This window comes from Abramis brama (genome assembly GCF_963993115.1).
Source record: "Abramis brama genome assembly, chromosome: 1".
NCBI classification, from domain to species: domain Eukaryota; kingdom Metazoa; phylum Chordata; class Actinopteri; order Cypriniformes; family Leuciscidae; genus Abramis; species Abramis brama.
In genome coordinates, this window is record NC_139963.1 from 49050915 (window position 1) to 49123003 (window position 72089).

At 38.5% G+C, this 72089-nt stretch overlaps 2 protein-coding genes and 1 long non-coding RNA gene across 11 annotated transcripts; 2 read left to right on the forward strand and 1 right to left on the reverse strand.

The window, feature by feature from the left end:
* Window positions 1–3088: 3088 nt before the first annotated feature.
* Window positions 3089–27392, forward strand: LOC311078993 (uncharacterized protein; the record flags this gene model as incomplete). Of its 5 annotated transcripts, XR_014605311.1 has the most annotated exons (6): window positions 3089–3531; window positions 4207–4341; window positions 21865–23741; window positions 23972–25949; window positions 26049–26168; window positions 27123–27262. XR_014605311.1 is itself a non-coding variant. In XM_084108099.1 (5 exons), the coding sequence occupies exons 3-5, from the start codon at window positions 25572–25574 to the stop codon at window positions 27390–27392; spliced, it is 768 nt and encodes a 255-aa protein (XP_083964225.1). In that variant the 5' UTR covers window positions 3110–3596; window positions 4207–4341; window positions 21865–25571. The 5 variants fall into 5 exon arrangements, 2 of the variants coding, with proteins under 2 accessions (XP_083964225.1, XP_083964224.1); XR_014605309.1 differs by having other exon boundaries at window positions 3089–3596; window positions 21865–25949; XR_014605310.1 differs by having other exon boundaries at window positions 21865–25949.
* On the reverse strand, window positions 12289–16505 carry LOC311083083. 4 transcript variants are annotated; one of them, XR_014606198.1, is made up of 9 exons: window positions 16235–16505; window positions 16024–16128; window positions 15855–15923; window positions 15700–15772; window positions 15153–15199; window positions 14695–14785; window positions 14504–14602; window positions 14163–14286; window positions 12289–12676 (listed from the first exon to the last, which is right to left on the reverse strand). It is a non-coding gene; the product is annotated as an uncharacterized lncRNA (long non-coding RNA). The 4 variants fall into 4 exon arrangements; XR_014606199.1 differs by having other exon boundaries at window positions 15855–15927; XR_014606200.1 differs by having other exon boundaries at window positions 12290–12676; window positions 16024–16505.
* A 2761-nt stretch (window positions 27393–30153) lies between the features above and the next one.
* Window positions 30154–47145, forward strand: LOC311080037 (uncharacterized protein). 2 transcript variants are annotated; one of them, XM_084109801.1, is made up of 5 exons: window positions 30154–30190; window positions 30818–30952; window positions 42406–45345; window positions 45445–45564; window positions 46610–47145. In XM_084109801.1, the coding sequence occupies exons 2-3, from the start codon at window positions 30868–30870 to the stop codon at window positions 43641–43643; spliced, it is 1323 nt and encodes a 440-aa protein (XP_083965927.1). In that variant the 5' UTR covers window positions 30154–30190; window positions 30818–30867; the 3' UTR covers window positions 43644–45345; window positions 45445–45564; window positions 46610–47145. The 2 variants fall into 2 exon arrangements, with proteins under 2 accessions (XP_083965927.1, XP_083965926.1); XM_084109800.1 differs by having other exon boundaries at window positions 30176–30256.
* Window positions 47146–72089: the final 24944 nt, after the last annotated feature.

The following is a 72089-nucleotide window of genomic DNA, read 5'->3' on the forward strand; positions in this document are numbered from 1 at the left end:
CCTGGAGAAATGGGTATAGCCTACACTTAATTTATGCCCCCAATATTTTTTTAAGCGTCCCAGCAAAGGATGAACGTGTTATAAAAAGTGACATGTAAGACTAGTATTGAATATTAGTTCCCACCAAAATGGGCCAGTATATTTGCACATTATCACTTAACTTTTGCTGATTGACTTCACGGAGAAAGGCTTCATCATTATGAAATTAATATAGCCACAGAAGAGGTGCAGATTTTGCAATTAATACTGGCCCACAGACTATAGGAAGATACAACTAAATAATTATGAATTTTGAGTGACTATTCCTTAGTCCATCCACACATGAACTATTCAAAGGATCACTGCATCACTGTCTTTACTAGGTGCAGGGCCGTACACAGGGTTTTATAAACACAGAGGTTCAAAAAATCTTGCTAGGGGGGTTGGGGGGCATTCCCCCCCCGATAAAATGTAGATTTTCTTGATCTCGACATTTGCATTTTAAGGTGTTTTGAAGGCCAAAAAAAGGGACAACAGTAGCTTTAAAAGTATGTCAGTGGGCAGTAGCATGAAGTATTTGATCAGATAACAGATTCTTAAACATGATGTCGCAATGAATGATCCACACTACAAAATGGAAATGCAGAATGTTTGTGCTTATTGTTGACAATACACAAATCACATATTCGAAACGGGAATGGCCTTAAATAAGAAATGATTCAAGGATTATTTTGTATAGATGTTACATTTCAAACTTCCAATGCAATATCATATGTTATAGCCTAGTATTTGTAAAGTAATAGGAGGTTGCATTGGCTAAGTTGTTTGGATGCACGTTTTATAACAAGGAGAGGCAAAGTTGTGCATTACAATGCAGACATGACAATAATTGGCACCAATCTGGCGCACTTACAAGAGCAATCAACTGAAAAAATGCCAGGTATACCCTATCAGAGACTGGCACCGTGGCACGCAATCAGTGCACTTGTAAATGAGAGCCTGCACTATGACCGATCGTGGTGTGGCAATATCAGCTGCATTTTGTTCACAGATTTAGTCGCACAAACAGCGCAAGCTGCTCGTGACAGAACGGAGACCGAATGAATGACACTTTAATTTAAGTAGAAAATCTCAAATGAAGATTGCGGAACTCCAGTTTACTTGTCTGTGTTTTCAGATCATCCGCGCTTCTTCAGCAGTGTAGAAAGCGCACGCGTATGGTTGCGAGATACTATTGAAAAGACCGGGTAAAAAACGTGCCCTTTTAACAGAAAAGCACTGACTGGGGTTTATATTATTGAAATCTGGCAATCGTAAGCATGAACGCTCGTAAAAGCAGTCTGTAATGCGTTGTCTCCTCCTTTATTCGACAAAAATAAGTGGTTTTGGTCAAGTTCTTTTTTTTTTTAAAACATATTTCAGGGCACTTCTCCCGGAAAGGCGCAGGCACGCACGCGCATCCGTAGACCATTGAGAGAAGAGAACCAAAGCAGTACCTTATCAAAGCGCTCTGCTCGGCTTTAGGGAAGACAATGTCACCAAAGAAGTGGGTTTTTGGTTGCCAGGGCAAGACAACCCTGCACAGATTCCCAAAGAACCCAGCGTTAAGGGACCAGTGGATGGAGTTTGTTTTTTCAGAGCATCATCAACGGAGTTGTGTAAGACTGTTTGTTCCCTGCATTTCGACGATGATTGTTTTATAAACAAAGCCCAGATCGACGGATTTGCAGATCGTCTAATGCTTAAGGATCGAGCAGTCACAATTATAAAGGTTTGCGGTCGTGCGTTGGAACCGGGCGGTGAGTAAAACTGCTTCAAATGTCTCTGTGTGTTGTTAGCTATCAGCGCGTCAGCACAGCTTTAGTTTCGCCCACACGGCCCGCCTCCAGCCGCTCGGTTTTTTCCGGAAAGACTCGGTACAGCCTATCTTTCTTTTATAAATATAATAAAACTTAAGACTTTTTGAAGATTTGAAGGATGCAATACTACTCTATAGGTACTCAAGATTAACATGAGATTGACTGAAAATGAGTGTTTTTAAGTAAAGTAACAAAGTATTTGTACATTCCACCACTGAGGCTATGTCATGTATCGTCAGGTTTTTATACCTCAAATTAAAACCCAGTGATGTCCGCAGATCTTATGGTAACAAAATAAAAATGAAACTAAGATCCCTGTATCAAAAAAAAAACAAAAAAAAAAAAACTTTTATTTTGTGTTACATTTTCCTAATGGTGTTGCTACCGTACCAGTGCTAATTCAGGTTAAGTATACACTGTGACAAGAGCCAAAAATAAATAAATTATAATAATAATATTGATGATGATGACGCATGCAAAACAGAGAGAAAAGACTTATTCATGGTTTGCTACAATTACATGATTTCTGGTAGCCTATATTGGGGATTTTGACCGTGATCCCATGCAATAGCACAACATTAGAACTGCATCCCATGCAATTAGGCCTACTAGACTATATTCCTATAACCATTTGCGTTCGTGATTTTCACCGCTAATCCACTTAAATTAATCAGGTCAATCACAATCCCTCTCGGAAATGTCCCCACCTCTGGTGACACGCAGGGATCTGATATCTCAATAGGCTTGTTTGAGATGAGCAAAATCTGCGCAGAACCGATCACCGGTGATCAGCGCGAGATGCATGCCGGACCGGTTAGAAATGTGTCCGAGTGCGGTCTGCCTTGCTCTGATGTCATGCTGGCGTATGTCAAAAATCTCTCGCAAGCTCAAGGCGGATGTGTCGGATTCTGCAGACGAGCGCAGTTGCTCTTCCCTGACTGGCTGATCAAAAGCATGATGGGAAACAACTTGCTGACGACACAGCTTAATGCTCATTGGTTTAAACAACTGTGATGTATTGTTCTCTTTTAAAATGTTTGATTTTAAAACTCTAATATCATGTTTTATGTGTATATGTTATGTGTGAATATTCCCAAACTATCTGACAGTGCGATCTCTTTGGGTTATGCAATTTAATTTTTATAAAAGATAAAATAAATAAAAACACATATGTCTGTATTAAAGAAAAAAATATTGATAAACATGTATTTGGAATGGAATTAAATAGCAAGTAGGCCTACTTTGGGTGTCTTGTTCATTTTATTTATTTTCATATAAAAGCTACAGAACTTGAATTACATCCAGTTTATTAGCAACACTGTGCACGAGCGTGAATCCCGCGATATCCATCTTTGATCTCACAGGTGTCAGATCCACTACGAGAAGAGAGAACTGTCCGGCTTGCCTGCGCTTTTTTCACTCCTCCTCTCACTGCAGCCGCTTCTACTCTCGCCTACATCACAGGATGAGTCTGAGTCTTCCCCTAACACCCTGCAAAAAAAAAAAAAAATCGCAGAAGGTGGCTGAAATCATAGACAGTATAAACGGGCTGAAATGCCCCAAAAGCTGGTTGCCAATCGCCGTTAAAAACAAAGAAGAAGAAGAAAAAGAAAGACTTTAATTTTGGTCTGGCTATATGACATCATAAACCTGCGCCGTGCCCCTGCAACTGTTGTGATTAGACTGAAGAAAGGTTTGTGGTTTTACGCATTTAAAGTGTTTACATCGATACACGTTGATTTGGTAGTTTTACAAAAGGTATGTGACCATGTATTATTGAACATAGCTTTGTAATATGCTTAATATTCAGTTTTTTTGTGAGTAAAGCAACAGAAAAGTAAGAGTAACGACTCATCTCGCGCACTATATCATTTTATCGTAAACACGAATTCGGTTTTGGTTAGTGATGGAGCAATTGAGTCAATTGAATCTAATGCTTTGCCAAATGACTCACTGATTCAAAGCGCTTGAATCAAAATACAGCGCGCTGACGAATCCTGCCGCTCAAAAGTGTTAAAATAAAACGAAAACCAAAAAATATTATTATTAATAATGATGATACATTTTATGAACAAATCGCAAATGGTTTCTAATAATGGAATCATGTTAAATCTACAAAATATGAATTGTCTGTATAATTTATTATTTTATAATTGTTTAGTGCAAGGTGATTTTTTTGTCTAACGTTAATCCGTTGATTTAAAGGATTAACGTTAGTTAACTTTCAAATAAAATTTCCTGATAATTTACTCACCCCATGTCATCCAAGATGTCCATGTCACCAGTGCACTGAACTACTGAACTAGACTGATTTATTTTTCTTTCTGTTAATTATTCTCATCTTAAACATGATAAATTGTCCAAACAGGAAAACTCCTGGAAAAAATCATCTGAGATCCACGTGACACTATTATAAAGATGGCGTTTATTAAAGAGGAGAGTGAAGACATAAAGATTGAAGAAGTGTTCAGCGTGAAACATGAAGATACTGAGGAACAAAAAGGTTAGTTTCATTCCGTCCTTATGTAAATGATCCACAGAAATGAATGATATTTATGAAGAATGTCATATGAGTGTCCTAATTAAAGCGGTTTTATTTGACGTGGAGCGGGTCTTCTCATGTGGACAGACATGTTTGTTGAGATCCCATGACCAGACAAATGGAAATAAAGTGTTTCTGCATGAACTTTATAATGCAAGTGTACAGGTCCTCTAAACCTTAGAGGACCTGTACACTTGCATTATATGGACTTCTAGATAGATTATTTATATGGATTATGAATCTCTATGTTGATCCAAAGAAAGGAAATCATTTGCATCTGGGATGGTGTGTGAGTAAATGATGAGAGAACATTCATTTTTGATGAAGTATCCCTTTAACTATCACCACAGCCCCATCAAGTACCTTTCACTAAACCAAAGATTAAAACCAAAAACAGTAATATTAATGATACATTTTATGAAAGGTGGCCATTATTACAATAATACACTTAAAAACAATCAATTTTGTTGGTGAAAAAATACTTATATTGCCAAATCATGAGATAAGTTACAATTAATATTTTGACGTATTGACATCCATTTTATATTAAACCCTAAACAAGTCAGTCATTTCATTTGACATGAGATCACTGCTGTTAGCAAAAGACAACAAGCCCACAATCCAAATGTTTCTAAAATAAAATGCTTGTTTTTTAGGCAGTTTCACTTGTATTAAAATTAACCTCAAGAAATGACCCACAGGCTCAACCCAGCTTTTGACTTTCCCCCTCAGACAGAGCCTGTGTGGGCTTATGCAGATATACTTAGAGGTTATGTTTTGCTATTGGCCCTGAACGTATATGTTTTTGAACAATCTGCTTTCTAGTACAGTACTAATACATTTCCTAGGAAAACAGATTGAAACAAGGCAATAATTAAGGTGAATTAGCAAATATGACTAAAATGTCCAGGTGGACACTGTCAAAACGGAAATCAATGAATTAACCAATGACTTTAACCCTCGGATGTACACATTGCGAAACATAATGCAGAATTTAGCAGTCAACAATGATTCATCGTTGATTCAAACCTTTTCAGCAGCTGTCAGAGACAAGTAGAGTGCAGTCTGGACGGTGTAAAAGTTGCAGATGTCAGGTCATAGGCTAGTGTGCACATGCATGGACAGGAGTCGTCCCATATTCGATTTCAATTCAAGTCATTCAACTGTGCTCTCAGAGTTAGTGATATTTATTAACAGCCATCGAGTCATCTCCCACCACATGTGTAATCCACGTTTTCAGAGTTGCTCACTATCTCACTCTTTACTTTAGATACAACTTTCTGTATATTTATGCCACTTTGGCATTAGCAATCACTTGAATGCTACAAGTTATCGCGCTAAATCGCGTCTGCCTGCTGATCGCTGATTGGCTGAAAGTGCGCACTCGTCGGCGATGTCAACGCCAACTGTGACTCTGCATGGGCATGTGTGTTTAGTAATGTCATGATGACTGATTTTATGGATTACATGCACATTTTAGTTTTGTTTATTACCAATAAATATCAATTAGACTTTTAGACAAATTAGACAAAAAACGCCGAACTGACCCCAAACCAGCCCAAATTTTGTCCACCCGCCTAAACCCTTTTTTTACCTGGACAATCAAATTCAAAAGCCACCCAATCTGGCAACACTGTTCACTTAAATTAAGTCTGTTTACGGTTAGACCCGCTCAAGGGAACACCTGATCAGGTGGTACTGATGTCCCAGGAACACAGAGAGAGCGCATCTCTAGGGTGGCCAGCCTCATGAAGTGCATTTGATTAGCTTTCCACCAGTGAAGAGGATTAGTATCCAAAGAGCATGTATTGTCTCTCATATAGGTGTCCACCTCTGCTTCTGGGTCATCAGCTTATCATGGCATTGCCATAGCTGTGTTGTCCGACTCTAGCTTTGGTAGCGGACACACTGTCTCATCTCCTACCGTAAGATTCCACAGGATATTTCCAAAGAGGGTAGATGTTTTTGACGAGGGTCCAGAACAGAAACGATCAGGGCTGGTTTGACCACTGTGGAAGAAATTTTATCTGTAAAGGATTAGGTCACTTTCAAAAAAACTTTTGCTGATAATTTACTCACCCCGATGTCATCCAAGATATCCATGTCTTTCTTTCTTCAGTCGAAAAGAAATTAAGGTTTTTGAGGAAAACATTCCAGGCTTTTTCTACACAGAATGGTCTTCAATGGCAACCATCTATCCCAATGTTCAAAAGAAGGTTCAAATGTCCGTCTCAGTGCAGGTCAAAGTCTCGACACGATCCCAATTGAGAAATAAGGGTCTTATCAAGCGCAACGATCGGTCATTTTCTTTGACTTTGAAGCTGCATTGAGACGGACATTTGAACCTTCTTTTGAACATTGGGATAGATGGTTGCCGTTGAAGACCATTCTGTGTAGAAAAATCCTGGAATGTTTTCCTCAAAAACATAAATTTCTTTTCGAAACTTTTTTTCATTTACTTTTAAACCTTTAAAAAAAATCTGGCGCCCATGTGCAAAAGCATGCAATGAAAAACACCAGCAATAGTTTCAATGTAATAGTTTCTTTGTAATGCCATTATTTCATATAACAGTAAGAGAGAATAATAAAACAGAACTTAACTTTTAATTTAAATGAACACAAACATTTAAATATTTCAGTGATGCTTTGAATGAACAATATATAAAAGCGCAAATATACACTGAACAAAATTATAAATGCAACACTTTTGTTTTTGCCCCCATTTTTCATGAGCTGAACTCAAAGATCCAAGACTTTTTCTATGTACACAAAAGGCCTATTTCTCTCAAATATTGTTTACAATATTTGAGACATCTGTCTAAATCTGTGTTAGTGAGCACTTCTCCTTTGCAGAGATAATCCATCCACATCACAGGTGTGGCATATCAAGATGCTGATTAGACAGCATTATTATTGCACAGGTGTGCCTTAGGCTGGCCATAATAAAAGGCCACTCTAAAATGTGCAGTTTTAACACACAGCACAATTCCACAGATGTCGCAAGTTTTGAAGGAGCGTGCAATTGGCATGCTGACTGCAGGAATGTCCACCATAAGCCGTCTCCAAAGGCGTTTCAGAGATTTTGGCAGTACATCCAACCGGCCTCACAACCGCAGACCACGTGTAACCACACCAGCCCAGGACCTCCACATTAGGGATGCACCGATACCATTTTTTTCAGAATCGTTCCGATACCAAAAATTTTGAGTATATACCGCAGTTTTTTTAAATCAAGTAGAATTTCTATAACTCTGTGTTGAACTGATAATCACTCTTTTGTGTGTTAAACACAATCTACTTAATACAGACAACTTCATTATAAAGAAAAAATAAATAAAATAAAATAAAAAAGATCATAATCTATGACAAAAATGATATTATAAACTAGATTAGTTGATAATTCAGCAGTAAAATTTAGTCTAGAAAAAATCACGAGTCCACAATTGTATAAAATCTGAACATTTTAGTGAAAAAAAATATTTATTGGGGAATGAAAATAGAGACAATAAGTGTAACACTAAATCTGGTAAAACGTTACACATTGCTCTTTGTATTGTTGTAAAATACATTCATGAAAAACAAGATAACAAAAATCAAAAAGAGAAATTTTATGTAAAGCTACTGTTAAATTGAGACATTTTGTAAATGTATAGCACAGCTGTTTAATGAGGCAGCAACATATTGTCGCTGCCCGATGAAACTCACGTATATGTCCAAAACGGTTACTTTTCAGGAAGTGAAAAAAACACTGTAATTTCAAAAGCAGTTGAGCATAGCGTTGTCATACTTGGTACAGCATCTTTAAATGTAACCATATTGTTGCCAGTGTAATGATATAATCCACATTTGACCAAAATCGAGTTTAAATGGACATACGTGCATATTTTACAGTAACGGTGGTCGATACGCGTTCTTCCGATCATTAATTAGAATGGCCAAGTCGCGTTTCATATTGACAGATGAATAGGCTACGCTCAGTTTATTAAATAGTCTCAGTTTGTAAATGTCTCTTGCAAACTATGAAGGGACAATGAATCAATACACTCATTGCTGACCCCAGGGCCGGCGCATCCATATAGGCGAACTAGGCAATTGCCTAGAGTGGCACTTTTGTAAGGGCAGCAAAATGTGTGCCAACCGGGAATGAACAATTCACAAAATAGGCTAGGCTATGATCATATAATTCTACATAATCAGAGAGTAGCCTTTTTCTTATCGTTTTGAATTATTTCGTTTAAAGACTTTTCAATCTTTGTGTATTTGATGTCTTTCTCATGTCTGTGTGAGGCATACACTGAGTTTCTTAAGTTAGGATGAGATGAGCTCCAGTTAACGTGCAATGCAAGTGACCGCGCGGGCGCCTCCATGATTATATTGTCTGCTATATATTTGCTTCTTATTTATTAAATACACTCCGGGCAATTGGTTGATGAAAAATTGATTAAAATTAAGATACAATTTATTCAAAACGAAATTCACTTTAAAGAAAGGCTTTCTACAAAACTTAAAGGTGCTCTAAGTCAGTGGTTCCCAAACCTGTCCTGAAGGCACCCCAACACTGCACGTTTTCTTTGTCTCCCTAATCAAACACCCTGATTCAACTCATCAGCTCATTATCACATGGGTTAATGAGCTGATGAGTTGAATCAGGTGTGTTTGATTAGGGAGACAAAGAAAATGTGCAGTGTTGGGGTGCCTTCAGGACAGGTTTGGAAACCACGGCTCTAAGTGATGTCACATGTTTTTTAGGCCAAAATATTTTTTGTCACATACAGCAAACATCTCCTCACCATCCGCTAGCTGCCTGTCCCCTGAACACACTGTAAAAAAACGCGGTCTCTCTAGACACCGCAGGCTCCACAAACAGCCAGGGGTGCAAACAGCGCGCTTTTCGGCGCCTCCCGCTTTTTTCACGTCAGTTTGGGTGACTTGTGTGAATCGTGTAGATCCGAAGAGGTTTTTTTTAAGAGGGGGGGGGGGGGGGGGGGGTTGAGAGGGCCTGCGTGACACACACACTTCTCGAGCCGCGCCGAAACCGCGTGTTAGAAATAGAACCGCAACCGACGCCTATTTTTCACGCGACACGCAAGAGTGTTGGAAGTTTTCAGACAAAATAGAAGGTGCAAATACATATTAATAAATTACATTTTGATGCTTGAAAGTCTCTCGGTTTTTGACAAATGCATATATAATTGTAATTTAAAAATAGGCCTAATTATCGATTTTCAAATATTGCCCCTGTCAATAGGCCTACAGAACGAAATATTCTGTAGCCTATTTTGCCGTCAACACTGCGGACGTTGTCTTTGCTGTATCAGGCTATATATATAATGTTTAACATCCAAATGTAGATGGTCTGTCGGCGCACAGAGCCACGCAGTCGCAGACAGCACGTGAAGTTCGTGAACACCGAATTCCCTTTTCTTTCTTATCTATTTGTGTTTGAACAGACATGTGCACGAAAAAATAAGCCAGTGTCCGTCTCAACGAGTTTCCCCGTAAACGCAGTCAAAATAAAACGGATGCGTGTCATTACCGGTATTAGATACGTGCATTCGTCTTAAAGGGACAGCACCCAATATACCTGCAGCTGTTTGTGTCACCAAAGTTAATCAAACAACAAAAGAGAAAGAGAAAAATCACGTTTTGTCAAAAGATAAACTGTATTAATACTTAATACAGTTAATTTACCTGAAAAACATAAAGCACTGCTTTATTTCTCGTGTATTTGTGTTTTATTGTATTTATATTTGTATTTTGTTTATTAGTTTCTATGCAAATGCACTAGGCCTACCCTACACAATTACCCCAATCATCCTAGAATTATTAATTCTTTACAAAAAGAGCTATTCAAATCATCAGGTGAAATTGTTTTCAGGAAGTAGCAGTAAAGCAAGAAGAAGAAGTGCAAGATAGTTTTTCTAAATTTCATTTGACTCTATGTGCCTATAGGGGTGGGTTGGGGATGGTGGCAATGTAGTATCTGGATATTTGCCGCGGGACGAGGGCTTCGCTTACCTCTCTCTTTTTTGACCATACATGTGTTTGCACCCCTGAACAGCAACAAAAACAAACTGGGCTCACCCGCACCACGAAACATAACAAACTGTTCCAGCCAATAACTGACAAGAATTGATTTGGGGGTGGGGTTTGGGGGGTTAGTGCACGGATGAGGAGGAGGGAGGGTCTAGCTAGCCTCCGTTTTGTTTGACAATATTTCGAACGTCAACAAGAAGTGAGGTCACCCAACATCACTTAGAGCACCTTTAATAAAGTGGTCAAAATCATGTCTGCCCTGTCTCAAATTGTGCATCCTATTACTCGTGCTGTTCACTTTTCATACTTTCAACAATATAGTAGACCTACAGACTCTATTTGTACAAATTGCTGCACATTCATTTACTTCTGCATTTTGCACAGGCTTCAAATCAAGTTCATGGATAATTGTGCGTGCATTTATTAATCATTATAATACTAAAATCATAACAAAGTAGGCTATGCTCTTGTACAAAAAATACAGCCATTTCTGTTTTTTTTCTTTTAAACAAAAAAACAAGCTGCACCCTTTTTTTTACATTTCATCTTTCATTACTAAATAGAATAATGAATGAACGAAAAAGTACACGGACCCGACATGTAGACTATTAGCCTTTTTACCCGTTATCAAACTAAATTAATCTCGTTTTTAATTTAACTTAATTTCGTTTTTCTTTATTTAATTTTTTTTCTCGTTTTTTCTTTATTTAAATTTCGTTTTTTCTTTATTTAAATTTTATTTTTCCTTTTTTTAAATTTAGTTTTTTTCTTTATTTAAATTTTGTTTTTATTTATAATTTGTTATTCTTTATTTAAATCTACCCTTTACTGTGTCAGTAATTTATTAGTCAGACAAATATTAGACTACCTTAAAAGTAGGCTATTGCTTAAGTTAACAGACCCGTGCGTTAACATCTCCACAATAAACAGTGACGATTACTTCGTCTAGACCATTTACTGGTAAATAACAGTTGTGAATATATTGCGAATATATAATAAACTTGAACTGTTGTCAAAAACAAACGTTTGCTGATACTTTACCTCACAGAGTTATTCGGTTATCCAATGCTGAGCTTCCAGAGAAGCTTAGACCGCGAGATGCCTCCACAGGGCGGGAGATACGCGGCGTGATTGACAGCTTTGACACCAAATGGATATACGTGAAAATCAGATGACATGATTTCACAACTTTTCATTGGTCATTTAGGTGAAGCATACTGTATACGGAAATGAACTTGGACATTCTATCCGTCGAAAAATCTCAAAATCGGCAAAATGGACATACGCGGTTTTCATCGGACAGCGACGATATGATAGATAGGACAGAACAAGAAAGGCTATTAATAATCTTTCATTGCGTCACTGTATTATGATATGAAAGTCTCCAATACATTGCGGCACAAAGCGCTTATGCGCATCCCGAGCGCAGAATGATGCGTTTGAAGCAACATGGAGTCACAGCACTTCGAGTCTGCATTGAAAAGTTCAAAGCATCTATTGATGCAAAAGTTTATTGTGCCTTTTCTTTTAACAGTTTTAAATTTCAGTTACTGTGTGTGCAAAGAACAATTATAGTGCTCTGACCCTACTCTACACTGTAAAGAGGTTGCTGTAAATTTTACAGTAACTTACTGGCAGCTGGATGCCAGTAAGTTACTGTAAAATGTTTTACAGTATTATTACTGTATTTTCACTTACAGTATACTGTACCATTTACTGTAATTGCATTTACAGTATTATTACTGTACTTGCATTTACAGTATTATTACCGTATTTTCATTTACAGTATTAGTATTGAGTTTTTTTTTTTTTTTCATCATTTAAATTTTCTTTTTTAAATTTATGTTTACCCCACCCCCCAAAAAATCACAATAACTCACAAACATTTGTCCTTATAATATTCTTTTTAATCGTTGAACATTTTGTTTTAGAAGTACAAATTACAAATCTTGACCTTTTGGAGCCACTAGCTGAAGAAAAAAAAAGGCAACATCTCCAAAGTCCATAGAATTAATCTCCTGGTGACCATTTATATCTGTAGCATGGCAAAAACGTACACACACTGAAAAGCAAAACAGGCCAGTCAGCAAGTCAGTTTGTGTTGTTACATTTCAGTAATTTTGCCAGTCAAAGTTGACAAGCTCTCTGATGAGAAACACTGAGGGTTTCAGGCTGATGCTTTTCTTTGGACCTTTCCAGATTTCCATCTGATCTGTGCCTTTGGTGTTTGGTGCCATCAGGGTTGACTCTCAGAATGAACCTGCAAACACAAGCAGGGAAAAAATACATAATTTTTTCAGACCGGTGTTGGCAGAATTTTCCCTAACCCTCAAACTTGATGCTGCATGTACTTTGGCGTTAATAAAAGCACTACATCTGATTCTGAATCCACCTACTGGTGGGGGAAAAATCGATTCTGTTCAGTGTCGCAATATTTTGCGCACGCAATTATATTGATACAGTAGCGCAAAGTATTCCAATAAAGGTTATAAGGCTGTGACGGTGGCAGTTTTTTTTACCACTGCAGTGGTAATGGACCAACTACCTGCAGTGGTTGGGGGGTTATTATGAAAATTGAAATAAAAAAATGTAGTTTACTCGAGCAAAAAAGTCTTTATTTGAGCAATTCCGTCAAAGAAGCAACACAAAGCCTGTAAAGCATTCAAATACATATCAGTAAATATTAGAAACTTACATAATAGAAAAGTTAAATCTATAAAAAAAAAAAACTTTCGTTTAATACTTCCACACAAAGACACGTGATTCCACATGAAGCCATACCGCTCTGTGCTTTGAGAGGGATGACACGAGGAGGAAAGAGACCATCGATCTATTTTCTGATATCTTCATGTTTTCTACTTGTTGTAAAAGGTATGAAAAGTGAATTTAATCTTCCACAAGGGCAAGACATTTAAGCTATGTTTGAAATTGCGCTGCCAAAGAGAGCGAAACTAAAAATCAAATAAACTTGACGCGCCGTACATGTCTAATAACAAGCAAAAACTGTGTTGAAATGAATCTGACGTGCAAGTAAAAATGTAGGCTATCTGTCCTACAACGTTTTTCTACTTTACCACAGTAAAGAATGTGAATGTAATAGGCCTAAATAAAAGCGAACCAAGGAAGAAACGTTTATAATCCCCTTCGAAAATCGAGACGTACGTGAAGATTTTGGGGAAAAAACAAGGTATTACATGCAGGGATGAGTCACAATTTTTGGATATTCGATTAGTTTATTTAATTATAGAATTATAGTATATCGAATAGGTTCTGTAATTATTCTCTAAAATAAAATCTCCATGTTTTTGGTGCTAATGCGGTGGTGACGCGTTCATATAATTACGTTCTGTAATAAGGTCCTGTGTCCTGAATGTTCAAGGACAAAGTTTTTGCACTAGCTTCCAGTAAATGTGTAGCAGAATCGAATCGCAATACTTGCTGTATCGCAATGTTAGGAAGCGCAATAATATTGAATTGTGGCCCAAATAATGCAATACTATCGAATCATCAAATTTTTGCCAATTTCCACCCCTAACCTACAGGGATGGTATTACCCCATAATACATTACATTAAAATCATTAAAGCATTTCAATACATTCCTGTAGCTTAGATTTCCAGGGAATGGATAATTTTTTAATTAAACTTAATACAATGTAAGTTGCTTTGGATAAAAGTGACTTCCAAATGCATGCATGTAAATGTAATGTAATGTAAAAAAAATATATATATATATATTTTGGTTTACCTGATTCTGCATTCGACAAAATAGACAGCTAATGCTGAAGAGTCGTCTGTTAGCAGTTGTAACTGGATGATGATTCTGCCCTTCATTGTCAGCATCCATGTTTTTGCTTTGAGAACAGACTCTCCTGAAACAGACAAAGTCACAGCAGCCTTTTAGTGTTATAGTTTACAGAAAAAAACTAAAATACAATAACAGAACTTATTACTAACAACAATAACATGTGGGGTGAAGATGAGGTAAGATATAATGTTGTATGGTGTTTATAGTTTTTAATCAATTAAACAACATTAAAAATATTAGTTAGCAAAACTTTGCTATATTGATAATGGTATATTGCTAACCCTTTCCTCCTCCTTCTCCTCTTCCTCCTCCAACGTCAACCCGTTCTGTGTATTAGTGGAGAGCGTCAGCAGTGATGTACAGTCCGGAGGGAATGGCCGCTGCAAATTCAAAATAAAGAACAGAAAAGAACATGTTTGCCTGCTTAACTAATGCATACTTCAGCTAATTTAGTTGATGTCATCTTACTCACCTGTAGATGTTATCACCATTACGAAGGCAATCACAAAAAAGACTCCAAAATACACCTCCGACATTTCAGACGACATAATTCAGACCACAAACTTGAAAATAAAACAAAAGATGAAATTAACAATGGTGTTGGATAAAGGGTTAGTTTACTCAAAATTGTGAATTCTGTCACCATTTACTCACCCTCAACTTGTTCATAACTTCCATTAAATTATTTAAAGTGCTGTATACAAAAGAAGATATTTTAAAGAACATGAGCAACCAAACAGTTACTGGTCCCCATTGACATCCAAAGTATTTTTTCTATTATAGAAGTCCATGCGGACCAGCCACTATTTACCAACATTATTCAAAATATCTTAATTTATGTTCAGACGAAAGAACTTCATGCAGGTTTAGAACACGTTGTGGGCGAGTAAATGATGACATACATAATTTTCTGTTTAAGGTGTAACTTACTACGTTATCCCTTTAACTTAGTTTTACTCAGTATTTACGTTGTACATCTGCCAAAAAGTTGTGAAAGAGGAGACAGAACATACCAAAGTTATTATGCTTCTCTGTTTAAAGGGGCTATAAGCTTTTTTCTGAAATTTAAACTCGCGACTGACACCTGTGGCCAAAAAACGGAACTGCTCTTCCTTTCTGCTCGCTCTCGTACGTGCACACTTCACAAGTCATCCGCTGCAAAGAAGTCTACATTATGTTTACAGAAGTAAGAACAGTCAAATACATATATTTAACATGAACGCGCTTGACGTCACATCCGCAGACAGCGCGCGAAAAATCCGACCCGACAGAAAATAGGAATAATAGGATACAGGCTTATAGGTGCACCCGCTGTGAGCTGACAAGGTGTCAGTATGCTCATCAGGAGATGTTTGAGTCATACATGGTCAAATAAAAAGGCTATTGTTACGTTTATTTTGGGGAAAAAGTTGCATATAGGCCCTTTAATAAGTTTACTTCGGCTAATTTAGGTGAAGTTGACCATAACGTTACATACCAGTTGATGTTATCACAATGAAAAGGCTCCAACACACTCCATCGTTGCAGATGGCATTATCCAGATCACAAACCTAAAAATAAATCATATAGGCCTACGTGAAAATATTGTTTAAAACCCGCACTTTAACAAGGGTTTCGTCTATCTCACTTTACCTCAGTATTTCACGTTGAGTTTGCTGTTAGCTCGGTTAACGTTACCGACGACTCCGCCCGCCTGATGAGCTAACTTGAGTTAAAGAGGCAGAGGAACACACAACCATTATTTTTCATAGTTTTAACTAAAGAATATTTCGGCTAATATAGGTGAACTTAACTTACTCACCAGTTAATATTATCACCGTGACAGCGACCCGGCCGACAGTCAGGAAAAAAGACAGTAATAAAGGCACCAAAAAAACATTCTGACGACAGTCAGGAAAAAAAGGCACTAAAACCATTCAGACGAAAACAAAACGATACATCATGTTAGTTTGCTGTTAAGTAAAAACATTTGAAAATGTTTGTTTTACATAAAATAGAAATTATATACTAACCTTTTTGGTGAGTTACATGATCTTTTGTCCGTGCATTAACTGCCACTTCACCCCTCAAAAAAACACTTGAAAAGAAATCCCTCTTGCCATTGGTCAGTTTTTCGCGGGCAAGTTCACTACTGTAAATTGATTTACAGTAGTGAAGAATTACAGTAGTGACCCTATATTTTCCCATAATCCTTTGCTGTTTACAGTAACATACTGTATACATATTTTACAGTATCTTACTGTACATATTACAGTAAAATACTGTTCAAATTACAGAAATCCGTTACAGTGTAGTGTTGTGATCTAACAGACACCTGGTAAAATTTAACATGATTAAGGTACAGCAATAAAGTCCAGCAAGATAAAGTTGTTTTATGCGAAACCATAGACCTTTATCTACAGATCAACTATAATAATAGTAACATTGAATCATCTTGGAGAGTTTCATCGTGTTGACTGTCGTAACCAAATGCAACGCGTTGTTTGAATGGTGAATGGAGAATGATTGACAGACACAGCGGAGGGAAAAGTTTACATGATCTTGAATTTAATGACTTCAATATTAATTTCTATCTCACATTATACTATATAATGGCTTCAGAACACGTATAGTGCACGGAAACTTTATGGTGCTTTATAATGTTTTGTGCCTTTTGTGGGGCTTAAAGGGGACCTATTATGCAAAATTCACTTTTGTATGGTGTTTGGACATAAATGTGTGTTGGCAGTGTGTGTACACAACCACCCTACAGTGATAAAAATCCACTCACTCCTTTTTTTTAAATCTCCATAAATCAAAAGCAGTCTCTCCAAACGACCCGTTTTCAGAATGTGGCTTTAGTGACATCACTAAAGCCACAGGCCCCGCCCCCGAGTGTTGACTGACACTGCCGTTATAACTTAGACCCGCCCTGATCGAGTTCACTGCGAGTTGTACACATCAGCCATTGCTGCAGAAAAACGAGAAGCGTCGAAGCATCTCCCAAGCGTTGAAGGTGTTGTAGCTGGATGTATTCATTCATATAGCTCTCTTTATTTACTCTTGAAATCTGCCAGCCAGTGAAGACGAGGTGGATTAATTTTGTTTTCAAAGAAAATGCTCCCTCAACTCTACAGAAATTTATGTAAGTTACTTATGCACTTCTTATACTGTTTACTCAGCTCTAACAGCGATTTTCTGAAGAAAAACTGATGCTTCATCTTTTGTGTGACATACAGTAAACTTTATTAAACTCATCAGTATATTTTGTGTCATCATTCAGACAATTAGATCGTCAGACGGACAGCAGGCTTGCATTAATAGTGTATACAAGCAATGCCAAATAGGTTATAATCGTAATTAAACTAAACTATACCTGTTCCAACTCCATACAGCATATATTCTCTGACTCTGTAGGCATTTTTATGGTCGAAATGAACACCATTACTGTGACTGTTTGTTTTATTATTATCATCTTCCCTGTTCTAGCTCTGATCGCGGGATTCGCGGCTGCTTAGGCTCCGCCCCCTGTGCCGTGAAACACCAGCTCATTAGCATTTAAAGGAGAAGCACTAAAACAGTGCGTTTTTCACAGACCCAAAAAATGATGATTTAAACGTGCTGTAAATAAAATTCTGTTGGGTATTTTGAGCTAAAACTTCACATACACACTCTGGGGACATCAGATAATTATTTTACATCTTGTGAAAAGGGGCATAATAGGTCCCCTTTAACAACTGAGTATACTGAGTATCGGATCGCTGCATCCCTACTCCACATCCAGCATCTTCACCTCCAAGATCGTCTGAGACCAGCCACCCGGACAGCTGCTGCAACAATCGGTTTGCATAACCAAAGAGTTTCTACACAAACTGTCAGAAACCGTCTCAGGGAAGCTCATCTGCATGCTCATCGTCCTCATCGGGGTCTCGACCTGACTGCAGTTTGTCGTAACTGACTTGAGTGGGCAAATCCTCACATTCGATGGCGTCTGGTAATTTGGAGAAGTGTTCTCTTCACGGATGAATCCCAGTTTTCACTGTACTGGGCAGATGGCAGACAGCGTGTATAGCGTTGTGTGGGTGAGCGGTCTGCTGATGTCAAGGTTGTGGATCGAGTGCCCCGTGGTGGCGGTGGGGTTACAGACAACAAACACATGTGCATTTTATTGATGGCATTTTGAATGCACAGAGATACTGTGACGAGATCCTGAGGCCCATTGTTGTGCCATTAATCCATGACCATCACCTCATGTTGCAGCATGATAATGTACGGTCCCATGTTGCAAGGATCTGTACACAATTCCTGGAAGCTGAAAACATCCCAGTTCTTGCATGGCCAGCATACTCACCGGACATGTCACCCATTGAGCATGTTTGGGATGCTCTGGATTAGGGATGTCCCGATACCACTTTTTCACTTCCGATACCATACCGATGCCGCAGCTTTGGCTATTTGCCGATACTGATATCAATCTGATATTTTTATTTTATTCTTGAACTAATACTACTAATAATAAAATATATGGAAGCACTATGCTCAATTAGCCACATAAAAACATCTCACTCAAATGGAGAACAAATACTTCTCCACTCCACAACAACAGTTGATAATGAAAGACTGCCACCCTTTCTATTCAAAAGACCTCGAGATATGTTTGGTAATTGTACCTGAATGAATTTAAAATTAATTTGCTATATTTCAGATCAATATATTTGTTTCCTTAAAATTTTAATTAACTTTAACATTATTCTCATCTGAATTATAAATAATTTATTTCTGTATAAAATAATACTACCATTAAAAACACATTTAATTTTCTTTTTTAATCAATGTAGAATGTGTAACTTCAAAATAAACAGATTAGTGCTCTGTTTTAGGACAAGAAATGAAAACCAATGCAATATGATGAATGTCCAAAAGATTAGATAATTTTTGCTTTTAAACAGCGTTTGTGTGTGTGTGATTTTGGTTGGGTGACAGTTGTAGGTTACAGTTTGACAAGTGTTTACAGTTTGACAAAAGCACAATGTTGTGTTTTACACAAATATAAGTAGGCTAAACACTTTTTGCAGTTTTAATGATGTCCTGTATGAACAAAATGACGGAGTATGTTTTTATGTTTCCACTGTTCGATCGCGCCCGTGCCTCTCTCTCTCTCTCTCTCTCTCTCTCTCTCTCTCTCTCTCTGACACACACACACACACACACACACACACATTCCAGCATTGCAATCTTGACATCGCAGCCTGTTCATTTTGCTGCGTTCACACCAAACGCGAATAGAGCGTCAAATTTGCGTCTATCGCGTCTAGTTTGATGCTTGAACAGTTTGAATCCATTCGCGCGTCCAAAGCGAATAGGACGCGCCGTGCGTGTATAATGATAAAGCGAGCGTTTGAAGCGAAATAGACGCGCGTTCAGAGCATATCTATGCGCGTATCTAACAGTAGTTCCGCATTACATTAATTAATGTGCACGCTAGTTTGATTTATTTTTATACCGTGTATTCTCTGTGTAAATCCATGCACCGAACCGTGACGCACGTACCGAGTGTACGTTAAATACGAATACATGTACCGTTCCACCTCCAATAGGTATCGGATCATATTTTTTTCTCCCCTCCGACATCCGATTTAGCGTTCTGGGCCAGTATCGGCGCGATACCGATGCCGTGGATCGGATCGGGACATCCCTACTCTGGATCGGCGTATACGACAGCGAGTTCCAGGTCCTGCCAATATCCAGCAACATCCCCCCCGGATCCCCCCAGACCCCCCCAACACAGTAAAACTGCACATTTTAGAGTGGCATTTTATTGTGGCCAGCCTAAGGCACACCTGAGCAATAATCATCCTGTCTAATCAGCATCTTGATGTGCCACACCTGTGAGGGAGATGGATTATTTTGTTAAAGGAGAATTGCTCACTAACACAGATTTGTGAACAATATTTGAGAGAAATAGGCCTGTGTACATAGAAAAAGTCTTAGATCTTTGAGTTCAGCTCATGAAAAATGGGGTCAAAAACAAAAGTGTTGCATCACGTCACGTCACAAACTCAGCTCACAAACTCTTGTTCGTCTTCTCACCGGAACATGCACAGCAGCGGAGGAGCGTGTTCACAATAGCAGCTTGAGTTTTGGTCCGCTGAAGAGGTGCTTTTCTATGGCGAGCAACTTCTATGTTAGGCTTGTTCTAACTGTGGCAAGTCAAAGGTCTGAAGAAGAACGATTCAGTGTAATTGCCGTTCAATGTTGCTTTATTATTATTATTACAAAGCGCTAACCTAACCGCTATTCACGTACTTGAACGCCTTTGCAACGGCTGTTTTTTCCCCCCTTTTTTCTGCTGATCTCCTGTGTCCCCCCTGCAGTATCTTTGCACCCACTGGGGTAAATGTTGGAAGTTGACATGTCCTTTTCTATTGACATGATGGTGGTTGTACATTTTAAGGTTTCCAACACTGGCGCAATCACTGCCATTTTCTGCTAGTATTCATATCTCGGATCTCAAGGGTTCTGGGGTGCGTTCTTTGTACGTCGCTAACTCAGTTAGCTGGATTTGATTGTTTACGATTTTGCATGATCTTGGATTGTTTGGTTCTTCGACACTCATCCTGGACTTGCTGTCATACATAAACTTCGGCTATTAGCTCTTGCTCTGCTCTGCTCGGAGAAAAACTGTGCGCGCTCTTTGGCCATGGTGAGCAGCCAATAGCAACATTGCTGATTAATGTTTCTACTATCAATACATATCCCCTTTTAAACCAACGCATGAACGTGCAGTTATCTCAGATAACTCAATCCAGCAATACTAATCATAAATAACAGGTGTGTTCGAAGAAGCTATTTAGCCAGATCATGAGTAGCACAATGATATCATCTTGGATGTCCCATTTGATCTCGGATGTATTTAGTGACATACGAAGAACGGCCCCCTGGCTTCTTGCAGCTTTGTTACCTTTCGGTCAGACAGAACAAGAAGTCTTCCAAACACCTCACGTGCTGAGCTTCATCTTGTTTTGCACAATTGAATGAGCTGGAGTTTCGGAAATTGCATTTGTTCTTGTTTTGCCTCCAGTGCCTTGCATGTAGAGGTACTGTGGTTGAAGCTGTAATGATAACCCGATACACAAACGCATTAACACTATCATTAACCACCAGCTGCAGTGTATGTCCAAATCAGGCTACCGAGTCCCATTTCACCCATCTGGGATAGTTTGCTGCCAGCCTGGGAAAACCCTGACTAACTTCCGACAAATTTAGATTTGCTCTGCAAGTCTGTCCAAGAGCACATTCAAGCCCATTTCCAATCTTTCAAAATCGAGGCAATCACAAACTTTGAGGCGAGCTTTACACGATGACGATAACTCTGATTGGTTTTACGTCTATCCAATTACGCCCAGAGACATTTGAGCGACGTCCGTTGGTGACGCCCCTTTGGAACGGGGCTGTGAATGAACCTTCCCCAGACCCACTCTCAGTTACAATTGAGAAGGGTCTGGTGTCAACCAGGCTAGTTTGCTGCCACAATGTTTGTGAATTATCGTAAACGCATGCAGACATTTTCCCAGTTAGTCATCAATTAGTTAAGCTGTGAGGTTGTCAGCTGTGTGTTGCCATTAATCTGGTGTTAACTTGTATTTGTCTTTTTTCGCTTTAGACCTGATGCCACTGAAAGAGGAGAGTCAAGAACTGAATAATATGCAAGATGAACATCATGATTTCAAGACTGAAGAGAAATCAATCATGAGACTTCACACTGGAGAAAAGCCTTATACTTGCTCTCATTGTGGACAGAGTTTTGCACATAAAAGCAACCTTAAAGACCACATGAGAATTCACACTGGAGAAAAGCCTTATACTTGCTCTCATTGTGAACAGAGTTTTTCACATAAAAGCAACCTTAATGTCCACATGAGAATTCACACTGGAGAGAGTCCTTTCACCTGTCAACCATGTGGAAGGAGTTTTGCTAAAAAACAAACCCTTAAAGACCACATGAGAATTCACACTGGAGAAAAGCCTTATACTTGCTCTCATTGTGGACAGAGTTTTGCACATAACAGCAGCCTTAATTCCCACATGAGAATTCACACTGGAGAAAAGCCTTATACTTGCTCTCATTGTGAACAGAGTTTTGCATATAAAACAGCACTTAAAGTCCACATGAGAATTCACACTGGAGAAAAGCCTTATACTTGCTCTCATTGTGAACAGAGTTTTGCATGTAAAGCAACACTTAAAGTCCACATGAGAATTCACACTGGAGAAAAGCCGTATACTTGCTCTCATTGTGGACAGAGTTTTGCACATAAAAGCGGTCTTAATTCCCACACGAGAATTCACACTGGAGAAAGTCCTTTCATCTGTCACCCATGTGGAAGGAGTTTTGCTCAAAAACAAACCCTTAAAGACCACATGAGAATTCACACTGGAGAAAAGCCTTATACTTGCTCTCATTGTGAACAGAGTTTTGCATATAAAACAACACTTAAAGTCCACATGAGCATTCACACTGGAGAAAAGCCTTATACTTGCTCTCATTGTGGACAGAGTTTTGCACATAAAAGCGGTCTTAATTCCCACACGAGAATTCACACTGGAGAAAAGCCTTATACTTGCTCTCATTGTGGACAGAGATTTGCACATAACAGCAGCCTTAATTCCCACATGAGAATTCACACCGGAGAAAAGCCTTATACTTGCTCTCATTGTGAACAGAGTTTTGCATATAAAACGACACTTAAAGTCCACATGAGCATTCACACTGGAGAAAAGCCTTATACTTGCTCTCATTGTGGACAGAGTTTTGCACATAAAATCGGTCTTAATTCCCACATGAGAATTCACACTGGAGAAAAGCCTTATACTTGCTCTCATTGTGGACAGAGTTTTGCACATAACAGCACCCTTAATTCCCACATGAGAATTCACACTAGAGAGAAACCGTTTATTATAAGAAAAAAAATGTTCACATGTGATCAGTGTGGAAAGAGTTTCACACATAAAGCAACCCTTAATGGCCACTTGAAGATTCACTCAGGAGAGAACAGTTTTATATGTCATCACTGTGGAAAAAGTTTCAGTCGTAAAAGTAACCTCAACACTCACATGAGACTTCACACGGGAGAGAAACGTTTCATCTGTAAACTGTGTGGCAAGTGTTTTTCACGAGAACGAAATCTTAAGGCTCACACAAGTACTTGCACACAGGAGAGAAGCGGTTCACGTGTTAAAAATGCTGTCTTGCTGTGAAATGGTGCAATGTAACTGTTGGAAACTCAGAAGCGAAGTCCAGGAGACTTAAGCCCCTTTCACACAGCGCTTTGAACCCGGGAAATTGTCGGCAAGTTGCCAGAGTGCCTTCTGTGTGAACGCAAACACGACCCGGGACTGATGCAGGGATCAATGCCGGGTTGGGGACCTAGTAACATTGCCGTGTTCAGTCCCGGAACACGCTGTGTGAACAAAAGCCGTAATAATGCCGTGTCGTAGTGATGACGCTGAAGCACGGGATCGATCGCCAGCTGTGAAAAGGTACGTAATGCGCAAGTTTATGATCGAATCAGAGAAAAAAATGCACAAGCGTGGTTTCTCGAGAGAGAAATCGCAGCTCATAAGCAAACTTAAAAGGATCTCCAGCTAGTTTGCCAAATTGGTCTAGATATGATGTCAATACCCCTCCTAAGTAAGGCGCTTGGTTAAAAATACCTGAAATGCTTTCATGATTAAGAAAAATAAAAAAGCGCGATCACTACTTTTTTCAGCTTTTTTGTACTATGGGCCATCGATTGTTGATGACGCACGACGGTCCTGAGCGCCAAATTAAAACGCGGGCAGTTCGACACACTCTTCTTCTACAGTTCATCGTCGGACACACCTAGAGAGATAAAATGCCACATTGTGTGGCTGTTGGTTGTGATGCCCATTCGAAGACAAAACGAGAGCGGTGATTTGACCTTCCACTGTTTTCCTAGTTCTGATGCAAAGAGAAGAAAACAATGGGAAGATGCTTGCGGGCGAGTGAAACTCCCCAATTACCCGCGGCTCTTTTCTCGACACTTTAGCCCTGATTCATTTGAGGATTTTGATCGCCGACAGGTGATGAACGAGCTCATGGGGGTTCGTGGTTACAGGCGAGTACTTAAACCGAATGCAATACCCACGATTTTTCCTCACAAGAATGCTAAATGTCCGCGTATTTCAAGTGTAAATTGTGAACCGAAACGGCTAAGGCAAGAGACGCTGGATAGCATGCTAAGTAGCACTAGCGCTTGTGTCTCCACTTGTGCAGAGGAAATCATGGACTGTGTCGAACCAGACAACCATGCACTTGTCGAGGCTGTAATGGAAGTTAAAAGCGTCCAGTGTTCTCCAATTAAAGTTGATGCAGAGACTCAGATGGATTTCGGGCTAATATACCAATTGGATGCAGCTGTACAGTGGCCAGCTGACGCACACTACCAGGTGGCGACTGACCATAGTAGTTACGCACATAAACATGAGTTGGTAGTGGAGGATGACAACTCTCAAGATCTGTTCTTATCAGATAATGAACCTAGCGATCTGTCTCAGTCACAGCGTAGTCTATTTGATCCAGATTACACTGCAAGTGCATCAGAGTCCTCTCAAAGTACACAGGGCTCACGACCTTCAATTAATTCACATTGAAGGAATTAGCACTAGAGTTTTTCTAGTTTTTGAGGAGCAGTTACAGTAATTGCTTCGACATTGTTCAAAGTGTGGCTCCCTTATTGTTCAGGAAGATATGAGAGAGCTACACAATGATGGATCACAATTGACATTAGAACTCACATGCATTAATGGCTGCAGTTACAGATGGCAAAGTCAGCCTCCTGGAAAACACTGCAAAGGGATGGGAAACCTGCTCTTATCAGCATCAGTCTTCTTCAGTGGGATCCATTTTGTAAAATTTGAGCGCTTCTGTCACAATATGAACCTAAAGACAATAAGTGCTGATACATATGCAACACTGAGGAAGAGGTACGTGTTTCCTGTGATTGAAAAAACATGGAATAAAGAGCAGAGTACTGTGTTAACCACAATGACTAACCAGCAAGAAGTTGTGCTCTGTGGAGATGGCCGGTGTGACTCACCTGGTCACTCAGCTAAATACTGTAAGTTCACCTTTATGGATGCACTGACTGAAAAGGTAGTGGACTTTAAAGTTGTAAGTTGCACCCAAGTGTCAAGCTCCAACACAGTGGAGATCAAGGGTTTCAAAGATGCTCTACAAACAATTGAAGAGAATGGAGTTAAGGTGAGCACCATCTCCACTGACCGCCACCCTCAAATTGTGAAAGAAATGAGGGTAAAGAATCCTGAAAAACATCATCAATTTGACCCATGGCATGTGGCCAAAGGCCTATCAAAAAATTAGCGAAGGCAACAAAGACAAAGGAATGTGAAGGCCTGGCAGAGTGGATAACATCCATCATAAATCATTTGTGGTGGTGTGCACAAACATGTGAGGGTAATGCTGAACTGTTGAGAGAGAAGTGGGTCTCCATAGTACACCATGTTACCAACTGTCATGAGTGGCCTGGGAACAGGTACTTCCACAAATGTCCACACAAGCCCCTTGACGAGGCAGTCCAAAGAGGAGAGCTGTGGCTGAAGCCGGGATCTGTTGCACACAACAGTCTTGTGAAGACTGTGACAGACAAGCGGCTTTTAAAAGACTTGGATAACTTAACGGAGTGCGTCCACACAACAACACTAGAGGTATGATCAAGTATAGACATTAGATATTATAAGTAGGCATGATTTCCATTGCAGAGTGTAATTCAATTGTAATTGTTCTCATTTCAAATTTTGTTTAAGGTGCATCACTCCATGTATCTGAAATACCTCCCAAAGAGAACGCATTTTGGATATGATGTGATGGTTCATGCCTCTATGCTTGCTGCCCTGGATCATAGCAATAATGTGAACAAGGAACAGGCGAGTGTAATCATTCCAACTCATTGCACAGTATTTTGCACTGTGACATCAGTCTGTGGCCCCATTTACACGAAGGGAAGACGCAGTATTTCCCTGCGGTTTGGCCTCTCATTTACACGAATACCCCGTTTTTATCACAGAAAACTATTATTTCTAAAAACTCCGGCCAAAGTGGAGATTTCTGATAACGGCGGGTATGTGTTGTCGTGTCAACTAGGAGAAACAGGGTTTTAGGTTCTCAAACGTCACATTACGCGCCAGAAAATGCTGTAACGTCAACCCTATGTTTGGGTAGTTGACGTGACGTGGCTTTTTCACCGTCACAGAAGATAAAAATAATTTATTTCAAATTTTCATCATTAAAGGGATAGTTTGCCCAAAAATGAAAATTCTGTCATCATTTACTCACCCTCAAGTTGTTTCAAACCTGTATGAATTTCTTTTTTCTGCTGAACACAAAAATGTCGGTAACCAAACAGGTAACCGACATTTTTGTGTTCAGCAGAAAAAAGAAATTCATACAGGTTTGAAACAACTTGAGGGTGAGTAAATGATGACAGAATTTTCATTTTTGGGCAAACTATCCCTTTAAGAATTCTGTAAATGGTTACACATTTTCTTGTTTTACATGAATTTGTTGTTTTAATACCCGAGTTTATTTTTTTTTTTTTACAACTTTGAGCCAGATCTCAAAATCGTCCTATGGTGTGATGGTAGACAAAATTATTTCATAAATATTTACTTTTATAAATAAAGAAAATAATGTTTAAAAATCTTAATGAACACTCCTGGCATAATTGTGCAAGTGTCTATTTCACTAAGTGACCATCACTTTTCCTATACATACATTTCTAAAAGTGTAGAAATTTCATAAAGTTTGTCACAGAAAAAATGTCCTTTGGTGTTATGCAATAACCTGATATTAAGTTATTTTCCCTTTTTGTTTTTGAATAGGCTGTTTATCAAGATGGGGAGAGCATGGGTGAACCCAAATTCAAAATCGCTTGGAGCAAAGTCCACAAGACCTTCAGAGCAAAACCTGTGATGACAGAAAAGGACTACAGCTACATGACTGCCATGATGGAAGATGTTCTCTCCTCTGATTACGATCCAAACCAGGCAGTGGACATGAGTTTCAACCAAAGACACATCATGGCTCCACAGGTGACACTGTCAAGATCACAGATCATTTTGCAATCATTTCAGTATTCACGCTTCAAATAGCTGCGAATCTCTGGCACGTGTTTGTTTATTCAGTTATCAGTGATGTAGGAAAGCAAACCTGTATTTATAAATATCTAAACTTGTAAATATGTACATAACAACTGTGTACATATCAAACTTCAATCAAACAGTTCATCACTTCAACAGTTTGATTTGGTTTGTCTTGGTATATCAATATGTTGGTGTATAAACATCTAAATCTGTGAATATGTACATAACTGTGCTTTATTGTAGGAGCTGCTGACTGATACACACACACCTGCTTTTGTATAGGGAATAAATTGTGATGGTCCCAAAAGAATTCTGGTCTTGAAAATTATTCCTCTTCATTTCACAGGAAACTTCTACTTTGAGTATGGGAAGTGTGCACTTTTGACACCTCTGATGATACACAATGAACACACCATTGTAGTTTAAATGCTCAGCTGCTTTAATTTTGAATTATTTTTAGCAGTTTGTCTTTTGCAAGTTCAGTCTATGCATAGTTAAAAATTCCTCCATGCCTCCTCTACTTCTCCCTGATTGTCTGCATGTTCAAATCCTGTATAGGCTCCACTTGGTTCGGGGTAGACATTTCTTATTTTGTTCACTGCACACGAGGGAATGATTCTGCGGACTCTTCTCCCCAGCCAGCCATGCATCCACCATGTAAACTGGCGATAGGAAGAATATCTGTAAGACCTAAAGCCAAAAGTTTACACTAAATGTTATGAAAGGATGAATCAAGGTTTGACTCAAGCCAATACATGCCAGCCAATAATGTTTGCGCTGTATTATTGTCTAGATTCTTTATCGGTTACTGAAAAACTTTCAGTGTTGGCCAAACTAAGTAAGGGATAATGTATAGCGAGGCGGTTGTTATAGCGAATAACAACCCCGACAGGCTGAACGGGACCCCGACGCAAAGCGGAGCTTGAATCAGCCTGAACAGACCCGGCGCCAGACACAAATTCACAGACGGGCATTAAATTTTTTCAGGGGGGCACAAATGAGATCAACTTTCTTGCATAATAACATTAATCGATTATGATACAGTGATAATGATCGATAGAGCATAATGTATAATGCACCGACGTCCAAAATTCTTGTATATAAATACGACCTCACGTTGTGTCAATCACGTTTACACACTGCCTCCGAAACTTTCGTCCGTCATAAAAAAATATGTGAAAAGATTTTGGGTGGAAAATCGATTTTCGCATCTGTCGCAAGTATTTAAGAGGTGTTTTTATACAATTCACAGCAACCGAATGACCAATGCGAAAAAACGGATACAAATGTTTAAAACTCAATCGAAACAAATGAGCACAGTTTTTATATTTATAATATGATACAGTTAAGCAACATAACACGACCAAGAGTGCTGAATACCATCACGATTGAAAATGTGACACTGATTTCATATGACAGTTCAATAAACAATTAATATTGTCACTTACATTTTAGACGAAATATTGACTGTTTTTATTCTATTTTAGCAGCGAAAATAGTTCCAATCCAAACAAAGATCACAGCAGAACCATAGCGCGTCTCACAGCAACACTCACAATCGTGTTTTCATCACTGAATGATTCAGTGTTTTGAATGAATCGGTTGAGTCAAAGATTCAATGACTCGCTTAATAAGACCGCTTATCACATGCATTTCTGCGCTCACAAAGTATTAAGCAATCATGATCTATTTGTTTATTTATTTAACATGTGTGCATTAAAAGTACCATTTCGGCAACCAGAAGGTTTCTGAGCCAAATGAAGATAAAGATGTGTTCTGGTGACTGGCGTGTTTATTGAACCAATCAGATAAGAGTAAACCTAGAGTCAGCGAGAAGCTCATCTGATTGGCTACATGAAGAAGGTGGACCCGCCCTCCTCTTCGCGCTTGCAAAACTCAGTGAGTGAGAGAATCGTGCCAAAACTGGAAGCGCAGGTAAAAGAAAGACGTAACTGTACAAATCGGGCTATTTCAAGAACTTTGATGCCCCATGCACACATTTAGACATTTGCAACAGTTTATTTTTTTACACAAAGTTTGATTTTATGCAGTGAATCTTTTGCAGTGAATCTGTTTTGCAGTTCCTAACTCTGTTGTTTTTTCTGTTGCTGTTCACGGGCCTGCAATGCTTTTGGCCGTATTTGTGCGCAAAAAACGTGCCAAAAGTGTAAGAGCGGAAAAATGGAAGTCAGAGGAATACAGATCCTATTTATTTTGCGTTAGCATGAAGCTGCAGCTTCACAATACATGAATTACACTTACGAATAACAGTTAAATGCTGCAAATATTTTTTTCTTACACTTGAAAGGCGATTTACACCTTTACAAATCTTCTCTTGCGCATGCAAATTTAATTTACGCTTGCAATCTTATGTACACTTTCACAAATCTTACCCTGTGCATGCAATACTTTATGGCATCATTTTACCTTCATACAATCCCTCTCGAAATGTCCCCACCTCTGGTGACACGCAGCGATCTGAAATCTCATTGTTTGGAGTTAACGTGGCTTCTCAGAACTTGGGAGTATCGGCGAGCCAATCAGGGATGAGTTCCCTAATGAATATTCATGAGTCTTCCCCTAACACCCTGCACAAAAAAAGAAAAGAAATTGCAGAAGGTGGCTGAAATCATAGACATATAAATGGGCTGAAATGCCCCAAAAGCTGGCTGCCAATCGCCTTTAAAAACAAAGAAGAAGAAGAAGAAGAAGAAGAAGAAAAAGACAGACTTTTATTTTGGTCTGGCTATATGACATCATAAACCTGCGCCGTGCCCCTGCAACTGTTGCGATTATACTGAAGAAAGGTTTGTGGTTTTACGCATTTAAAGTGTCTACATCGATACACGTTGATTTGGTAGTTTTTACAAAAGGTATGTGACCATGTATTATGGATAGCTTTGTAATATGCTTAATATTCAGGGTTTTTGTGAGTAGCGTACTCACATAACAGAAAAGTAAGAGTAACGTCTCATCTCGCGCACTATATCATTTACGAATTCAGTTTTGGTTAGTGATGGAGAAATGGAGTCAATTGAATCTAATGCTTTGCCAAATGACTCACTGATTCAAAGCGATTGAATCACCGCGCGCTGACGAATCCTGCCGCTCAAAAGTGTAAAAATAAAACTAAAACAAAAAATATATATATTATTATGATGATACATTTTATGAACAAATCGCAAATGGTTTCTAACAATGTAATCATGTTAAATCTACAAATCAAAATATGAATTGTTTTATGAATTTGTTTTATGAATTTATTATTCTATAATTGTTTAGTGCTTGTTTTAGTTAACTTTCAAATAAAATTTCCTGATTTACTCACCCCATGTCATCCAAGATGTCCATGTCACCAGTGCACTGAACTAGACTGATTTATTTTTCTTTCTGTTAATTATTCTCATCTTAAACATGATAAATTGTCCAAACAGGAAAACTCCTGGAAAAAATCATCTGAGATCCACGTGACACTATTATAAAGATGGCGTTTATTAAAGAGGAGAGTGAAGACATAAAGATTGAAGAAGTGTTCAGTGTGAAACATGAAGATTCTGAGGAACAAAAAGGTTAGTTTCATTCCGTCCTTATTTTAATGATCTACAGAAATGAATGACATGAAAAATGTCATATGAGTGTCCTAATTAAAGCGGTTTTATTTGATGTGGAGCGGGTCTTCTCATGTGGACAGACATGTTTGTTGAGATCACATGACCAGACAAATAGAAATAAAGTGTTTCTGCATGAACTTTAGAGGACCTGTACACTTGCATTATATGGACTAGATAGATTATTTATATGGATTATGAATATCTATGTTGATCCAAAGAAAGGAAATCATTTGCATCTGGGATGGTGTGTGAGTAAATGATGAGAGAACATTCATTTTTGATGAAGTATCCCTTTAACTATCACCACAGCCCCATCAAGTAGGCTACCTTTCACTAAACCAAAGATTAAAACCAAAAACAGTAATATTAATGATAATGTTAACATTTTATGAAAGGTGGCCATTATTACAATAATACAAGTCAAGTCAAGTATATTTGTATAGCGCTTTTCACAATACAGATTGTATCAAAGCAGCTTCACAGTATTAAATTAAAATAAAATAATACAACAAGGTTTGTTTCTAGTGGAATTTATTGATTGATAAAATAAAATTAAATATCCCCAAAATATCCCCAACTGAGCAAGCCAAAGGCAACAGTGGCAAGGAACCGAAAAAAACTCCATCAAGTGACCTAATGGTGTCCTAAAACTCCATCAGGTGACCTAATGGAGAAAAAAAAACCTTGGGAGAACCCAGGCTCAGTCGGGGGGCCAGTTCTCCTCTGGCATTTATGAACTAGAGGCCGGATTGTAGTTTGAACTGTAAGATTAAAAATATTATATGAATGCCTGGCCGAAAAGATGCGTCTTTAATCTAGTTTTAAACTGGGAGAGCGAGTCCGAGCAACGAACAGTATCAGGAAGACTATTCCAGAGTTTTGGAGCCAAATGTGAAAATGCTCTCCCTCCTTTGGATGATCTGGATATCCTAGGTATGACCAAAAGCCTCGAATTTAGTGATCTTAAAGAGCGCGATGGATTATAGGGCGATAGAAGATCCGTTAAATAGCCTGGAGCTAAGCCGTTTAGGGCTTTATAAGTCAGTAGCAATACCTTGTAAATAATACGGAACTTTATAGGTAACCAATGCAGTGATGATAAAATCAGTGTTATATGATCATATTTACTTGATCTAGTAAGAACTCTAGCGGCTGCATTTTGGACTAACTGTAGCTTGTTTATTGAGGATGCAGGACAACCAGCTAATAAAGCATTACAGTAATCTAGTCTCGAGGTCATGAATGCATGAACTAACTTTTCTGCATCAGAAACTGATAGCATATTACGTAGCTTAGCAATGTTTCTAAGGTGGAAAAAGGCTGTTTTTGTAACATATGAAATATGATTTTCAAAAGACAGGTTGCAGTCTAATATAACACCCAGGTCTTTTACTGTAGAGGATAAAGTAACAGGACATCCTACGATGTTAAAGTTGTATTGTGAGAGGTTTTGTGGGTGGTTTTTTGAACCGATAAGTATTACCTCTGTCTTGTCAGGATTTAATAAAAGAAAATTACACATTATCCAATCTTTTATATCTTTAACACACTCTGTCAATTTGGATAATTTAGCGTTTTCATCCGGCCGTGATGAAATATATATTTGAGTGTCATCAGCATAACAATGGAAACTAATTCCATGTTTCCTTATAATATTTCCAAGTGGCATCATATATATTGAGAATAATAGAGGGCCCAACACAGATCCCTGCGGCACTCCATAGTTTACTGAAGTTATGATTGATTTTTCTCCATTCAAATAGACAAAATGGTAGCGGTCAGATAAGTATGATCTAAACCAGCTTAATGCTTGTCCTTGAACACCAGTATAATTTTGTAGTCGATCTAAGAGTATTGTGTGATCTATAGTATCGAACGCAGCACTAAGATCAAGTAAAACTAGTATTGAGATACAGCCTTGGTCAGAAGCTAAAAGCAAATAATTTGTGATTTTAACGAGTGCAGTTTCAGTGCTATGATGCGGCCTGAATCCTGACTGAAACTTTTCATAGATGTCATTTTCTTGCAAAAAAGAGCCCAGTTGAGCGGACACAACTTTTTCTAGTATTTTAGACATAAATGGAAGATTTGAAATGGGTCTATAATTTGCTAGATTATTATGATCTAATTGTGGTTTCTTAATGAGAGGTTTTATAACTGCCAGTTTAAATGTTCTTGGAACATGACCTAAAGATAAAGATGAGTTAATAATACACTTAAAAACAATCAATTTTGTTGGTAAAAAAAAAATTCTTATATTGGCAAATCATGAGATTAGTTACAATTATTACTTTGATGTATTGACATCCATTTTATATTAAACCCTAAACAAGTCAGTCATTTCATTTGACATGAGATCACTGCTGTTAGCAAAAGACAACAAGCCCACAATCCAAATGTTTCTAAAAAAAAAAAATGCTTGTTTTTTAGGCAGTTTCACTTGTATTAAAGTTAACCCCAAGAAATGACCCACAGGCTCAACCCAGCTTTTGACTTTCCCCCTCAGACAGAGCCTGTGTGGGCTTATGCAGATATACTTAGAGGTTATGTTTTGCTATTGGCCCTGAATGTATATATTTTTGAACAATCTGCTTTCTTAAGGTGCTCTAAGCGATGGATGATGCCACTTCTTGTTGACGTTCGATGTATTAGTATTAGTATTGGGTCTTAGTATTAGGACATCTCTCCTCTAGCGATGTGCATGTGTCTCCTCTCCTTCATGTGCACGCCACTAACCCCCCAAATAAAATATTTATATAGAAAATAGAAAACAGAGAAAACTTTAACCACAGTAATAGATGTCGGCAGCAGCTGCTGTTGAAGCACATCCTTTAATCAGGATATAAGCATTCGATTTGCACCACTTCATTTGCACCACTTCATCTCTCACAGTCACAGTTAGGCTCGCGCACTGTTAAACGAGCTCTCGGACACACTCGGTCTCTCTCGCGCACTGTGAAAAATAATGTGATATAATTTTATTGCCATGTCATTCAAGGTTAAGCACCATTTTTTTTCTCCTTAAACATAACGATGATAAAATAATAAAAAAAAAAAAAATTCCCAGGAAAACGGATCGAAATAGGGCAATAATTAAAGGCAGGGTAGGTAGGACTATATAAAAATAAAAGATCCAAATTTGTTAAAACTTTCTATATATATCAATACATAATTAAAATGTAAGTACTCTGAAAAAAAGAGTATAAAAATCAAGTGACTCTAGACCGTTTAATCTGTATTAAACACAGCTCATTATTTCGATTCGGGACGAATCAAAGGATTGGCTTAGGCGACTGTCACTCTCTCTCTCGCAACCATGGCAACCACCCTTTTGCCACGGGATCTGCCCACTTGCGCGCGCACGTTTGATTTGAGGAATTCGAGAGGCACGGAACCTAGGAATAGCAAAACAATGGCAGAGAAAGAGCAATCAAAATTCACATTACCGGCATGCAGTTAGTGAAGGCAAACAAGGCAAAAAAAGAAGACAGTACAAGAAAAGGTAATGAACAAAAAGTCTTTGGATAAACAAAGAAATAAAACGCGTGTCAATATCATCGTGGCTTTCCAGCGACCACCCCGTCCTCAGCCTCTACTTCCTCGGACCCTAGTTGCACGCCACGGCCTCTTGCACGACCTCCTCTGCTTCGCCCTAAAATTATTTTTATTTTACAAAAGGACATTTTACAAACCTACATTTTGCGCATGTGCTCCTGCATGCACTTTTCCAGTCACAACACAGCAATCAAAGGAGGACGCGCTGAAAACTGTAATGCTGTTCTCTTCCTTCATAACTCGTACTGAGAATGTTTGAGTTGCAGAGGAATTTGTGACTGTTTCAGCTGTTCAACCACATCAAAGTTTCGTAATTAGTAAGTCCGTGCTTTTTCTCTTTTTGTTCTTATGTGCTGAAGGGCTGCTGTGCCTTGGTGAAACGGTGTTTGTACGTACGTGAAGAGCTCTTTTCCAAAACGCCATAAACCTAAAAAGCTGCCTCAAAGAACCAGCAAAAGTAATGATTATGAATGTGTAAAATATTGCAATAAGACATTTTAATTGTTTATTAATTTCTGTGTCGGCTGCAAAGATGAAGTTGACGATATTTGACTCGCGATCTTCGCAGTAGGCTAGTGAACGCATGCACCGGAGAAATGCACATTTAGGCTACATAGTTTTATTTTGTTTTGGATGGTTTTGTTTAGAACCAGATTTCTGTAAATATATTCCACATTTTTTAGGCCTGTGAGGCGAGGCTACGGTTCGGTTCACGATGATATAATCTCCAGTTCAAGCACCTTATGTTGTGATTGATAGCCTATATTTACTTTATGTATTTAATCCAGGAATGAAAATATTAATGAATTAATGAAAAAAATATATATTAAAATTAAGATACAATTAATACAAAACGAAATTCGTTTTAAAGAAAGGCTTTGTGCTTTCTGTTTTGAGGTCTCTGTTAAAGTTTGAAAGTCTTAGTGCAGCTTTCAGAGCGCTCGCGTCCATAATGGAGAACTGTCAAGTAATATTGTTTTTTCCTCATAAATGCAAACACGAAAAATAAAAGACAAAAACTTTTTTAAAAAGACAAACCATAAATTTAGAAAAAAAAAAAAGAAAAAAAGATGGATTTATAGCGTTTTGGGGGAAAAATGAATGGATTTATACCGTTTTGAAAATGTTATTTTTTTTTTACTTTGAATTGATCATCAACAATATTGTTGTTTGATTTAATAATCACTGTTGCAAGAAGTGCCTAGTTAAGTTTTTTTTTTTTTTTTTTTTTTTTTAAGTGGAAAAAGTAGGGGCTGCCACAGATTATGTTTAGTTAGCTCCTTTATTGTTTTTTTCTATAGCCTAGAATAATATAGGTCAAATGCAGCAAGTCAAAAGACCAACTGGACCTTCTTTGCCAGTTTGCTCACATTTCTTTGAAGGATGGCAAAAATATCGCCTGAATATCGATATCTAGATATTGGAAAAAAATATGGAGATATTCATTTTTGTCAATATCTCCCACCCCTACATGCAGAACACCATATATGTTATGAATCTTACACGAAATTCATCTTCATCACAATATAACTGATGGTAATGTAAAAAAGTGTATCAATGCAACCTGTTTTTAGCTTATATAACTAGCTCGTTAGCGAATCAAAAAATATATATTTTAAATTTACCAATATCAATATGCAAGCTTGATAGTGAGTACTAAAATACATCTTATTTGTTTATATTCATAAGCAATTAGCGTTAGATTTTTTTATTACATGTGATTCTGACATGATGTCACTACATGCACTGTGCTCCTTCCTCTCTGCTTGTCTCAGGTAAATAATGCGTCTTCAGCTCAGCGGTTGGAGTCGCGCGTTCATGTGTTTTGGGGGCGTGGCTTTGGAAGGAGCCCAGAAGGGAGGGGGTGGAGTGAATGGAAATAATGAACTGTCTTTAAAACAGTCGTGAGAGGTCTACAGACACTCGATTTTTATACTTTCTTTTTCAGAGTACTTACATTTTAATTATGTATTGATATGTACATAAAGTTTAAACAAATTTGAAAAAGAAGTTTTTTAGACCATTCCTACCTACCCTGCCTTTAAGGTGAATTAGCAAATATGACTAAAATGTCCAGGTGGACACTGTCAAAACGGCAATCAATGAATTAACCGATGACTTTAACCCTCGGATGTACACATTGCGAAACATAACGCAGAATTTAGCAGTCAACACTGATTCATCGTTGATTCAAACCTTTTGGTTCAAAGCAGTCTGGACGGTGTAAAAGTTGCAGATGTCAGGTTATAGGCTAGTGTGCACATGCATGGACAGGAGTCGTCCCATATTCGACGTTCAATTGTGAAGTCAACTGTGCTCTCAGAGTTATATATAGAGTGATATTTATTAAGAGTCATCTCCCACCACATGTGTAATCCACGTTTTCAGAGTTGCTCACTATCTCACTCTTTACTGTAGATACAACTTAGTGTATATTTATGCCACTTTGGCATTAGCAATCACTTGAATGCTACAAGTTATCGCGCTAAATCGTGTCTGCCTGCTGATCGCTGATTGGCTGAAAGCGTGTGCTCGTCGGCGATGTCAACACCAACTGACTCTGCATGGGCATGTGTGTTGATGTGTCATGATGACTGATTTTATGGATTACATGCACATTTTAGTTTTGTTTATTACCAATAAATACCAATTAGACTTTTAGACAAATTAGACAAAAAACGCCGAACTGACCCCAAACCAGCCCAAATTTTGTCCACCCGCCTAAACCCTTTTTTTACCTGCACAATCGAAATCAAAACCCACCCAATCTGGCAACACTGTTCACAAAGGAGAACTCTGGTCAATTTTAACATTGAGCTCATTTTTTTGTAAATTTGGAGTGCTGTCAGTACAGAAAACAATGACAAAAATCGGTGTTGCCTACACCGTGTAATTAGGGCTGGGTACCGAGTTCGATACTTTTTAGGTACCGACCGAATTGCCTCGGTAGTATCGAGTATTGAAAAATGATTTGTTTTTCGGTACCAGATTTCGATACCTAAGGGGTTAACTCGTCAACGTCAGTGCTCAAACAAATAAATATGAAATGCACAACGACACGCCTAAAGTCGCTCACGCACATACACGCAAACTCACACACGAGACTCGCGGAACTGTCTGCGCACTCATATGAGACGCGAGCGCGCGCACAAACTGCGAGCACACACACACAAACTCGCGCACAATACTCAATGAGACGCGAACACACACACTCACAATACTCTAGATATGTGGAAAAGTCGATCAAAAGTGTGGCTACATTTCTCCAGGCTCGATGCCAACAGCGCGCGATGCAGTATTTGCGGTAAAATAATTGCTGCAAAGACCGGTACCGCGACAGATATGACGAAGACCTTGACAGTGCACGGAGTAGCCTAAACATAAAAGCAGAAAGTTGCTCCGTCTTTGACTTGTAAATGAAGAGATACCTTGTTGATCACTCTGACAGTGTTTATATTGCAATAATGACCTACTGAATGTACACTGCCGTTCAAAAATGTGTTGGTTGGTCAGAATTTTTTTTCAGTAAGCATTAAAGTGATCAAAAATGACCTTAAAACATGTGTAATGTTACAAAAGATTTCTGTTTCAAATGCTGTTCTTTTTAAATTTTTATTCATCAAAGAATCATGAAAAAATGTATCATAGTTTCCAAAAACTGTTTTCATATTTCTGAAGGATCCTGTGACACTGAAGTAATGATTTTGAAAATTCAGCTTTGACATCACAGGAATAAATTACATTCTGAAATATATTCAAATAAGATTTTAAATAGTAATACTATTCCACAATATTACAAGTTTTACTGTATTTTTGATCAAACAAATTCAGCTTTGGTGAGCATGAGCTCTTTATAAAAAAATATGTTGTTCCTTATGTATTTGTATAAGGAATATTTTGTTCCTTTGTGCTTTTTTTGTTCCTTTGTGCACTGGCTAAGGAACATGAGTCAAACTGAAAAAATAAAACCAAAGTTTTTCTGAGGTAATGTGTTATGTAATCTTGTTAAAATGGATTTCATAAAATTGGTATCGAAAAAAGTATCGTTCAGGAACCGGTATCGAAATCAAGGTATCGGTATCGGTATTGGTATCGAAATTTTTTGAACGATACCCAGCCCTACGTGTAATCCTCTTTTTAAAATTTGCACCCTGTTGACTTCAATGGGGCAAGTCTTAAACCTGCTATGTATATGTTTAGCTGTATTTGTCTCTTCAACCCCGTTACCATCTTCAACCCTGTTACCCTAGTCTCAACCCCGTCACACCTATATATATATATATATAAAAAAAAAAAAAAAAGTTTATGAATAAGTAATTTAATGTTTGTTGAACTTAGTCAGAAATGTTCAGAGCAATCATAAGAATACTGATTTTAGTTCAAATTCTGAAGTTAAGCCATATCTTTGATCAAAAATGATAGGGTTGCTGTCACAAAAAGTGCACATTTCAGGCTTTATAGCATAAGTGTAAAATAATATGTAAATTTTATGGTGCATGGTACAATTTCTGGTAAGCTACGCTTTTTTATTATTTCAATTCAATTCAATTATTGTAATTTGATTTAATATTGACTCATTTGGATAAATATTAGGTATGCCTATGTACCTAATATTTATCCAAATGAGTCAATATTAAATCAAATTACAATAATTGAATTGAATTGAAATAATAAAAAAGCGTAGCTTACCAGAATTTTTTTCTCAAGATAAAAACTCAATGCTGTAAACATACAGACAGCCCTATCAGCTGGTAGTATTATTTAAGGTTAAAAATAACTCAAATTAAATATGATGCGTTTTTTTTTTTTATTATAATAACAACAACTTTATTTAATGATATAAGTAGAAATATAATAAATATGTAATATAGAACACATATTTAGCAAAATACTCTTTATAGCTCTTTTTTTCTTGCCAACTACGTGCTAGCCTATATTATGTTCATTAAATGGCTTTCCTGAGGTAAATGTGACATAATTGTTCTCCAGCTATGTTATTAAGCTCTTCACGCTGATAAAAAACACTGATTGATCGATATTATGTATGAGGAATATACATTTCGGTAAGCTGTAGCCTGTATCTTTCAACAGTGTTCGTGTTTTTTACTATTAGCTAGTAGAGATGATCGGTTCACGTGCGCTAGGGATCCGTCACATCACATTTACAAGCGCCAAAACGGTATTTATTGTTTGAATTTCGTAATAAAATTTACAGAATCTGAGAGTTGAGATTCTTTTATATCATAAAGTAACCTGCTCTGTCTAGTCTGTCGGTCTCCGTGTCCTCTTTGCTTCGCGATTTTTCTGTGCGTGAGAAAATGGATGTGTGGCGTGAGAGCGTGTGAAAAGTGTCAATTGCGTGTGTCTCACGGTGAATGCGTGAGAGTTGGCAGGTCCAACTTCCTACTTTTCGGCTATTTTTTGTAGCTGGATATACAGTGCAATGCATAAGTTAATACACCCATGCTAAAGTTGACTAAAAAGAGGAATAAAAAATCATATTTTGGAAATTGAACTTAATGCCTTAATTTAAAAAATTAGGAAAAATCCAACCTTTTAGGACACCAATTTTCTTTGTGAATGAATAATGTATCGTAAATAAATAAATGTTCTTCCTTAAAATACATGGTGCATAAGTGTGTACACCCCTATGTTAAATTCCCATAGAGGCAGGCAGATTTTTATTTTTAAGTATTTTTTTTAAATTAATTTTTAGGATACTATGCATCCTGATAAAGTTCCCTTGGCCTTTGGAATTAAAATAGCCCCACATCATCACATAGCCTTCACCATACCTTGAGATTGGCATGGGGTACTTTCCATAAGATCATCTCTCAATGCAAATCAAACTAGCTTTTAGGCTAACTGAAATAAAACCATGCCAATCTCTAGGTATGGTGAATGCTATGTGATGATGTGGGGCTATTTTAATTCCAAAGGCCAAGGGAACCCCCCCCCCCCCCCCCCCCCCCCCATACAGTAAAACTGCACATTTTAGAGTGGCATTTTATTGTGGCCAGCCTAAGGCACACCTGAGCAATAATCATCCTGTCTAATCAGCATCTTGATGTGCCACACCTGTGAGGGGGATGGATTATTTTAGGTAAAGGAGAATTGCTCACTAACACAGATTTGTGAACAATATTTGAGAGAAATAGGCCTTTTGTGTACATAGAAAAAGTCTTAGATCTTTGAGTTCAGCTCATGAAAAATGGGGTAAAAAAAAAAAGGTGCTGCATCACGTCACGTCACGAACTCAGCTCACGAACTCTTGTTCATCTTCTCACCGGAACACGCACAGCAGCGGAGCAGCGTGTTCACAATAGCAGCTTGAGTTTCGGTCCGCTGAAGAGGTGCTTTTCTATGGCGAGCAACTTCTATGTTAGGCTTGTTCTAACTGTGACAAGTCAAAGGTCTGAAGAAGAACGATTCAGTGTAATTGCCGTTCAATGTTGCTTTATTAAAACAAAGCGCTAACCTAACCGCTATTCACGCACTTGAACGCCTTTGCAACGGCTGTTTTTTTCCCCCTTTTTTTCTGCTGATCTCCTGTGTCCCCCCTGCAGTATCTTTGCACCCACTGGGGTAAATGTTGGAAGTTGACATGTCCTTTTCTATTGACATGATGGTGGTTGTACATTTTAAGGTTTCCAACACTGGCGCAATCGCTGCCATTTTCTGCTAGTATTCATATCTCGGATCTCAAGGGTTCTGAGGTCCGTTCTTTGTACGTCGCTAACTCAGTTAGCTGGATTTGATTGTTTACGATTTTGCATGATCTTGGATTGTTTGGTTCTTCGACACTGATCCTGGACTTGCTGTCATACATAAACTTCGGCTATTAGCTCTTGCTCTGCTCTGCTCGGAGAAAAACTGTGCGCGCTCTTTGGCCATGGTGAGCAGCCAATAGCAACATTGCTGATTAATGTTTCTACTATCAATACATATCCCCTTTTAAACCAACGCATGAACGTGCAGTTATCTCAGATAACTCAATCCAGCAATACTAATCATAAATAACAGGTGAGTTCGAAGAAGCTATTTAGCCAGATCATGAGTAGCACGATGATATCATCTTGGATGTCCCATTTGATCTCGGATGTATTTAGTGACATACGAAGAACGGCCCCCTGGCTTCTTGCAGCTTTGTTACCTTTCGGTCAGACAGAACAAGAAGTCTTCCAAACACCTTACGTGCTGAGCTTCATCTTGTTTTGCACAATTGAATGAGCTGGAGTTTCGGAAATTGCATTTGTTCTTGTTTTGCCTCCAGTGCCTTGCATGTAGAGGTACTGTGGTTGAAGCTGTAATGATAACCCGATACACAAACGCATTAACACTATCATTAACCACCAGCTGCAGTGTATGTCCAAATCAGGCTACCGAGTCCCATTTCACCCATCTGGGATAGTTTGCTGCCAGCCTGGGAAAACCCTGACTAACTTCCGACAAATTTAGATTTGCTCTGCAAGTCTGTCCAAGAGCACATTCAAGCCCATTTCCAATCTTTCAAAATCGAGGCAATCACAAACTTTGAGGCGAGCTTTACACGATGACGATAACTCTGATTGGTTTTACGTGTATCCAATTACGCCCAGAGACATTTGAGCGACGTCCGTTGGTGACGCCCCTTTGGAAAGGGGCTGTGAATGAACCTTCCCCAGACCCACTCTCAGTTACAATTGAGAAGGGTCTGGTGTCAACCAGGCTAGTTTGCTGCCACAATGTTTGTGAATTATCGTAAACGCATGCAGACATTTTCCCAGTTAGTCATCAATTAGTTAAGCTGTGAGGTTGTCAGCTGTGTGTTGCCATTAAACTGGTGTTAACTTTGTATTTGTCTTTTTTCGCTTTAGACCTGATGCCACTGAAAGAGGAGAGTCAAGAACTGAATAATATGCAAGATGAACATCATGATTTCAAGACTGAAGAGAAATCAATCATGAGACTTCACACTGGAGAAAAGCCTTATACTTGCTCTCATTGTGGACAGAGTTTTGCACATAAAAGCAACCTTAATGTCCACATGAGAATTCACACTGGAGAGAGTCCTTTCACCTGTCAACCATGTGGAAGGAGTTTTGCTAAAAAACAAACCCTTAAAGACCACATGAGAATTCACACTGGAGAAAAGCCTTATACTTGCTCTCATTGTGGACAGAGTTTTGCATATAAAACAACACTTAAAGACCACATGAGAATTCACACTGGAGAAAAGCCTTATACTTGCTCTCATTGTGAACAGAGTTTTGCTAAAAAACAAACCCTTAAAGACCACATGAGAATTCACACTGGAGAAAAACCTTATACTTGCTCTCATTGTGGACAGAGTTTTGCACATAACAGCAGCCTTAATTCCCACATGAGAATTCACACTGGAGAAAAGCCTTATACTTGCTTTCATTGTGGACAGAGTTTTGCATATAAAACAACACTTAAAGTCCACATGAGAATTCACACTGGAGAAAAGCCTTATACTTGCTCTCATTGTGGACAGAGTTTTGCACATAAAAGCGGTCTTAATTCCCACATGAGAACTCACACTGGAGAAAAGCCTTATACTTGCTCTCATTGTGAAAAGAGTTTTGCACATAAAAGCGGTCTTAATTCCCACACGAGAATTCACACTGGAGAGAGTCCTTTCATCTGTCACCCATGTGGAAGGAGTTTTGCTCAAAAACAAACCCTTAAAGACCACATGAGAATTCACACTGGAGAAAAGCCTTATACTTGCTGTCAATGTGGACAGAGTTTTGCACATAACAGCACCCTTAATTCCCACATGAGAATTCACACCAGAGAGAAACCGTTTATTATTAGAAAAATAATGTTCACATGTGATCAGTGTGGAAAGAGTTTCACACGTAAAGCAACCCTTAATGGCCACTTGAAGATTCACTCAGGAGAGAACAGTTTTATATGTCATCAATGTGGAAAAAGTTTCAGTCGTAAAAGTAACCTCAACACTCACATGAGACTTCACACTGGAGAGAAACGTTTCATCTGTAAACTGTGTGGCAAGTGTTTTTCACGAGAACGAAATCTTAAGGCTCACACAAGTACTTGCACACAGGAGAGAAGCGTGAAATGGTGAAACGGTTTCTTGCTGTGAAATGGTGCAATGTAACTGTTGGAAACTCAGAAGCGAAGTCCAGGAGACTTAAGCCCCTTTCACACAGAACTTTGAACCCGGGAAATTGCCGGCAAATTGCCAGAGTGCCTTCTGTGTGAACGCAAACACGACCCGGGACTGATGCAGGGATCGATGCCGGGTTGGGGACTGTTTTCTGAAAACTGTTTCACTGTTTTCCTAGTTCTGATGCAAAGAGAAGAAAACAATGGGAAGATGCTTGCGGGCGAGTGAAACTCCCCAATTAACCGCGGCTCTGTTCTCGACACTTTAGCCCTGATTCATTTGAGGATTTTGATCGCCGACAGGTGATGAACGAGCTCATGGGGGTTCGTGGTTACAGGCGAGTACTTAAACCGAATGCAATAACCACGATTTTTTCTCACAAGAATGCTAAACGTCCGCGTATTTCAAGTGTAAATCGTGAACAGAAACGGCTAAGGCAAGAGACGCTGGATAGCATGCTAAGTAGCACTAGCGCTTGTGTCTCCACTTGTGCAGAGGAAATCATGGACTGTGTCGAACCAGAAAACCATGCACTTGTCGAGGCTCTAATGGAAGATAAAAGCGTCCAGTGTTCTTCAATTAAAGTTGATGCAGAGACTCAGACGGATTTCGGGCTAATATACCAATTGGATGCAGCTGTATATACCAATTGGATGCAGGCTCCCTTATTGTTCAGGAAGATATGAGAGAGCTACACAATGATGGATCACAATTGACATTAGAACTCACATGCATTAATGGCTGCAGTTACAGATGGCAAAGTCAGCCTCCTGGAAAACACTGCAAAGGGATAGGAAACCTGCTCTTATCAGCGTCAGTCTTCTTCAGTGGGATCCATTTTGTAAAATTTGAGCTCTTCTGTCACAATATGAACCTAAAGACAATAAGTGCTGATACATATGCAACACTGAGGAAGAGGTACGTGTTTCCTGTGATTGAAAAAACATGGAATAAAGAGCAGAGTACTGTGTTAACCACAATGACTAACCAGCTAGAAGTTGTGCTCTGTGGAGATGGCCGGTGTGACTCTCCTGGTCACTCAGCTAAATACTGTACGTTCACCTTTATGGATGCACTGACTGAAAAGGTAGTGGACTTTAAAGTTGTAAGTTGCACCCAAGTGTCAAGCTCCAACACAGTGGAGATCAAGGGTTTCAAAGATGCTCTGCAAACAATTGAAGAGAATGGAGTTAAGGTGAGCACCATCTCCACTGACCGCCACCCTCAAATTGTGAAAGAAATGAGGGTAAAGAATCCTGAAAAACATCATCAATTTGACCCATGGCATGTGGCCAAAGGCCTATCAAAAAATTTAGCGAAGGCAGCAAAGACAAAGTAATGTGAAGGCCTGGCAGAGTGGATAACATCCATCATAAATCATTTGTGGTGGTGTGCACAAACATGTGAGGGTAATGCTGAACTGTTGAGAGAGAAGTGGGTCTCCATAGTACACCATGTTACCAACTGTCATGAGTGGCCTGGGAACAGGTACTTCCACAAATGTCCACACAAGCCCCTTGACGAGGCAGTCCAAAGAGGAGAGCTGTGGCTGAAGCCGGGATCTGTTGCACACAACAGTCTTGTGAAGACTGTGACAGACAAGCGGCTTTTAAAAGACTTGGATAACTTAACGGAGTGCGTCCACACAACAACACTAGAGGTATGATCAAGTATAGACATTAGATATTATAAGTAGGCATGATTTCCATTGCAGAGTGTAATTCAATTGTAATTGTTCTCATTTCAAATTTTGTTTAAGGTGTATCACTCCATGTATCTGAAATACCTCCCAAAGAGAACGCATTTTGGATATGATGTGATGGTTCATGCCTCTATGCTTGCTGCCCTGGATCATAACAACAATGTGAACAAGGAACAGGTGAGTGTAATCATTCCAACTCATTGCACAGTATTTTGCACTGTGACATCAGTCTGTGGCCCCATTTACACGAAGGGAAGACGCAGTATTTCCCTGCGGTTTGGCCTCTCATTTACACGAATACCCCGTTTTTATCACAGAAAACTATTATTTCTAAAAACTCCGGCCAAAGTGGAAATTTCTGATAACGGCGGTTATGTGTTGTCGTGTCAACTAGGAGAAACGGGGTTTTAGGTTCTCAAACTTCACATTACGCGCCAGAAAATGCTGTAACGTCAACCCTATGTTTGGGTAGTTGACGTGACGTGGCTTTTTCACCGTCACAGAAGATAAAAATAATTTATTTCAAATTTTCATCATTAAAGGGATAGTTTGCCCAAAAATGAAAATTCTGTCATCATTTACTCACCCTCAAGTTGTTTCAAACCTGTATGAATTTCTTTTTTCTGCTGAACACAAAAATGTCGGTAACCAAACAGTTGATGGACCCCATTGACTTCCATAGTATTTTTTTTTCCTACTATGGAAGTCAATGGGGTCCATCAACTGTTTGGTTACCGACATTTTTCAAAATATCTTCTTTTGTATTCAGCAGAAAAAAGAAATTCATACAGGTTTGAAACAACTTGAGGGTGAGTAAATGATGACAGTATTTTCATTTTTGGGCAAACTATCCCTTTAAGAATACTGTAAATGGTTACACATTTTCTTGTTTTACACGAATTTGTTGTTTTAATACCCGAGTTATTTTTAATTTTTTTACAACTTTGAGCCAAATCTTAAAATTGTCCTATGGTGTGATGGTAGACAAAATTATTTCATAAATATTTACTTTTATAAATAAAAAAAATAATGTTTAAAAATCTTAATGAACACTCCTGGCATAATTGTGCAAGTGTCTATTTCACTAAGTGACCATCACTTTTCCTATACATACATTTCTAAAAGTGTAGAAATTTCATAAAGTTTGTCACAGAAAAAAATGTCCTTTGGTGTTATGCAATAACCTGATATTAAGTTATTTTCCCTTTTTGTTTTTGAATAGGCTGTTTATCAAGATGGGGAGAGCGTGGGTGAACCCAAATTCAAAATCGCTTGGAGCAAAGTCCACAAGACCTTCAGAGCAAAACCTGTGATGACAGAAAAGGACTACAGCTACATTACTGCCATGATGGAAGATGTTCTCTCCTCTGATTACGATCCAAACCAGGCAGTGGACATGAGTTTCAACCAAAGACACATCATGGCTCCACAGGTGACACTGTCAAGATCACAGATCATTTTGCAATCATTTCAGTATTCACGCTTCAAATAGCTGCGAATCTCTGGCACGTGTTTGTTTATTAAGTTATCAGTGATGTAGGAAAGCAAACCTGTATTTATAAATATCTAAACTTGTAAATATGTACATAACAACTGTGTTCAACAGTTTGATTTGGTTTGTCTTGGTATATCAATATGTTGGTGTATAAACATCTAAATCTGTGAATATGTACATAACTGTGCTTTATTGTAGGAGCTGCTGACTGATACACACACACCTGCTTTTGTATAGGGAATAAATTGTGATGGTCCCAAAGGAATTCTGGTCTTAAATTATTTATTCTTCATTTCACAGTAAACTTCTACTTTGAGTATGGGAAGTGTGCACTTTTGACACCTCTGATAATACACAATGAACACACCATTGTAGTTTAAATGCTCAGCTGCTTTAATTTTGAATTATTTTTAGCAGTTTGTCTTTTGCAAGTTCAGTCTATGCATAGTTAAAAATTCCTCCATGCCTCCTCTACTTCTCCCTGATTGTCTGCATGTTCAAATCCTGTATAGGCTCCACTTGGTTCAGGGTAGACATTTCTTATTTTGTTCACTGCACACGAGGGAATGATTCTGCGGACTCTTCTCCCCAGCCAGCCATGCATCCACCATGTAAACTGGCGATAGGAAGAATATCTGTAAGACCTAAAGCCAAAAGTTTACACTAAATGTTATGAAAGGATGAATCAAGGTTTGACTCAAGCCAATACATGCCAGCCAATAATGTTTGCGCTGTATTATTGTCTAGATTCTTTATCGGTTACTGAAAAACTTTCAGTGTTGGCCAAACTAAGTAAGGGATAATGTATAGCGAGGCGGTTGTTATAGCGAATAACAACCCCGACAGGCTGAACGGGACCCCGACGCAAAGCGGAGCTTGAATCAGCCTGAACAGACCCGGCGCCAGACACAAAATTCACAGACGGGCATTACATTTTTTCAGGGGGGCACAAATGAGATCAACTTTCTTGCATAATAACATTAATCGATTATGATACAGTGATAATGATCGATAGAGCATATATAATGCACCGATGCTAAAGTTTCTTGCAGACTGAGTCCAAAATTTTTGTATATAAATACGACCTCACGTTGTGTCAATCACGTTTACACACTGCCTGTCATAAAAAATATGTGAAAAGATTTGGGGGGGGAAATCGATTTTCGCATCTGTCCCAAGTATTTAAGAGGTGTTTTTATACAATTCACAGCAACCGAATGACCAATGCGAAAAAACGGATACAAATGTTTAAAACTCAATCGAAACAAATAAGCACAGTTTTTATATATGATACAGTTAAGCAACATCACATGACCAAGAGTGCTGAATACCATCACGATTGAAAATGTGACACTGATTTCATATGACAGTTCAATAAACAAGTAATTAATATTGTCACTTACATTTTAGACGAAATATTGACTCTTTTTATTCTATTTTAGCAGCGAAAATTGTTCCAATCCAAACAAAGATCACAGCAGAACCAGCGCGTCTCACAGCAACACTCACAATCGTGTTTTCATCACTGAATGATTCAGCGTTTTGAACGAATTAAAAAATAAATATTTATACCATTAAAAAAAAAAAAAAAAATTTTATGACCAAAAACCTTTTTATATTTATATTTAGAAGTTGACGTGGAGTTGGTGAAGGGAGACAGACTCGTCAAGGGTGGGCACTAGTGACTCACGCGTGCCAAGCCCCTAATGCCCGCCCATGACGCCGGGACTGAGCCTGAAGGGGTTGTTATTCGCTATAACAACCGCCTCGCTATACATAATCCCGCTTATTACATGGCTACCTACAAAATAAATAAATAATTTGACACGAATTATAGATTTAAAAAGGAGTTTATTGATTTAAAACGATTGCATTGCTTCCGCTAAAGAAAATAGTCCGTTCCGCGTCCATAGCAACGTGCTGTTTTTCATGGCAATGGTGTGTTATACTTTGCAGCGGTCTGTTATCAAGAAATAACATGTTATATAATTCTAAACAAATATGTTCATGTTAGACCTGCCTGTTAGTAACTGCATCGCGGCTGGGTAAACCAGCGCTCCATCTGTCATGGAGGCTGACGAGGGCAGCCCACAGTACATCTGGATTGAGACAAACTGCCTCAAAATTAGGATGGGCAATGATGCATGGTAAATCTGCAAACAAGTATCCTGTTCTTAGGCTATAATATGCATTTACTGTGGTAGATTACTTCTAAATTCTTCAGGCCAATATAGTTATGCTTAACCAATATAGCTACCCTAGCTACCTTACCCTGGACTGAAGTGGAGTTCCTTACAGCAAACACTCTCCCTTTCGGTAAGCATTGGTAAACAATTGCCACAACCACACCAATGCGTGTGCCCTACTCTCTCTTCCTGCTCCTCCTCACCTACGGCTACGAGATTATTATCATCCTGTGAACCTTCCTCCGTATTTGCGACACGTTCAGGCTCGAACTGAAAAGGGTGAACGGCAGACATTTCGCTTACGCGCCTTGTGTTTGTAGCGGCGCTGGGACCAGTCTACGTCACGGCCCAGAATGCAATGGGTAAAAACAACAATGGCGACTTACAGGTAAAAACTTTATTTAAAAATATCTCGCTACAACGAAAACATCGGGTGTGTTATTATATCACATTTGTGGCGCAAATGGTATCGCTAACCCAATAAGGCTAAGTTGTCAAACTAGCCGGAGATCCCTTTAAGACGCTGCTGAGACATTACAAGTCACATCGATGTTGCATGTCTTTACGGGATTTTTACGGGTTGTGTGTGAATGCAATCTCTGATTTCGTTAATCACTAGTAGTGTTGATGAACCAAAATCAAACAAACCCAAGTCAAATCCCGGGTGACTTCATCTGTGTATTTTCCTGAATCTCTGTGTGAAAGGGGCTTTAGTTGTATATTCAGCAGGATTCTTTATAGAGCACACAAGCTGTCAGTAGCTGCAGTCATCAAGGGAAATTTACATTATATTTTATATACTTTTCAAAGAGGTGGCATGCAAATGAAGTACAGGAGTCAGCCCATTTCCTCAGTCCTGGTCTCATCAGCATAACAGTGTCATTCAAATACATTGAAGCTAATCCAATCAGCCTAACTATTCAACAAGTGGGCCAGGGGCTCCAAGAGCCATTAAAGACAAAGGGTAAGAGTCAGTAATCTGACTCATTTAACTTACAATAGAGAGAACAGGACTGGCAGGAATCTCTCGCTGGATACTATGCATAACCAGATGCTAAACCCAATGTACAGAACTTTCTCAGTTTATATACTATTGAATTGGAACCTATATGTAACATTTTATAAATGTGTAATACAACATAACTGAATGTTTATGCATAAAGTTACAAAGACTGAATGAAATAAGCACATTAAATAGCATTAGTTGCTTCATTTTTAGTAAGAGAATCCATTGGTAATGTCTTCAATCTGGACTTCATCAACTCGGTGGGTCCAGGTATGGTATCTCTTATTAACAAGTGTCTAAACACTGGCTCTGTTCCGGCCAATCTTAAAGTGGCTACGGTCACTCCTCTGCTCAAGAAGCCTTCACTGGATCCTTCTGTTTTAAAAAATTACCGGCCCATCTCTGTCCTACCTTTCATTTCCAAGTTATTGGAGAAAATCGTGTTGGATCAACTCCAACACTTTTTGTCAAATAACTGTATATATGAGGTTTTTCAATCTGGGTTTAGGACTGCCCACAGCACTGAGTCCGCTCTCCTGCGAGTGCTAAACGACATTTATATCTCTACTGACTCTGGAGACACTGTGGTTCTAGTTCTCCTAGATCTGTCGTCGGCTTTTGACACCGTTGACCACCCTACACTGTTAGCTAGACTGGAGACGTGGGTGGGCATAAAAGGCTCTGTTTTGTCATGGTTCCAGTCTTACCTTTCTGACAGAATGTTTTTAGTAAAGATGGGACACTTCTCCAGCTCCATGGCACCTCTGAGCTGTGGTCTTCCACAGGGGCTCCATTTTGGCTCCCTCTCTATTTTCTCTCTACATGCTACCGCTGGGCACAATTTTTAGAAAACACTGTGTATCATTTCACTTTTATGCAGACGACACCCAAATTTACATTCCAATCAAGCGCAATAATCCTGCAGCATTAAACACTCTTCTGCTATGCTTAGAGGAGGTGAAGGCATGGCTCAAAATTTCCTATCTCTTAATGATGAGAAGACCGAGGTCATTGTTTTCAGCCCGAGTGAAAGGTCCCAGTGTACATGCCCAGACTTGGGGAGTCTATCTCCCTTTAAATCTACAGGAGTGTGGAACTTAGGTGTTCTTGTTGACCAGTCTTTAAAGTTTGATAAACACATCTCATCTGTAATCAGTTCCGGTTTCTACCAACTTCGCTTACTATCTAAAATCAAAGGCTTTCTCACTCCAATGACTCTGGAAATGGCGGTTCATGCTTTCATCACGTGTCGGCTGGATTATTGCAACTCACTATATTGCGGTATATCAGATTCTCAAATTTCCCATCTTCAGTTAGTCCAAAATGCTGCGGCCAGACTCATCCATAATTGTCGCAAATATGATCATATCTCTCCCATCCTCAGATCTTTACATTGGCTACCAGTTCGGCACAGAATAGATTTTAAAATCCTTCTCTTTGTCTTCAAATCTTTACACAACATAGTACCGGTTTATCTCTCTGAACTTATTCATCCGTACATTCCATCCAGAAGTCTCAGATCCCACGACCAGGCGCTGCTGGTAGTCCCTCGTGTCAGACTTAAGCGTAGAGGGGAGCGTGCTTTTGCGGTGGCAGGGCCTCGTCTGTGGAACACCCTGCCTCTAGAGATCAGAACGGCTCCCAACCTCTCTGTTTTTAAGTCTCTGGTCAAAACTTACCTATTCTCGTTAGCATATTGATTACTTTTCTTGGGCTGTTTTTACTATTTTACATTTGTTTCTTTGTTTTAAAATTAATCTTAGCTTAGTTGTTCTTTATGTGTTTATGTGTTGTTTTGCTGCTTTTATTTTTATATGCTTGTTCTGTAAAGCACTTTGGTCTGTCTAGCGGCTGTTTAAATGTGCTATATAAATAAATGAACTTGAACTTGAACTTGACTTGAATATGGCTACTGTTGGGGCTCATCTGGTGACACCTGGAAGTTTGTTAGATCTGCAAGTGCCTCACCACTGATCCTGCCTCACCGCTAATTGCAAAATGGGGTCTACTTCCAGTCTACTTCTAGTGTTTACTGTTTACCCATTGCAAAATGTGTCCGGAGAGCAAAGAGATGAGATAAACGCTATGTTTGCTTGAATTTTGTGAGAGGGATGCGGAAGCTTGTTCTTCATGTGATTCAACTTCACTGTATCCCATCGTGGGTCCAAGAACACTATTGTCAAGATTACACTCTCCTGACGCACCCAGCTATACGTCACTTAAGGCCATTGCACACTGAGTCAGAAATTTTCGTATGCATTTTTTTCGTGTTTGTCAGCCTAAAAATTCGTCACGCATACAAACCTTGCACACTGAGTCCGATGCATATTTATTAAACCTTTGTGGAAAAAAAACAACAAAAAATACAAAATGGATTCGTCAAGCAATGAGGATGATTTTGTTGCCCTCTTTCTTCTTAAAAAGAGAAAAAGAGAGAGGAAATATTGAGTCCATCCAATCCTGAGATTGCGCCGAGAGGAAGGAGAGTTTCACCTGCTTATCAAGGAGTTGCGAAATTATCCTAAGCGATTCAAAATTTACCTCAGAATGTCAGTGGAACAGTTTGATGCTTTGCTAGTGATACTGGAGCCACATACTAAAAAGAAGACCACCAATTTGAGGTTTGAGGTCAAAACAAACTGAGGTTTCTACCATTCTTTCATGATTTTTCATGTTCATCACTATTTCAAAATAAAGGTCTGAACATGCCTTAGGAGTATGAAAATATTCTTGTTGCGAACTGATAAATTACGGCTCCTCTGTAATGTATTTTGAGAATCAGTCACCGAATATGAAAACTAGAGATTGTAAGCTTTCAAACGATATATAGTTTGTCAAGATTATTTTAGGTTTAGTCTTTGATATTACTGTTTTAAATATGTAATGGCTGTGGGCCCGCCGGCGACACTATTAATTGTTCATCTCTATTTTTGGTGTTTATTTTAAATTAGACAAATCTGACATTATTATTAATCTCCAATATGTTATGTAACAGTTGATATGGTTCTTAAATGCTCTTCTAACTAGCAGAAGCAGTGTTGCCAATTGGGCGGTTTTGAATTTGATTGTGCGGGTAAAAAAGGGTTTGGGCGGGTGGACAAAATTTGGGCTGGTTTGGGGTCAGTTCGGCGGTTTTCAAACATCTTCATTTTAAAGTCTAATTGGTTAAAAAACTAAACTAAAGTGTGCATGATGTAGTCCATAAAATCAGTCATCATGACATTACACTCAAAAAAAAAATTGTGTCTAAAAATAAGATTTATGTATTTGAATTGCATAACAAATTCCCATGCATTTGGATTACATAGTTTTAACATAAACCAATCAATAATCTGAATGTGATTCATATTTTTAAGTCATATCTAAATGAAACAGATAAGATGTATGTAATTGTATTAATAAACTGAATGTGATTTATATTTGTCAGTCGTATGTAAATGAAACAGGTAAGATTTATGTAATAGTACACAGAAAAACACCCATGTTAAATTAACACTGCTCAGTGTTCATATGTGTGCACACTACAGAGGTAAAGCTGTGTTGAAGTTAATGAGATAATTAACTGATGATTGAGCATTAATTATGAACACCTGCTGTTAACAAGCAGAATCACTGAAGGAAAGAGAAACACAAGAACTACAACTGACTTCAGCCACAGCCTCAGATGAAATCAACTGAAGAGAAAAGAAGACATTAAATCTGTGAAGATCTCAGCAGAGGAGGATTAAACAACTCCACAAACAGCATTACCAGCTTCACTTATTACTAACCAGACTGACTTTATTTCATTTCCGTTTTAATGAAATCAATAGTTGTATTTTAAAGTCACCATGATGGTGGTTAGCGTTTGCTTTAGTTGGGCTCTTGACCATTTTCTCTGGCAGCTATAATTATGTGTTTATAAAACACATTTGTTGCAGCGAAAAAGCCAAGAGAAAAAGAGATCAAGTGATATTGGCTGTTTATTGATGAAGGTATAATCATCATATTGTGGCCTGAATCACTTATCTTTTTCAGTGTCTAATGCTTTGATTATTGGGCTTATGTGATTTTGTTTTATTTGTTATAGTAGCTGTGTGACCTGACAGCATTAGATCCAACAGTTAAATAATATAAAGAATTTTAAAAACATTTAGTGCATTAAACTTTCTTTTTATATTATTACTTAGACATCAAGAATCAGTGTATGACTCTCAACAATGGTGACAATCAATGAAATGCTTCATGCTGCAGTGCATGCTGGGTACCACCAATCAAAACTCACCCATATCTCCCAGCATGCATTGCAGCATTAATAAATTATGCATCAGGATTTTTTGTATCTTTTATCACCATTGTTGAGATTCATATGCTGTTACTTGATGTCTGTGTGAGTCTAAGTAATGCCATAGATGAAAGGTTTTTGTGCACTAACTATAAAAAAATATATATATATATATTGTTTGATAATCAACACTGTTAGATTTCCTGCTGTAAAATCAAATGGCTTCTGTTATGAATAAAACAATATTAAAATGCATTAGACACTGAACAAGATCAGCGAATGAGGCAATTACATGATGATGACTTTGTCGTCATCATCATCAATAAACAGCCAACATCACTTGATCTCTTTTTCTCTTGGCTTTTTTGCTGCAACAAACGTGTTTTATAAACACATAATTATAGCAGCCAAAGAAAATGTTATATTAAAGAGTCAATGGTCAAGAGCCCAACTAAAGCAAACGCTAACCACCATCATGGTGACTTTAAAATACAACTATTGATTTCATTGAAACGGAAATGAAATAAAGTCAGTCTGGTTAGTAATAAGTGAAGCTGGTAATGCTGTTTGTGGAGTTGTTTAATCCTCCTCTGCTGAGATCTTCACAGATTTAATGTCTTCTTTTCTCTTCAGTTGATTTCATCTAAGGCTGTGTCTGAAGTCAGTTGTAGTTCTTGTGTTTCTCTTTCCTTCAGTGATTCTGCTTGTTAACAGCAGGTGTTCATAATTAATGCTAAATCATCACTTAATTATCTCATTAACTTCAACACAGCTTTAACTCTGTAGTGTGCACACATATGAACACTGAGCAGTGTTATTTAACATGGGTGTTTTTCTGTGTACTATTACATAAATCTTACCTGTTTCATTTACATACGACTGCCCAGCAAACACAGAACGTTGGCACAACGTAGCCAACCTTCTAACAACGTTTTAACAACATGGCCAAAAGGTTGCTATAACTACGTTGTGTGGTGAAGGTTGTTACAGCGTTGTCACAATGTTGGTATTAAACCACCGTTCAGGGCCATTGCTTAAGGTTGTACCAACGCTGTCTTGACAACCACTGGACTACATAATGTACTCGTCACTGCCCTGAAGCGCGAAAATCAGCCTTTTAAATTCCAACCACCTGTTGTTGGGCTCATTGTGTTCTCATTCATCATCGAGCAAGGATACGTGAGTATTGCGTTTAGCCTACCTCAGCTATCAAACACAACCTACAACTTTAATTATAATGTGATTAATGTAGCATCGCTCGCACTGTTTAGTTTTTCGTTTGATTTTTCCGCTATTTAGTCTCATTCGTTTCTTTGCTCCTCTGAATTTGTGGATGTTTCCCCGGTGACACCTGCTTTCGGCTACTGTCCGCCATACAGACCCGGTTTTGTTCTTTAAATGTTCTGATCTGCCTTTTCTTTTTATGTTTTATTTATTATACTTAAAATAAATTTGTATATTCCTTTATTTCTTTTTTTTTTTTTTTTTCACAAATGTATGACTTTTGGAAGTGCAATTTGATTATATGCAGTTTTAATAAAGTTGAATTAACGAAACCTTCTGTCATTTTTACTCTTCAAAGTGTAGGCTACACTTGCAGGTGTTGATAGCCCCATTAAATAATAATATAGATAAACAATAAACGATAAAAAGTATAATTATCTAACAAAATACACCATATAAAAAAATATTGTCAGAATGTCGTCTCTCAGTTGCTGAATGTCGCGCAGCAACGTTGCTACAGCCCTGTCACGTCTTACAATTCTACGTTGTTACAATGTTGCGAGCACGTAGACAGCGACGTTGCCATAGCAGAAATACAACGTGCCAGAGACGTTGCCACAACGTAAATGTGTTTGCTGGGTGACAAATATAAATCACATTCAGTTTATTAATACAATTACATAAATCTTATCTGTTTCATTTATGTATGACTTAAACATATGAATCACATTCAGGAGTATTGATTGGTTTATGTTAAAACTATGTAAACCAAATGCATGGGAATTTGTTATGCAATTCAAATACATAAATCTTATGTTTAGACACAATTTTTTTTTTGAGTGTACTGTACACACACGCCCATGCAGAGTCAGCTGGCGTTAGTGTTGACATCACCGACGAGCACGCACTTTTAGCCAATCAGTGATCAGCAGGCAGATGTGATTGAGCGCGAAGTTGTAGCTGTATTTTCAAGTGATCGCTAATGCCAAAGTGATATAGCCTACTAAACAGTAAGTTTTATCTACACAGTCAAGAGTAAGATAGTGAGCAACTCTAAAAACGTACACCTGGTGGGAGATAGATGGTGAATATAACTCTGAGGAGAGCACAGTTGAATGACTTGAAATTAAATTAAATATGGGACGTGAAATATGTCCATGGCCATGTGCACACTAGCCTAACCTTACCAGACATCGGCAACTTTTACACCGTCCAGATTGCACTATACTCGATCCTGACAGCTGCTGAAAAAGGTTTGAATCAACGATGAATGAGTTTGACTGCTAAATTCTGCGTTATGTTCTGCAATGTGTACTTCCGAGGGTTAAAGTCATCGGTTCATTTCTTGATTGCCGTTTTGACAGTGTCCATCTGGACATTTTAGTCATATTGGCTAATTCTCCTTAATTATTGCCCTGTTTTGATCTGTTTTCCTGGAATTGTATTTTTTATTTTATTTTATCATTGTTATTTTGTTTTAAGGAGATACAAATTGTGCTTATCAACCTTGAATGACATGGTAATGAAAATATATCATATTATTTTGGCGGCAGTAAAATTTTTGGGCGGTTTTTTCTTGTAGTGGGCGGGTTTTGGTGAGCTTTTGGGCTGGAAATCACTGTCCCAATCTGGCAACACTGAGCAGAAGACACTCGCAGGGTTTAAATCTCAGTTGTGCAGGCGGGGGCATGTTGTCACACTGCGTTACAATGAGCCCCTATTAGAAATATGCTATTCTATTCTATACTTTTATGAATTCTATTGAGTAAATATGAGAAAATGGTGAATAAATACTGAGAGTCAATGTTCAGAAATTATTTATTATTATTATGTTTTGAACTATGTTGTATAGCTATGGAGCCCCTAAAGGGACGTGGTGGTGTAAAAAAATTAGGACCGGCGAATTATTATTTTTTGTCAAATCTTTTACGTTCCCTCAAGAAACTTTGCGTTCCCTCGCAAAACCTGTTGTGAGCTCGGACAGACACTTCCTCTTTAACGTCCCGTTGGCAGTGCTTCAGAGCTCCTTTACGTTAATGGAGCGTTTCATAGTGTTTGAACTTGGACTTAAATATCAAGAAAATAAGTTTTGCGAGGGAACGCAAAAGATTTGAAAAAAATAAATAAAAAATTCTCCCATCATACATTTTTTTCCACCACCACGTCTCCTTAGGGGCTCCGTATATAGATGTGTTTTCCGGTGTGTTCGTTGTCAACCTCAACATTTTTATTTTTAATTATTAAAATAGGGCATTATTTTATTTGAAAAAAAGTTAATAATAGGTTTTATTGAGGAAATATTTTAGTTTGTCTTATTTTTTTTTATTTATTAAATCAGATAGCATTGCTGTCATATGGTCATGCTACAATGTGCTCCACCTATGGGGCATGTTGTCACATTTCACTTCCATTCTTTTGGGGTATATCAAGAAATAAATATACACTGTATTAATAAAACAAAACCACATAATTGTACTAGACGTGTGAAATTAATGTGGGAAAAATAAATAATATGAACCCTAAGTAGATTTACGCAATATTTCTGAACACCATGATTTAGCTTTTTCAAGTGTGTTTGGTTTGGGTTAGAGCACTTTTAGATACACTTACACTTTAGAACTGGAGTTGATGCCCTGACATACATAAAATAAATGTTTTTATTTTGTGTCTGTACACAGTTGCTTTTGAATAGCTGCCTATGATGGTCAAATTGACCTGCGAACATCACAAACGTAATAGTAATTTTGTTTGTATATGTAAAACAAAAAAACACACCAGCATGTTGAAACTTTGCATGCATGTTCATGATGATAAATGTGAAAAAGTCACAAAATATCAAGAAAAAAAAAAGGTTTAATATTTCAGGTAGCTTGAAAAAATAAATGATAGGTAATTTTTACCATCTGTGGCTGACAAAATATTTTTCTGTATTGAAATAAGTGTGGAAAACCAAATTTTTTAGCTTCATAAGGTAGTAAAAAAATAAATTAACAAAATATAACCAAGAAATGTTATTATTTTGGGTCCGTACAGTTGCCTTAGAGCGTTAAAATATGCGGGTCAAATTGACCCGTGAACATCACGAAAGGAACAGTAATTTTGTTTGTATATGTCAAAAAACACCAGTATGTTGAAACTTTGCATGCATGTTCATGATGATAAATGAGAAAAAGTCACAAAATATCAAGAAAAAAAACATAGGTTAACCAGTATTTCCAACAATTAGAAAATCTAAACGGGTCAAATTGACCCGCAACATAACACAAGGGTTAAAGCAGTGGTTCTCAACTCCAGTCCTCGGGACCCGCTGCTCTGCACATTTTGTATGTCTCCCTTATTTAACACACCTGAATCAGATCATCAGCTTGTTAGGAGAGACTCCATGAACTGAACTGAGTGTGTCAGATAAGAGAGACATACAAAATGTGCAGAGCAGTGGGTCACGAGGACTGGAGTTGAGAACCACTGATTTAAAGGATTAACGTTAGTTAACTTTCAAATAAAATTTCCTGATAATTTACTCACCCCATGTCATCCAAGATGTCCATGTCACCAGTGCACTGAACTACTGAACTAGACTGCTTTATTTTTCTTTCTGTTAATTATTCTCATCTTAAACATGATCAATTGTCCAAACAGGAAAAATCCTGGAAAAAATCATCTGAGATCCACGTGACACTATTATAAAGATGGCGTTTATTAAAGAGGAGAGTGAAGACATAAAGATTGAAGAAGTGTTCAGCGTGAAACATGAAGATACTGAGGAACAAAAAGGTTAGTTTCATTCCGTCCTTGTTTTAATGATCTACAGAAATGAATGATATGAAAAATGTCATATGAGTGTCCTAATTAAAGCGGTTTTATTTGATGTGGAGCGGGTCTTCTCATGTGGACAAACATGTTTGTTGAGATCACATGACCAGACAAATGGAAATAAAGTGTTTCTGCATGAACTTTAGAGGACCTGTACACTTGCATTATATGGACTAGATAGATTATTTATATGGATTATGAATATCTATGTTGATCCAAAGAAAGGAAATCATTTGCATCTGGGATGGTGTGTGAGTAAATGATGAGAGAACATTCATTTTTGATGAAGTATCCCTTTAACTATCACCACAGCCCCATCAAGTACCTTTCACTAAACCAAAGATTAAAACCAAAAACAGTAATATTAATGATACATTTTATGAAAGGTGGCCATTATTACAATAATACACTTAAAAACAATCAATTTTGTTGGTGAAAAAATACTTATATTGCCAAATCATGAGATAAGTTACAATTAATATTTTGACGTATTGACATCCATTTTATATTAAACCCTAAACAAGTCAGTCATTTCATTTGACATGAGATCACTGCTGTTAGCAAAAGACAACAAGCCCACAATCCAAATGTTTCTAAAATAAAATGCTTGTTTTTTAGGCAGTTTCACTTGTATTAAAATTAACCTCAAGAAATGACCCACAGGCTCAACCCAGCTTTTGACTTTCCCCCTCAGACAGAGCCTGTGTGGGCTTATGCAGATATACTTAGAGGTTATGTTTTGCTATTGGCCCTGAATGTATATATTTTTGAACAATCTGCTTTCTTAAGGTGCTCTAAGCGATGTTGGGTGATGTCACTTCTTGTTGACGTTCGAAGTATTGGGCCTTAGTATTAGTATTAGGACATCTCTCCTCTAGCGATGTGCATGTGTCTCCTCTCCTTCATGTGCACGCCACTAACCCCCCAAATAAAATATTTATATAGAAAAAAGAAAACATAGAAAACTTTAACCACAGTAATAGATGTCGGCAGCAGCTGCTGTTGAAGCACATCCTTTAATCAGGATATAAGCATTCGATTTGCACCACTTCATCTCTCACAGTCACAGTTAGGCTCGCGCACTGTTAAACGAGCTCTCGGACACACTCGGTCTCTCTCGCGCACTGTTAAAAATAATGTGATATAATTTTATTGCCATGTCATTCAAGGTTAAGCACCATTTTTTTTCTCCTTAAACATAACGATGATAAAATAATTAAAAAAAAAAAATTCCCAGGAAAACGGATCGAAACAAGGCAATAATTAAGGTGAATTAGCAAATATGACTAAAATGTCCAGGTGGACACTGTCAAAACGGCAATCAATGAATTAACCGATGACTTTAACCCTCGGATGTACACATTGCGAAACATAACGCAGAATTTAGCAGTCAACACTGATTCATCGTTGATTCAAACCTTTTGGTTTAAAGCAGTCTGGACGGTGTAAAAGTTGCAGATGTCAGGTCATAGGCTAGTGTGCACATGCATGGACAGGAGTCGTCCCATATTCGATTTCAATTCGACGTTCAATTGTGAAGTCATTCAACTGTGCTCTCAGAGTTAGTGATATTTATTAAGAGTCATCTCCCACCACATGTGTAATCCACGTTTTCAGAGTTGCTCACTATCTCACTCTTTACTGTAGATACAACTTGGTGTATATTTATGCCACTTTGGCATTAGCAATCACTTGAATGCTACAAGTTATCGCGCTAAATCGTGTCTGCCTGCTGATCGCTGATTGGCTGAAAGCGTGTGCTCGTCGGCGATGTCAACACCAACTGACTCTGCATGGGCATGTGTGTTTAGTAATGTCATGATGACTGATTTTATGGATTACATGCACATTTTAGTTTTGTTTATTACCAATAAATACCAATTAGACTTTCGACAAATTAGACAAAAAATGCTGAACTGACCCCAAACCAGCCCAAATTTTGTCCACCCGCCTAACCCCTTTTTTTACCTGCACACAGAGGTGGGAGTAAGTCACACATGTGCAAGTCACAAGTAAGTCTCAAGTCTTAACCTTCAAGTCTCAAGCAAGTCCAAGTCAATTTTGTGAAAAGCAAGTCAAGTCAAGTCAAGTCACTGCTTTATGTCAAGCAAGTCAAGTCAAGTCGTAGCTTGGGTCACAAGTCACTGGCAAGTCATACAAACGTTTGATGATTTCACTGAATTTATATATTAAAATAAGTTAAAACTACAGAAGTTGTGGACTATGGTTTTATTTGCAACATTTTTTTTAAATATGCATTTCCACATACAGCTGAGTGGTTACTACAATAAAAATCTAAAAAAAAAAATATATATATATATAATTTCAAACTACATAGCCTAAAATGTAAATGTAACTGAAATTAGACCAACATTAATGCATGAAAAAATAAATATGCCTCAAACACAGAAGACCATTAAAAGGTATTAAACAATTCACAATTCAAGTATAATGGTTCCTATGCCACCATAAAATGCCATTCTTCAAACTGGCATCCCCTTTATAAGTTATATTTTTAATTATGAAGTTAAAACCGCCAATAGGTGGCGCCAAATCACTGTCTTAATGTACCAGTCATAGAAGCATTCATTCAACTGATTTGTTCAAAACAGTAGATTCGTTCTGGAACTAAGCAACTAGGTCACTCAATCACAAATACGCATAACTCTTTCTGTGGCTTGTTTGGAACTATTGTCATTTGAGAAATAGAGCAAAACCAGAGAATATTTGGAATATTATGTCTAAAATGTCACATCACAATATTCACTCTTTGTTTACTGAACTGTTTTATAAAATCATTATCACATTTGCAATCGCGACAATATTCTGGAAATATTTTTTAATATCATATGTTATAATTATAAAAATAACTCATACTAGGGCAATTTTTCCACCACATTTTGAATTTTGGGTGCATATTAATTCTGCTGGCATTTTTCCCCCAACCCCCTGATAACATATAACCCTGCTTTAAGAGAAACATAAAACACAACAAAACATTAACAGTTTTCTATGTTGTTTTTTTGTCATTGGAAAGAACAACATATTTGGCTTTAACGCATGATTTAAAAGAAATGTGGCAAATGTTATACAAAACATATGCCATCATTAATTATCATTTGAATATTGACAACATTAAGCTACATTTGAAAACATAATTGTGTATAAAGAGGCATGCTGTTTTGACCAATATTCTCTCTAGATTTAAAGATAGTCAAATTAACTATAACAAACAGGTTAAACAAGCCATAGCTTACTTTTAGACGTGGTGAATGAAGTTCGACTGTTCGAGGTTGTGATGGTCGTCCGATATCCCTTGCCAGTTATTATGCGTAGCCTACGGCAAATCTTCCTTGTATGAATATGGTCAATTTCTAGTGTTTATATCCAAAAAGAAACGATGCTGGGACAGGGCCGGATTCAGCCAGCCCCACTAGGGGGTGCAGGTAGAATATCAGGGGGGGCAAGTCATTTTTGGGGTGTCAAATCCCCCCAAACCCCTAAAATGCATAGAAATCTATACTAACTATACTATCATCATATCAGTTCATCTATTCATATATCTATCTTAGGGCTAGGCGATAAAACGATAACGATATCTATCGCGAAATAACATTTTCTCGATAGAAATATGAGACTATTGCATAGAACTCATTTGTCCAATTTTTTTTAAAATAGACATAAGAATAGCCAATCAGAATTTAGTACCTTTTCCAATGCAGTTTTCGAATTAGTAAATCCTTGTTTTGTGAAAACCAAATCCCTATCATTGTTCCCCCCAAATTTCTGACACGGGAAACAAAAGCACGCATCAAGCTTTGCTGAATATTCGAGCCATGGTCTCCCACGATACCAACCTGGGCAGAATGAGCGGGAGCTCTTGCCAAAATTACGTTTGGGGAAAACCAGAGCTATGGGTTGTGACGGTGCTTCAGTGTTTAAGCCTATGTTGTATTCATCCGCAACAGCCACGGATGGGCTGGGAACGACGGGGGCTGCGGGTCTTGTGCAACTAGAACTAGGTGTACTGGTACTGGACTGGGCACGGGGGTTAGAAATTGTAGCGAGTCGAGGAGCAGTATCACCCGACGAGCCGGGTGATTCGGTCTCTGCTGCAGCTAATGCCCTAGCAGCCTCGTTGCTGCTGCCAGTGCTAGCTTTAGCAACCAGAAATCGGCGCATACTCGACTCGTCACTCGGTGCAAATTACAAGAGAAAGCGATAGAGAGATATGGAGGGAATGAGAACACGCTTACAGAAAGAGTAACCAAATAATTTCAGTGACTGACGGCGAAGGAAACTCAAAACAGGGGCTGAGCTCAGCTGACGACAGTGCGTCTGCGTGCTCCGCTCTGCAGTGACTGACTGAGACGTGAAGCTCAGCAGGTTCACCACAAGCCGGTGAAGCGACTGGCCACGCCCTCCCTATGCATCTACCAATCAGTAGCTACTTTGAATGAGGGATAGAGAGCAGAGAGCGCTCACTCTGACCATTTTTCTTGAAATATTTTTTTAAATTTGGGATCTTTGCATGCCATCACGTTTGGGGGGGCAGTCACGGCATTTGGGGGGGCATTGCCCCTCCTTGCCCATGCCTATATCCGGCCCTGTGCTGGGAGATGTTTTTGTATTCAGCGCGCTCACCGCGATGTATGTTTTTTCTGGGCTTGTGCAGCGTCACGCAATCGCGCAGAATCTGATGACTGGCGTCAATGGTTCCGTTGCTTTCATTTTGTTCATCAGTTGATGTTGCGATGATTTATATAAAAATGTATATCAAGTCATTCTCGAGTCATACAGTTCAAGTCAAGTCAAGTCTCGAGTCATTGGATCTCAAGTCAAAGTCAAGTCGAGTCATTTTCTTAATTTTGTCAAGCAAGTCTCAAGTCCTTATATTTGCGACTCGAGTCTGACTCGAGTCAAGTCATGTGACTCGAGTCCCCCATCTCTGCCTGCACAATCGAAATCAAAACCCACCCAATCTGGCAACACTGTTCACTTAAATTAAAGGAGAACTCTGGTCAATTTTAACATTGAGCTCATTTTTTTGTAAATTTGGAGTGCTGTCAGTACAGAAAACAATGACAAAAATCGGTGTTGCCTACACCGTGTTATCCTCTTTTTAAAATTTGCACCCTGTTGACTTCAATGGGGCAAGTTTTAAACCAGCTTTTAGCCTCTTAACATCCTTGATGTGTCATTACAAGTGCACAGCCATTGTGAGTGATTCCTTCGGAGTGAACACGGTGAATCTGACTGCAGTAGATGTGAAAGATATGAATAAAAATGAAGTTAATTCAGCCAGCGCACATACCTGTATTTATTTCCTGTTTTCGGTCGAAGTCCATAGTAATCGATTGTCGAGTTCTACACTGTTGCCTATGATCACGCGCGTGAACTTGACAATTGACAGTTTACAGTTTGACAAAAGCACAATGTTGTGTTTTACACAAATATAAGTAGGCTAAACACTTTTTGTAGTTTTAATGATGTCCTGTATGAACAAAATGACGGAGTATGTTTTTGTTTCCACTGTTAGATCGCGCCCGTGCCTCTCTCTCTCTCTCTCTCTCTCTCTGACGCACACACACACACATTCCAGCATTGCAATCTTGACATCGTAGCCTGTTCATTTTGCTGCGTTCACACCAAACACGAATAGAGCATCAAATTCGCGTCTATCGCGTCGAGTTCGATGCTTGAACAGTTTGAATCCATTCGCGCGTCCAAAGCGAATAGGACGCGCCGCGCGCGTATAATGATAAAGCGAGCGTTTGAAGCGAAATGCGTATCTAACAGTAGTTCCACATTACATTAATTAATGTGCACGTGAGTTTGATTTATTTTTATACCGTGTATTCTCCGTGTAAATCCATAAACCGAACCGTGTACGAACACGTACCGTGTAACGACAGCGTGTTCCAGGTCCTGCCAATATCCAGCAACATCCCCAATATCCAGCAACACCCCCCCCCCCCCCCCCACCCCCCCGGATCCCCCCAGACCCCCCTAATAAAGTAAAACTGCACATTTTAGAGTGGCATTTTATTGTGGCCAGCCTAAGGCACACCTGAGCAATAATCATCCTGTCTAGTCAGCATCTTGATGTGCCACACCTGTGAGGGGGATGGATTATTTCGGTAAAGGAGAATTGCTCACTAACACAGATTTGTGAACAATATTTGAGAGAAATAGGCCTTTTGTGTACATAGAAAAAGTCTTAGATCTTTGAGTTCAGCTCATGAAAAATGGGGTCAAAAACAAAAGTCACGAACACGAACTCAGCTCACGAACTCTTGTTCATCTTCTCACTGGAACACGCACAGCAGCGGAGCAGCGTGTTCACAATAGCAGCTTGAGTTTCGGTCCGCTGAAGAGGTGCTTTTCTATGGTGAGCAACTTCTATGTTAGGCTTGTTCTAACTGTGGCAAGTCAAAGGTCTGAAGAAGAACGATTCAGTGTAATTGCCGTTCAATGTTGCTTTATTATTATTATTACAAAGCGCTAACCTAACCGCTATTCACGCACTTGAACGCCTTTGCAACGGCTGTTTTTTTCCCCCTTTTTTTCTGCTGATCTCCTGCGTCCCCCCTGCAGTATCTTTGCACCCACTGGGATAAATGTTGGAAGTTGACATGTCCTTTTCTATTGACATGATGGTGGTTGTACATTTTAAGGTTTCCAGCACTGGCGCAATCGCTGCCATTTTCTGCTAGTATTTATATCTCGGATCTCAAGGGTTCTGGGGTGCGTTCTTTGTACGTCGCTAACTCAGTTAGCTGGATTTGATTGTTTACGATTTTGCATGATCTTGGATTGTTTGGTTCTTCGACACTCATCCTGGACTTGCTGTCATACATAAACTTCGGCTATTAGCTCTTGCTCTGCTCTGCTCTGCTCGGAGAAAAACTGTGCGCGCTCTTTGGCCATGGTGAGCAGCCAATAGCAACATCGCTGATTAATGTTTCTACCATCAATACATATCCCCTTTTAAACCAACGCATGAACGTGCAGTTATCTCAGATAACTCAATCCAGCAATACTAATCATAAACAACAGGTGTGTTCGAAGAAGCTATTTAGCCAGATCATGAGTAGCACAATGATATCATCTTGGATGTCCCATTTGATCTCGGATGTATTTAGCGACATACGAAGAACGGCCCCCTGGCTTCTTGCAGCTTTGTTACCTTTCGGTCAGACAGAACAAGAAGTCTTCCAAACACCTCACGTGCTGAGCTTCATCTTGTTTTGCACAATTGAATGAGCTGGAGTTTCGGAAATTGCATTTATTTTTGTTTTGCCTCCAGTGCCTTGCATGTAGAGGTACTGTTGTTGAAGCTGTAATGATAACCCGATACACAAATGCATTAACACTATCATTAACCACCAGCTGCAGTGAATGTCCAAATCAGGCTACCGAGTCCCATTTCACCCATCTGGGATAGTTTGCTGCCAGCCTGGGAAAACCCTGACTAACTTCCGACAAATTTAGATTTGCTCTGCAAGTCTGCCCAAGAGCACATTCAAGCCCATTTCCAATCTTTCAAAATCGAGGCACCAATCACAAACTTTGAGGCGAGCTTTACACGATGACGATAGCTCTGATTGGTTTTAGGTCTATCCAATTACGCCCAGAGGCATTTGAGCGACGTCCGTTGGTGACGCCCCTTTGGAAATGGGCTGTGAATGAACCTTCCCTAGACCCACTCTCAGTTACAATTGAGAAGGGTCTGGTGTCAACCAGGCTAGTTTGCTGCCACAATGTTTGTGAATTATCGTAAACGCATGCAGACATTTTCCCAGTTAGTCATCAATTAGTTAAGCTGTGAGGTTGTCAGCTGTGTGTTGCCACTGGTGTTAACTTGTATTTGTCTTTTTTCGCTTTAGACCTGATGCCACTGAAAGAGGAGAGTCAAGAACTGAATAATATGCAAGATGAACATCATGATTTCAAGACTGAAGAGAAATCAATCATGAGACTTCACACTGGAGAAAAGCCTTATACTTGCTCTCATTGTGAACAGAGTTTTTCACATAAAAGCAACCTTAATGTCCACATGAGAATTCACACTGGAGAGAGTCCTTTCACCTGTCAACCATGTGGAAGGAGTTTTGCTCAAAAACAAACCCTTAAAGACCACATGAGAATTCACACTGGAGAAAAGCCTTATACGTGCTCTCATTGTGGACAGAGTTTTGCACATAACAGCAGCCTTAATTCCCACATGAGAATTCCCACTGGAGAAAAGCCGTATACTTGCTCTCATTGTGAACAGAGTTTTGCATATAAAGCAACACTTAAAGTCCACATGAGAATTCACACTGGAGAAAAGCCTTATACTTGCTCTCATTGTGGACAGAGTTTTGCACATAAAAGCGGTCTTAATGTCCACATGAGACTTCACACTGGAGAGAGTCCTTTCATCTGTCACCCATGTGGAAGGAGTTTTGCTCAAAAACAAACCCTTAAAGACCACATGAGCATTCACACTAGAGAAAAACCTTATACTTGCTCTCATTGTGGACAGAGTTTTGCAACTAAAAGCGGTCTTAATTCCCACACGAGAATTCACACTGGAGAAAAGCCTTATACTTGCTCTCATTGTGGACAGAGTTTTGCATATAAAACAACACTTAAAGTCCACATGAGCATTCACACTGGAGAAAAGCCTTATACTTGCTCCCATTGTGGACAGAGTTTTGCATATAAAACAACACTTAAAGTCCACATGAGCATTCACACTGGAGAAAAGCCTTATACTTGCTCCCATTGTGGACAGAGTTTTGCACATAAAATCGGTCTTAATTCCCACATGAGAATTCACACTGGAGAAAAGCCTTATATTTGCTCTCATTGTGGACAGAGTTTTGCACATAACAGCACCCTTAATTCCCACATGAGAATTCACACCAGAGAGAAACCGTTTATTATAAGAAAAAAAATGTTCACATATGATCAGTGTGGAAAGAGTTTCACACGTAAAGCAACCCTTAATGGCCACTTGAAGATTCACTCAGGAGAGAACAGTTTTATATGTCATCAATGTGGAAAAAGTTACAGTCGTAAAAGTAACCTCAATGCTCACATGAGACTTCACACTGGAGAGAAAACCCCCCCCGCAAAAAATACAAAATGGATTCGTCAAGCAATGAGGATGATTTTGTTGCCCTCTTTCTTCTTAAAAAGAGAAAAAGAAAGAGTAAATATTGGGACCATCCAATCCTGAGATTGCGTCGAGAGGGAAGGAACGTTTCACCTCCTTATCAAAATTATCCTGAGCGATTTAAAATCTACCTCAGAATGTTAGTGGAACAGTTTGATGCTTTGCTAGCGATACTGGAGCCACATATTAAAAAGAAGACCACCAATTTCCGTGAACCAATCGATCCTGAACAGAGACTGGCAGTATGTCTAAGGTATGGACACACACACGCACACACACACGGCCGGCGAAAGCGCTGGGCAGACAGAACAGCTGTATACAGGTTATATTTGTACCCAAATAATACATTAGTAATCGAATTGGCTGTTCATTGAATTAGCTAATCGATCTGAAATTTCTTTCTGATTGAAAGGGAAGGTTTATTCCTTTTATAATCCGATCGAGAAAACATGTTGGATTTTGTCGTTCGCTTGTACGGTGGCTCTGAATTGTCAAAAAACCTATCAAAATGCTGGCTGTGGATGCGAAACGCAGAAAATCGAACCCGATCCGAATTTTTTTTATTACGGACGGAACTTTCGTAGACAGTGTGCAAGCGTGATTGACATAATGTGAGGTCGAATTTTTTTTTTTTTACGTGCGAAAATTTCGGATGCGAATTTCTGACAATGGCCTTTACACTTACCAGAGTTCTCAAGCTCACCTATTCCCCTTTATCCCTTCATCACAGACACTATATCACCCCAGCAAAGAGAGACAGTCAGCGTTCGGGCTCTCCATTGTATTACCCTGTAAAATTGTACGAGTAAGACAAAAGAAAGACTCAATTTGACACTTCCAGTGTATTTATCTGGATGTTCATGTTCATTAAGGCCACATTTACACATTGCCGGGTATTTAGAGAAACGAATATTTACGAATAACGAATAAACGAATACAAATGGCACTCAGCCATTTGCTGTCCACGAGTTCCCCAATTATCACTCCTGCCTTGTGACATGGTGGTCCATCATGCTGGAAAATGCTAGGATCATCATCAAATTGCTCCTGGGCAGAATTGACTCTTCGCAGGGAGTTTGATTGACAGGCAATCTGACCAATAATAATCCGCCAAATACGGCTTTTTTGTCCGACAAAGCGGTTAGGAGAGTTAGTAGATTAACGTTGGAGGATTTGAACTTGAAATATGGTGTGTACTGACATCTTTCCACGGTTAAAACAACATTCCTTCTGATGTTCATTCATGTTTATTTGATGCTATAAATTAACTAGAAGGAAGAGATGATCAGTTCACGAGCAGCTTTAACTGAGGTTCTTTGCAAACGGTCAATTGTGAGAGAACCCTTGAATGAAAAGCAAGCAACCACACACATAGATGGTCTCAGAATGCTTCATTGTTGGCACGACACAGGATTCATGGTAGCGTTCACCTTTTCTTCTCCGGACAATTGATTTTCCAAATGTCCCATACAGTTGGAAGGGGGCTTCATCAATTCACTACCTGTTCATCATTTCAGTTCAATCACCCAATACGCAATGTGTATTTAAGTTCCTCCTTTTCATTCAGTTGTGGTCTGGTATTGTTTGTGTAGACACTGTCACATGCTTGCCTTTGGATTACCTGATTTTTTTTTTATTAAAGAACTCGTTTGTAGAAAGCTGTTTGACCCTTTTTCATCATCTTCACCTGAACTAACCGTGACAGTACACTTGATATAATATGAAAAATAAACCTCTGCATAGAAAAAAATAATAATAATTCACACAAACTCTGTTTTTTGAAGACATAAAACATTCATTTAAAGTCCCCGTGAACCGGAAGTTGCAAACGACTTTTCTCCTGTGACGTATTTCCAAGTGAAACGGAATATTGAACAGAGGCCAGGGTTTTACTCTAGCGCTCCTCCTCTCCATCTCTCGCTCATTACAGACTAACGGTTTGAAGGGAGTGGTTAAGCGCTTTCAACCCAAGCCGTCAAACTGACGTCATCAGAAAAGGAACGCCATTCCAGACCGGAAGTAACTTTTCAGACTTTGATTAAAGATTACCATGGCAAACAATTGTTTTCTGTGTATTAACTTGCACGGATTAATTGTTCACAACAAGACTAGTAATATGCGCTAACAAAGTAAATAGGGTAAATTTTGATTTCATGTCGACTTTAATTTCTTTTAATCATGTGGAATTAAACAAACTTTTTGTCAACAAAAACAAAATGAGCTTTACTGATAAAATTAAAACATGGAAGAATTTTTTTGATTATTCCTTAAAAAATAATGTTATAATGATAATTTGTGTAGGGACCCCTAAAATAAATATGCCTTTTTTTTTTAAAGTATTTTAAAATATAGAAATTTGTGCTTTTAATTTTTTTGTTTGTTTCAATGTGATATAACTACATGTTTTTGTTTCATATCCAATGAGATAGTGTTGAATGTAAATGTACTATTGCTGGCCAGTGACTGTAGAGCAGGGATAGGCAACTCCGGTCCTGGAGGGCCACTGTCCTGCAGAGTTTAGCTCCAACCCTAATTAAACACACCTGAACAAGGCAATCAGTGTTTTCAGGATTACTAGATAGATACAGGCAGGTGAGTTTTTATCAGGGCTGAAGCTAAACTCTGCAGGACAGCGGCCCTCCAGGACCGGAGTTGCCTATCCCTGCTGTAGAGTATGATTAGTTTGTGTCACAACGTGAGTTACGTGAAGGAAGAGGAGCATCGCACATGGATTGAGAAGACGGTAGGCAATTTGACTGCTTGTGTTAGAAGCATTGTTGCCAACTTGGCGATTTTGTCGCTATTTTTACTGACTTTTCAGACCCCTTTATCGTCATCTTTTCAAAAAAGCGACTAGCGACAAATCTAGTGACTTTTTGGACAAACTTTTAACAACTTTCCAAATATCGCCAGCACTGCAAGCGTGAGGTCTTACTGAGGTCTTAGCAGGGACCAATCAGTGATCACATAACAGCTGCCTTCTCCTTTGTTTTTAATTCAAACCATTTAATTTGACCGTTTTTTTCCCTCAAACTCATATACACAAGCAAAAACGCATATACACACAATGTAAATTCAACTTTATTAAACATATGAACATAATATAAATATAAAAGGCGGATATATACACAAGCAAATATAAATACACGCAGCTAGAACATTACAAACATTTAAAATAGCAAACATGTCACACTCTAAGGTAGATTTACAAAACAGGAAATTTAAACAGGAATTTACAGGAAAGAATGGGAGTTAATTCCTGAATTTAAGGGCTGAAGCCCTATGTGGGCAATGACACAAGGGCTTACTGTCTGTACTGCAAGACAGACATTTATTGTGCCAAGTTGTCCGCTGTTAAAAAGCATGCCTCAACTCAAAAGCACAATAAAAAGTCCAAGCCCTTCAATCAATCCAAGCAAAAAACATTAACATTTGCTCTAAAAAATGCACTCTTGAAAACATGCAGAAGCAACCATGGCAATGGCGATTGCAGAGCATTGTTCCATTCTTTCTTGTGACCACATTGGTAAGGCATGCAAAGCTGCTTT

Bases quoted from the DNA above. Each gene is read 5' to 3' on its own strand.
- LOC311080037 (XM_084109801.1), top strand. From the start codon at position 30,868: ATGGCGTTTATTAAAGAGGAGAGTGAAGACATAAAGATTGAAGAAGTG. The intron at 30,953-42,405 runs GTTAGTTTCATT...TTTTCGCTTTAG, and splicing joins AGATTCTGAGGAACAAAAAG to ACCTGATGCCACTGAAAGAG.